Source organism: Centroberyx affinis, unplaced genomic scaffold (genome assembly GCF_046629955.1).
Source record: "Centroberyx affinis isolate AG114_WGS23_722 - 3 ecotype Tasmania unplaced genomic scaffold, CSIRO-AGI_Caff_v1 ptg006055l_1, whole genome shotgun sequence".
NCBI lineage: Eukaryota > Metazoa > Chordata > Actinopteri > Beryciformes > Berycidae > Centroberyx > Centroberyx affinis.
Window position 1 is genome coordinate 1 of NW_027283075.1, and position 50,504 is coordinate 50,504.

Here is a 50,504-nt window from a genome sequence, read left to right on the forward strand (position 1 = left end):
GTAATGACAGGATATTATTTGAATGAAAAGTTCAGTCTACAGTTTCCTTGTGTCATTAGAGAACTAAAGGAGGGTGATGAGCTGTAGGCTTGTTTTTGGCTCAGTCCTTCAGCACCTCATATTACCAACTTGGCATAAGCACTGGTCAGTTTCAGTGGAATACATTATTCTTTCTATCTGCCTTTAAAAGCCTGCCTTTAAGCACAAATAGCAGGTATAGTGGCAATTTTGTCATTATGGTCAAATTTTCCTCACATTGTTAACTTGTGTAGACTGTTTTTTTCCCCTTTTTCCTCACTCAAAGCCTCTCACTTGGCTACTTGTTTGTTTACTTAGTTGTTACTTAGTTGAAGATGCTCTCAATTTAACTGCATTTATGAATTCATATCTGATATACTAATCCCCATCCAGTGTCAAGATGCTGACCCAAACACGACACCATAAAGACAAGAAGCACACAAATGGCTCCGACAGGCGGATACATGTAAGGAGCGAGAGGGATACAACACTAGTGCAATGTTATATTTATTTCTTACAGTGAATTTTGGTTGCCATACAAGAAGTCTTGAGGATTCGAGGGGGCACGGGGGGAAGGAAGAGTGCAGTTACAGGAACTTCTCTCTCTTTTTCGTCTCAGTAATTAGTTGACTCTATGATGATTCAGTAGCACAAAATTACAGCAACATAGAAAACATGAACACAAGTCTTTGCACAAATTACCGAAAAAACATCTTAGCTTCTATGAAGACTTAATCAAATAATAAATCTATCAACCGAGGGAAAAAAAAAAAAAAAAAAGAAACAAAAAGAAAGTAAAGAAAATGAACAGTTACCCCAAAATGTTTGACAGTGATTGGGTGGGAGCAGTGTTTTGACGGGGAGTGGAAGTGGGTGAGTGAGCCGTGCCTGTCCTCAGCAGGGCCTGGTGAATAGCCACGCCACGGTGATGCTCTTTAGACTCCTACTACATCTACTCAGCTCTACGTTTCCACAGAGAAAACAGCTCAGTGACCTGCTGCTTCCCATGAGGGCAACAGCCACCACTAGTCTTTCTTTTTGGTGGATTTATATATATGTATGTATATATACATATATATATATATATATATATATATATATATTTAGTATATTTTCCTACCAAGATGGCCTGCAGATACATTTCGAAATTTACAGCATGTCAGATTTTGCTCATTTACACACACGTTGCACACTCTAGACTCAGGAGTTTCGGGGAAATCAGAGATTTCTCGTCAGGCAGATGGTGGTCAGAAGAGAGATATCTGTTGTTTTTGTTCACTGATTGGCCAAAATGTCTTAAGTCTACTACTGCGGTAGAGAGTGTATCTAGGCAAGTCTTCATTAAACACTGACAAGTGATCATATCATGATATATAACTTTATAATGGGAAAAAAACACAACCAAGGAAATTCATTCAGAATAAATATTGCTTCTTACATAACCCATAAATCTAATAGTATTCACTTTTTATCTATATAATATGTCTTTTTTTGGCAATCCACACATCAGAGTTGAACATTTTTGTTCAGATAACCTCTATAAAATTTCATAGAACTCTATACAAATCTTTAAAAATACTGTGCTTTTTTTTTTTTTACCCCCCTCAGACACTCAGTTGCTTGTTTTAAAATAACTTATGTTCAAACAGGAACAGATTATAGCAGCATTGTCCCTCGCGAGCCTTCTGTCACAGCCCGCCTGAAAAAGTTCACCCTTTATCCTCTGATCCCTTTTTTGTCATCCTTACATCAGCACACTGCCACACACAGGGAGAGGGGAGCTCACCAGATGAAGGATGGGTTGGATCATAGGGCTTTCCTAACTATAACCATTATATAATCTAATGCAAACATACGGCTAATGTTCACAGAACACAGAGTTTGTGTATGTTTTTTTCATTTTTTTTTTTTTGTTTTCTCCTCGAAAATGCTGCACCTACACGCTTGGAGAAAAAGGGGGGAAAAAAATAAAGAGGCAGATGAGTTTAATCTGCGCTAATACACCTGAAGTTATGGAGTGTGATATGGAACCAACACGGTGCGCGGTGGATTCGCTCAGGGTGAAACGTTTTCAAAGTGATATGTTTCGCAGACGTCGGGTCAGTGTCGAGCACATCGCTACCGCACTTCTCTCTGAAGTGCACTCTGAAAGAAATCTACTTTGAGATATATAGAAGTCTTTTTCTATATAGAACTATACAACCGACAGAGGTGCAGGTACTGGAGGAAGGGCATTTCATAGGGAACAGTGAGCTATTTAAGGCATCCTCTAAAGGATGATGGGGCAAATGAGAGTAGAGCGTCGTTGACAAGTCAGCTCCGGCAACTATAAAGTAGCTTTCATAGAATTTTTTTTTTTTTTACTCTAAACCTTTAATAGCACTATACATATAATCAAATAGACTATGTTTATCCTCTGTTAATCACTCTTATACACACATTTCACCACAATGTAGACAGCCCAAACTGTACTTCTGATCAGCCCATAATCAATGCCAACACGTACAAATCCCTCGCTTCTATAAATGTTGATTTAGTTTTAAATAGGATGAAAACACTATCCTCAGAACAATGTTTGAATTCTGCCTCTCCTGCTGTGATTAGACTCACTGGAGCAGGACTTGATATGAATGGGGCTTTGAGAAGCTTTTAGTCCCTCTAGTTAAGAGAGTTAATTGCCCATCCAGAATTGAAGTTCAGCTGAAATGGATCATAAATGGCTTCCGCCCCTTTCTGGTCGCACACTGGGCTTTACTGTGACGGACATCTGCCTGCTACGTCAGGATGGATTCCGGTTATTTCTTGCACGGAGGGCAGAGGAAAAGCATGCAGACTTGTTTGGACACATAACTCAACGTAAAACCCTCCTGCCGCAGATTCTCCATCTGTTCTGGGCGTCGAAACGTTCGGCAGGTCTTCATGTCATCTGGCTGCCGTCGCTCTACAGTCTAAAGGATCGACCTAAATAAGTACATTTACAAGTAAACATCGCACTTAGCCTCGAAGACGGATGGTCTAGTTTTGCAGGGGTCGCATCCCCAGCCTTCTTCAGAGAAACACAGCAGACTATGACGGGCGGAGGGTCTGAAACTTCTTGACTCTGTACTTCTTCACAGTATCTCTCAGTCATCTCGCTGCACCGATACAGGGCTGCTGGTACACACATCTTATAACGCTCTCTTTTATAAAAACTTCAACTTCTACCATTTACACAGGGTGTTTCACACATTAGCGTTACTGTGGGGCAAAATGAACATCTGGCGTTGACCTGCTAATGCTGAACTGGAGGGGGATGTGACATAATGAAGATACAAAAGTAAAGAATAGCTCTAGTTTCCCTATACTGTGGCCTATATAGTGGATCTATAGTGATATTTGGGCTCAGATGGTAACATACGCACACACGCACACATACACACAGAACAGGAGGGGAAAGCCAGGAGAGGACAATATTGCCATGACAGCCAGAAAAGCTGGTACAACAATTGTAAGGTGAGGATTTATAACCATTTGGTCGAGTGCTTTTCAGACCAACATGCCACTGCGCGCGTGTTGTGTGTTGCACCTCATGTTCTGGGCGCTCGCGGCATCTTGTGGCAATACCGTCCCTTCCTGGATTCCCCCCTTTTCGATGCTGAATGCTCAGGTGGAGGCGGGGCGGGTGGAGGTTGGCGAGGGGCTGGAGTTCCCCCAAGACACTGGCACCTGCTACAGTGGAGCTTCTCTGACCGCCACTCACCAAACGTTGCTCTCTCTCAGGAGAAGAAGGCCATCGCAGTAACGGTGTGTGTATACATGCCGAGTGTGTTTGTGTCTGTGAATAAAGTGTGTATTCTTGTTTGCGTGTGTCAGTATGTGGCACTGTGCATAAGGTGTGTTTGTGTGAGTGTGTGTGTGTGTGTGTGTGGACACAAGATATGGTTTAGTATTCAGTAAAACATGTCAGCTAATGTTCTTACTTTGACACAAACAGGTGAAAAGCAAAAAAGGGAGTCTATCTCAAATTTTCTCTACAACCTTAGATGCACCCAGAAATATAACTCCGGTAGGACTCTAGTGAAGAAATATTATTCTCTGAACAAACTCTAGCAAAGATAGAAAAGGAGCAACGACCAGCTCAGCTGGTTTTTCATGCACCCACACCGGGGTGGCTGGAAAAAGTCTTGAGTATTCCAAAGCAGTTGGGTGAGCACGAGTCTTTATGTCAAATAAACGTCCAGACCAGGATTTCTTCCAGTATTCCAAAGTGTTTGAGGACAAAGTATTCCAGAGTTTCTCTGACAGTCCTTCATACTGGCCTCCTCTGCTTTCTTTCTCCTGGATGTGACGTAGCAGCTATTCTCTTCTCTCTCTCCCTGCGTTTCCTCCCAACATCCCATGATCCCCTGATGCTCAGGACAGCGGGAAGGAGGAAGAGCGAGGACACGACCGGAGCGCTGAGATGAGGGCGACAAAGGAGGATGAGAGAGGACAAAAACAGCAAGAGGCAGCATCAGGTTGGACAGTACTTCTACCCAGTTCCACAACTTGAGATTGCGTCTGATGAAGAGATTGGTAAAAGTGATCAGCGACACCTCCCCTCTCCTCTCCTCTGCCCTGACTCCCCTCGTCACGACCCCCTCTCCTCCGGGCTTATCTGTCCTGCAGCAGCTTCAGGGCCCGCTCGATGTTCATGCGGTGGCCCACCCTCGTCACGCCCAGGTCTATCAGGTCCTCTTTCTGCAGGGAGGGCAGGTGGGCGCCCTCGATCTCATTGTCCAGGAAAGCGTCCCTGTGCTCCCCCAGGTTGAGGCTCTCCAGCCAGTCCGCCACGTCGTGCTTGCTCCACAGCTCCATGGGCTTGGAGGCGAAGGGCTTGCCGGAGGCCGCCACCGCCTGCATCAGCGTGAGCGGCGACGGGGAGCGCGAGCTTCCGCTGCCGCCGCACGAGGAGCCCAGGCTGTAGCCGCCGCCGCTGCCCATGGGCGGGGTGGGCAGGCCGAAGACGTCGGTGAGAGTGGGCGACACGGAGGGCGGCAGCGAGGAGCAGGGGGTCAGGGAGGAGGCGGAGTCCGGCGGGCTGCAGGGGCGGGGCTGCGGCGGGAGGCTGCTGGGCGGGGTGGAGGCGAGGGCGGAGGCGAGGGCGGCGGCGGCGGTGTTGCTACGCATTCCTGAGTCTTCAGTGGGAGGCCTACGAGGCACAGGGAGAAGACGAGAGGTTATTCAGGGTCACACGGTGTTTCTGATGGTACAAACTGAGCAATGTTGGATGTATTTTTTTTTCAAGCGAGTGTAAAACCTGAGATGATGATGATGATGATCTTGAAGTTAATGTTCATCTATTTTTTGCAATAGAAGAATGTTTATTCATCAATTTGAACTTCATACTGAAATTAAGACAGAACTGTATTGCTGTGCATTGCCTCGAAGAGTTAAAAATGAGACTTGACTGAAATATTTAACTTTAGACTGTCATCCTAATCAGTAGTCCCTCCTTAAATTTCTGAATGGATACAATAATGTAATGTTGCCAAGTGGACACTAGGTGGCATTACACCCAATCTATTTTTCACAGAATCCACAGCAGTTCATGTTGTAAATGTGTGCGTTCAGGATCTATTTTCACTCAAGTTTATATTTTACTGATATTTAGGTGAATTTTCCCTTAATTATTTTGTAGCTTTAATATTATATGTCTATATCAGGGTATTTAATATGGTTTTATTGTGGTTTATTTAGCAGGAAACTGGAAACAGGTCCAGTCACTTTTGGAGACGTTATAGTCAGCAGAAGGTTTGACTTTCTAAGACACCAGTTTCTCTCACACATGAATTCAAGCAAAACTACAGTTCAACAACTGAACCTTTCATCAGCTCTATAAACCTCTGAGCTCCAGGTGCATAAAGATGGCGGCTCCCTGTATTTGACCCTCCTTACAAGAGCAAATCCTGACATTTCAAAGCTTTGGTCGGTGGAAAAGGTAACGATGAAAGGTAAGGATTAAATTCTTTACGTATCTGGCCCAGGGGCTTTACTGTATCATACTTCAACACCATTTCTACCTTACTAAACTAGCCGATTCTCTTCAACAAAGGCACTGTGGGTTATAAAAAATAAAACCTGTTGGATTCAAAGTCAATATAGAAGCTAATATCCTCACACTATAAAACAGGTGCAGTGAGAATAAGCTTGTCAATTTTGTCAGCAGTCGTTTAGTACCAGCAAGTCTAATTAACCAATCAGTCTCCTGAATTCAGTCTATCTTCTCTCACATACATGTTACAAGTGTTAATGTAATAACTTCCATTAGCATAGTAAACAATTAACATCACAATTTGCAGCTAATAGTGTAATAATCTTGTTAATGCAATACATTTTCCATTAATGGAATAAATGTTACCTACAGTTAACGTAATATCTTTTTTCCTGTTAACGTAATAATCATTCGATTATTGGGTTTTATTACATTAACAGGAAGATTAAAATGTTTTGAAATGTAAGAAAGACCTCCATACGTATTGATGGCTTTTCCATGGCTTATGGTGTAGCACCATAGTTAATAACCACATTTGTGAGGCGATGACAGTTGAATTTTGACTGTTATTACATTATCAGTTCAGTCATTTCATTTTGGAAAACTGAAAATTTCAGGCTTCTCATTATTCTAATAAAACCCAATAATGGAATCATAATTACATTAACAGGGAAAAAAAGTTATTAGGTCACTTTCATTAAATTACTGGAAATGTTATTACATTAAAAGGATTATTAAACCCTGGTGAAATCCTTCATTTTAACACAAATTTCCATCACAAGTGTTGATGCTCGGAGGGACAGAGCTGAGGCATATTGATGAATTTGGGTGATATAATTTAATAAAAAAAACAAAACAAGTACTTTCAAGGCCATCCATTCATCTTCAAAACCTTTCAAGGCCTTATTTTATTTTCCTCAAACTCTGAAGGATTCACCAGGGCTGTGGGAACGCTGTCACAATATTAACTGCAAATTGTTATTGCGTTGATGGTTTATTAGGTTAATGGAAGTTATTACATGAGCGGTTGTAACTCACACAGCGGCTGCAGGAGAGACAGTGAGTCTGCTCACTGAGGTTACTGAAGCTGGAGGGAAGCCTGCAGCATTTAGTCCACCTACCAGCTCTTAATGGATGTGTGTGTACGACAACAAGATGGGGAGGAGGGGGAGGTGAGCTACTGTAACCTTTTTATAGCCCTTTTACAGTACGAGGGGGAAGCTGGTGCACTATTACAGTACACAAGGGTACGGTAGCCATTTTCCCCCTGAGAAAGTAGTCACATTAGCAAAGAATTATTCCTCTTATTATTCCTATTTGTATACAAAATATGAGGGAATAAACCGCAGCACTGCTCTTAAGTTAGCATCCTAGTTTAGTCAGAAGTCGCTGGAGGATTAAACGTTAAAACTAGTTAAACATTCAGTGTTGTACTGAAGGTACTGTATTGTCTTTGGAGGAGATCTAACTCATCTGGAGTGATTTTATCATTGTTATTATCACTGACTTTTCCATTCAAGTGAGCCAAGTATTATGACAAGAACAGAGCAAACAAGTCTAACTGAGACAGCAGTACATCTGAAAACACGTCCCACCACCACACACACACACACAGAGGAGGAGCAAGAAGACAGGTGTGTGTGTGTGTGTGTGTGTGTGTGTGTGTGTGTGTGTGTGTGAGAGAGAGGGAGAGAGAGATACCAACCCCATACTACCTGTTATCCCAGATGGAGGGATGTGATGGATGTGGTGTTATTTGGAGTAGTACAGTGCAGTGACACACAAGGACATTCCCCACACACACACACACACACACACACACACACAATCCACTCAGAATAGAGTAATCACACCGTCCTTCAACTTCCCTCGTGGAATTCGTTCCCTGAATATTTGCTCGATTATTCTCTCAATAAAGACAGATTGAATTTTTTTGAGCGCCTACATCAAAACTTCTTGTATAAACCAAATTTGTCTTGTCTCACACCACAGTTTAGATTTGCACATCAAGCTCTGAGGCAGAAAAGAGGCCAATTCTGACCTCTACACTGTTACATTTACTTTTCAGCCAATTGCGAGGCGCTACGTTTACCCTAGATATTGTTCTTCCCTGCTCTCCTAACATATGGAACAGCCCGAGGGAAGTGAAGGGGACCGAGAGGGCCGGCGTTGCCAAAATGGAACTGGGCCACTGGTGAAAGCACCGCCTTCGCAGAGCCGAGGCCGCTTTGCACCACGGGTAAAACTTACAGCTTCGCGCTTTTCAACACCAGCTTTTTTTCCCCACAGGAAGTCACGGCGGCGAGATGAGATGGGAGTAAGAGAGACAAGAGGATGGTGACAACATGAGACATGATACGAACAGCATGTAGGAGCACACCGACACGCACAAATACACACACACACGACATGCGATAGCAGCGACACCAACGCAGCGGAGAACATACATCCTTATGATGAAGTGACAAGTCTCTCCCACACTGCCTTCTGTCTGGAGAGGAAAGTGACGAGAGAGGAGATGGGAGATCAAACTTATTTCTTCTCCATAGACTCTCGTAACGGATAGAAATACCGGCTAAACACACGCAGCGACTTCAGCTCACACACTCATCCGGTCTGCCTTGTTATTTTCCATTCCCACCGACCGTTTTTCAACCAACTTCTGCCTCATATTTCCCTGCAGCACATCGGGTGTAGCGTGCTGCTGTGTCTGCTGCTCCTGGGTCAGGGCCAGACTGCACAACTGCCCTCCTGAGCTGATTTCAAACAACAGAGCAAACGCTTAAATATACTTATTAACCTGAGATCTGTCGAGCGCTTGTCTAATTGGTGTTCTATCATCTATTACACGCTTTTTGTTACGGGGGTTAAATTGATGTGAAAAGTATGTAATTGCCTATTAGGCTAATTAGCACAATGCCTCCTTTAGCTTCTCTGACCTTGTTGCCATTTCCTGCAGCTGCCAACAGTCACATAAAACAAAAGAGAATGGTGCTGTGGTTTTGTTTTTTGGGTGTATATGCTGCGTAATTTCTGAGGTGGAAAGTACTAAAGTACTGTAGTCAAGTACAAGTTTGAGGTACTGGCACTTTACTTGAGTATTTCCATGTTGTGAGACTTCATAGTTTTACTCCACTACATTTCAGAGGGAAATATTGTACTTTTTCCTCCACTACATTTATCTGATGGCTGGAGTTTCTAGTTACTTTGCAGAATAAGGTTTTACATACAAAACATAAGTTAATCTCATAAAACATGTTGCATAGTTAGAGTTTAAACTCTCCAACAGTATATGGAGCACCGACAACATTAAAATACTTCTTACAGGTTAATGAGTACTTTTACTTTTGATACTTAAGTACATTTTACTGCTAATACTTCTATACTTTTAATTAAGTAAACTTTTGAATGCAGAACTTCTACTTTTAATGGAGTATTTTTCCATTATGGTATTGCTCCTTTTACTTAAATAAAGGATTTGAGGACTTTTCCCACCACTGGTGAATTTTTCTCCTATGGGCAGCAGCACACCATAGACAACTTGTGCATGAGATACATTTTTGTCTCGTTAACTACAAACAAAATGTTTAAACATAACATTTTTGCATCGAGACAGGCCACCACCTAAAACACATCACTCATGTATAAAAGGGTCTGGACGTAGGGCTGGGCGATATGTTTGAAATCAATATCACAATAATCATAAGGATATCAACATTTATATCATAATATGACTCACGTATGCAATATCACATGTTAAATAATCAATAATAATGTTCATCTCGTTGAACCAAATGGTAATGTTAGGTGTGATGTCAAACAAAATTGAAATTTTCAAATAATATTCCTTAAAATGTTTCATACCTCATCTTGTCAGAGCTTTTAAATCAAATCTTGCTTGTAAAAGTTTGTTATCATCAGTTCAGACAGGAGAACTGTGCGTCACAATATCCCAAAATCCCCATATCATGACGATATGATTCCACTGAATAATCAATAAACAATAATAGTAGTAACAGACTAATTCAACCCCGGTGTGTAAAGAAACATTAAACTGTCTGTGGACTAACTTTTATTATTTTTAACTTGTCCAGTATTTATATCTTTATTTATTCATTTAGTCACTTGCTTTTTAGCCAACATAGCCTCTTGTGTTCTTATCTGTTGTGTTTTAATGTATTTTGTCATCTGTGTGTCTTGGCTGCTATGACGACTCAATTTCCCTTCTGGGATCAATAAAGTTTTCTATCTATCTATCTATCTATCTATCTATTAGAGCCCAGCCCTATGTGGAAGTAATCTAAAGAGTCATTTAGTCAAACAGTACTCAACAACTGTAACTTAGCACTCATTCACTTTTCAGTGGCACGTAATCCATAATCAGCTCTTATATTTTCACAATAATCCCTCCAACACTCATCCACATCATAATCGCACTAGGTGACTATGGACTACGGAAGTAACGCACATAGACAGACAGTGCGTACACACAGTCAAGCACGCACGCAAACGCACCCACACACACACACACACACACACACACGCAAGTGATCTCAACACGTGTCCTCCGCTGGCCTTCAGGTTACTGCTTCAGTCAAATCCTGTTCCTGAACAATACTCACTCTCACTCAGCTGTGCAGGTTGAGAGGAAAGTGATGCAGTGCTATTGATATCTGTGGTGGGAGACCTCGCCTTCACCACGCCCACACACACACATCGCATGACTCCCAGCTCCTTCCAACACACACAGCCTCACACGCATACCAGCACACACACACACACACACATATACGCATGCATGCACACGCTGGCTTTATTTATAGAAGCTTGAATGCGCACACACACACACACACACACACACACACACACACGTTATAGACTGACTCGACTGTGCTGGGTTACATAACGGTGGCCTACTAAAGCAGCGCAGCACGTGACCTGCGTGAGATGATGTTGAACTCTGCTGAGGGTTAGGCCCGCCATCCTCTCTCTCTCTCTCTCTCTCTCTCTCTCTCAAACACACACACACACACACGCACGCACACACACCCCTCCCCCGACTCTAATCAGACTGACATCACTCCTGCAGGCCTCAAGGCTGCTCTCATCAGCCGGTTGCTAGGCAACCCTTTCGTCCACAGGCACAACCAACGCACATTTAATCTGGGAGGCTAAGAGACAGGGATAAAAAAAAAAAAAAAGATAACAAAAAAAACAACAAAACACAAATGTCCAAAGGAGAAAATCTGATGTTACCGTTGGTGTTAAGGCGGATTCTAATATAATGAGTAAGAGAGGGAGAAAATAAGAGGGAGAGCAGGAAGGAAATGATGCACAAGAGCGAGAGAGCGAGGGATTCGGAGAGAGGGAGAGAGAGAGAGAGAGAGAGAGAGCATGTGTGAATCTAGGCCATCTTCTCTGTCTCTGTTGCCATCTGTTTGATGGCCTCAGAAGCAGGACCTCCCCTCCTCTTCTCCCAGGTACAAATGACATTAAGGCTCTCCATCTCTGTCCGTCTCCAGCTGACTAAACCTTATCTGCTGCTCTGCTGCCTGGAAACCCTTTCCACAAGACCAAGGAGTACAACACCAGAACCCCACTCCCATGTATGCCACCGGTGTCTCACTTTATCTGCCTCCATGCCCAGAGGGGTTCTGGTGTTGTACTCCTTTCCACAAGACCAAGGAGTACAACACCAGATCCCCTCTGGGCATGGGAGGTAGATAAAGTGAGACACCGGTGGCATACATGGGAGTGGGGTTCAAACACCATCTGACACACAACACACACACACACACACACACCTCAGAGCAACACATGCCAAGACCATGTGCAATTGCCTAGCAAGATTTTTCAGCAACGGTTTAGGAATAAGAGTCTAATGCCACGTTCATGTCATATCGGAAGAGGCAAAAGATCAAGGTGACATTTTATTGCTACAGCTTAGAAGCCTTAACGTGTTTAACTCATTGGAACGCCCACACCCAAAGTCTTTAATCAAATTTTTGTATTTCTGAATTTAAAATCAACCACTGAAGCAGACGTTGCTCGCCTTTCCTAAATTGAGATGATTGTATAGCTGTGAATATAACTAATAATTCAGATTTTCATTATCTTGGACTGCAGACGTCAGTGGTTTCAACATCAAGTCCGAAATATCGGAGCCCACAAGAAATCCCACATGTCCTACTTGTAATCCCCACTAGGGGGCTGACGTGAACGTTTTTTTTTCCAGTTGGCAGCTCGTATTTACGCTAAAGCTGACATGATATGAATGTAGCTTAAGTGCATAAACATGTCTGCCTCCTGGTAGTTATTACTCATTTCCCTTTGCAAAGCACTCCTCTCAGTTCAGGAAACCATTGTACATGCATGGCTGGAGGGAATGAGCAGTTTCATTTGAGAGGCTGCCAGCTTCACACACCTGATTCCTTAGTATCGTAAACCTAATAATAGCATAATTACCTATCTTCCCACTTCCCAAGAAATACAACTTTTTAAAACAAGAGGCACTTGAGCTCGCTAAAGTCCTGCCATAATCACCATGATGTATTAAACATAACCAGTTTGTCTAATTAGGTCATCAATTAAGCTAACTAATGCATTAATATTTCTATGTCAAAATACTTGTCGTTACATAACACATGGGCTAATATGGATTAATATGAACTCTGTTTTAAAACAATAAGGAGTTATAGTAATTTCAAGAAAAGCAGTTTTTCCTCATTACTATGCAAATTTATGCAGCAAGGTGCTCCGAAATCTAATCAGATCATCGACTCTATAGGGGTAACCTGTGATGCAAGTATGAAATTTCATGTATTGAAGTGTTCACAAGAATGCGTCCACACACACACACACACACACACACACACACAGGCGCCACCATGACAACATAGTGTCCCACATACCATGGTACCACATCGGCGGGATATAAATAAACACACACAAGTGGAAACAGGGCTTCGGTGTGACGTGATAAGAGCCGATGAAACCTACCTGTGAAGATGGAAGACATAGAGGGCATGAAGAAAGAAGAGGTGAAGGAACTACAGGAGACTGGAGGAAATGGAGATGAGGGTGGAGAGGCGTGAGCTGAAAATGAAATGAGTACAAGGTGCAAAGGTCAACAGGCATGACTCTGAACTGCAGAGGAGGAATATGAGGATAATATGATAGCATGTGGCATGAAGCGTGAAGGAGGATACACAAGGCCAGACCTAAGCAGCTGTTGGGCATCTCACTCTAATTACCAAAATGGCCGCCGCTGTGATGATCTAGCAGTGTTTATTAGATTCGAAAGCATGACCGCAGAGAGGAATCGACTCTCTCTCTCTCTCTCTCTCTCTCTCTCTCTCTCTTTCTCCGCTCGCTACACCTCTCTGATGAGCGATGGGACCGTTCATGTAAAATGCATGTGACCGGTGAATTATTTATCGTGCTTTTTATTTCCTTCTCATACAGGGGAGAGGTGAGTTTAAAAAAAACCATGAGCTGCGCTGGTTCAGGCGCGGGGCCCATCAAAAGGTTGCCTCACTTATTGAAAATTTGAGCCTGTGTATTTCCGGCACAAGCTACGACGTGTATGCAGAATATAAACCCTGCTGTATGAAATCCGCCTTCATAGAATACAACCATGTCAGCAAATAAACCCCATTCACTTTCATATTCGTTGATTATAGGGACTGACTCACCAAAAAGTAAATTCAGTGTTCATTAGTTTATCCTTAACCATTTTGTATCCATCCCAGTAAACATTCAGGTTAAAAATGTGACAGCAGACGCAAAACGGTGCGAATGAAAGCGACCCGGTAGATGAAAGGTAAGATGATGATAAATGATGGATTGGATTTAAAGGCAGTGTAGCTGAGTGCTACTTTATGAAGGCTGCAACAGAGGAAAAAAAACTCCATAATTACATAAGTACATAATTTTCAGATCTTCATGTCAAGAAAACATTGGCTGTTCACTGACTGTAACTCCATGGCTCAGACCGAAAGTTTATAACCAAAACTGCCAAATGTTGGGAACAGAATGATCAACCGAGATGAGAATAGTTAATAGTTGCTGTACAGACTCAGTATGAATCTAAGTGAGGAAACCTGCAGTTCTGTCAACCTTGACAATGATGGAAAAAACATTCAACTGCAACTACTGTTTTGGAGAGAGAACTAGGTGTGACAGTATGGCCATGCTGGGGATTTGAAGTCCAGTGTTTATGGTATGTAGGGAGTGAGCCATAGCAATGTGACGTCTATGAAAAACCTTGATTTGACCATGCTACTATAAACCCTTCAATTCACACACAAACACACACCTGTGCCCACACACACACATACACACACACACCTCAAAACAACTTTGGTTGCTCTCTCAGTATGCAAAATCAACCACCGGCTCTGCAATTTCAATATCTTGGTTTCATACTTTCAAAACCCAGTGGAAACCAGTCCAGCCTTATCCCAACCCAAACCACTGAAAGGCCTTTCAACGGCTTGGGTAATGCTTCTTAACTTAAGTCTTAATCTTAACTTAATATTCACTGTGCCCATGAAGCTTAGTAACAACATAATACCAAAGTCTTAACACAATAACTAATGATATCCATGCTAAAACACAGCACCACACAAAGCTACATGCAAATACTGTAATTAAAATTGAATTGAAGCACTGTACATTGTGCAGTGCTTCAGCTAACAACTAATCATAAAAGTAAATGGTGAAAATTAAGTAAAAGAGGAGGGTACATAGAATGGAAACATGAATGAAATGGACAGTGCTTATAAAGGTAAACACATGGAAAACATTGGGCACATGTGTCATACACATCAAACAGAAAGAGTAAGAATTCAAACCCTTTTTTTGATAGATCGGGTACCTTGTGCCGAAGGCCCCCCTGGTCCCCGTGGGGGAGTCGAGGCTTTCTCCCGGCCTGGGCGGCCTGTCGCGATTCATTTGCTGCAGAATGGAACTCAGCTCGGTGATGACCGTGTTCTTGGGGTCTGGCGTGGACGGGGGGCTCCGCAGCTCAGGGGGCTGATCGCCCCACAGCTTGGACGTCCGCAGAGTGGGAGTCCTGGGAGGTTCAGAGGACGGAGCAGATCCAGGTGGAGGGGGAGGGGCCAGGGGCGGTGACCCAAAGGACTCTGGGGGCTCTTCAATGAGGGCGTCGTGGTAAAGCGACGTTCTATTGATGACGGACTTGACTTTGGGTTTGGGTGGGACGGGGGGCCGGTCCACCAGGAAGGCGTGTCCGTCCGCGGCAGAGTAGAGGCTCTCCAGAGCGCTGTCACAGAAACCTCCCTCTGACGACAGGGTGGAGATGCTGGAGACGGTGCTGGTGGTCTCCATGTGCTGAGGATCCCCGCTGCTGCGGCTGTCCACCTCCTCGATGCCCGAGTCGCTCACCCCTGGATCAGTGTCGGGGGGAGGAGGAGGGTAGATGGGGGGCATGCAGTTTGCCACCCGCTTGTGTAGCTCAGTGACAGGCGGCGGAGCGTGAGGGTGGTAGGGGGGTAAAGAAGGCGCCCCGTTCCGTCTCTGCTGTTGGAGCATCTCTGCGATGGCGGAAGCCTGGTCGTCAGGAATGTCGATGCTGTTGGCGAACTCCAGCGGTGGGGGGAGGGGCTCCGAGAACACAAATTCCTCATCGATGTCGACTGAGGCCAAAGGGGGAGGGGGGATGCGGAAGGGCAGCTTGACTGGTTCATCCATGGACTCTCCCGCAGGAATGCTCCTCCTCCGCAATGAGGGGGGCTGGGGATTGGAGGATGGGGTGTTGGGAGGGTCGGGTTGGTTGGGGTCCTTTAGCTCAGCTGGACTGTTGCTGTCCTGCCCCTCCACCTCAGGGGTATTGAGTTTGACCTTGGTGCCTGCTTCTGTGTGGACCATCAGCAGCCCCGCTGACTTGGGCTGTGACGTGTCCGCCACGTCCGCTGGCGCGCTCTTCCTCTCCTCAACCGCCTGCTGCTGACGTTCTTCCCGTGCCCCGTCTGACTCATATTTCTGCTCTGTCATCTGCCTCCGCAGGCCGCCTCGGCCAGGCCGCCCCATCGTTGCTGTGGAGATCGCGGCGAAACCTGTCTCTATCCCAGAACGTAGTTTGGTGTCGATAAACAGCGGCTGGTTGAGGTCTGGTTTGTGACTGGGCTGAGCAGGGAGGGACTGGGGTTCGTGCTTGGGCGGTGGCTGAACCTGAGGAGGATTTTGTGGCTGATTCTGTGGGTGGTTCTGCTGCTCCTTCATGGCCCGGTCCCGTGCTGCCAGGGCCAAGGCTAGCGGCGAATTAGGATCCAAGGGCTTGCCGGTGACAGGATGGAGGTAGGTCCCATTGGCACTGTAGTGGGTCTTAGGGGGAGTAGATGGGAGACTAACAGGACTGTCTAGGTTAGGACACTGGCCTGTTCTGGTGTTCAGGGGCTCCCGCACCACCGTTGGCTCAGGGCTATTGAAATCTGTCATGTTGCCACTTCCGCCCCCGACAGGCGGCCCAAGCTGCGCTGCGGGAGGGGGAGCCATTATCCTTCGAAGCCGCTCGTCGCTAGAGAACATGCCTTCGTCGATGGACTTGGAGTGGCGAAGGCGGGGTGTCGGAGTGGGGCCGCTCATGTCGTCATCCCCCATGTCTATTGACTGGAAGGCAGGTGAGTTCTTTTTGGCTTCTAGCCTCTTCTCCCGGTCCCGCACCGCCCCGGCAATAGCTGCCGCGAATGGGTTGCTCAGAGCCATCGGGTCTTCAGGACGCAAACCGCCACTTCCACCGACAGTGGGCGTGAGAGGTGGGTGTTCAGGGGTGGTGGGCTCGATCTCCATGCTGCTGCCCTGGCTGCTCTTGCCACTGCTGCTGGTGGAGGGCTCCTTGACAATGATGGTGGGGATGGGGATGGAGGAGCACGTTCGCTCTACAGGCGTGGTTGGCATGGAACACGTTTTCTCGGGGCTTGCTGGCATGTGACACGTTTTCTCGGGGCTGTCCTCGACATTGGGCTGCTTTACCAGCATGCCCTTCCTTCGGGCGGGTTTGGCTGGCACATACAGTGTCTTATTGCCCACCTCGGAGTAGGGGTTCTCGGGCACCGGCGCGCGCCCTCGGTTACGTGTGCTCTCAAACTGCTCCGAGCTCTGCCGGTAATAGCCGCGCCTTAACGTACCGACGTCTGTAGTTCGGCTAATGGTTGTCACCGCGTTGACGGGCGAGTTCTGGGTGAAGGTAGGTCGTGTGGTGCCGTAGCCCCTGGGTGTAGGGCCGGCTGCTGAGTTGTAGGCAGGCGGAGAAGGGGGTGAAATGGCCGGGGGAGGGGGGATGTCCTCCGAGGTGTCAGGCATAGAGAGGCTGCGGGAGAACTTGAGCAGAGGAGGCGTGAGGAATCCCTGTTTCTCCTCCTCCGTCGTACCTGGGAGAAATGGAGCAGAGAGGAGCAGAGAGAAAAAGGGAGAGAGAAAGTTATGCGAGGACCTGGAGAAGACGTTTATGTATTAGACGTGTATTTTTAATTTCCTGTGTATCCTCCTCTTTCCATTGGAAATGTCACATTGATGTGACCTCTTTTTTCAACCTTTATTGATCCAGGGAAAGGCACGCTTACTTATTTCAGTAATGTCAACTTCTATGTTACACACTTTTTCATCTTGGAATGTTCCAATATAACTGCAGTCCTCTACTCATGGTGACTTGCTCAGGAGCACCTAGCCGGTGAGTGAGGGCAGAACATTCCCAGAACATGACCTTTTCTCCTAGCTCACATTTTCCCAGTTGGGTATTTCAACTGGCAATCTTATGGCCATAAGCCTGATTCTCTAACCCTTTGGCAACAAGAAGTAATTAAGGAGAGCTCCCTGGAACGTGTTAAAAGTGCTTTTATTGCGATTATAAAAAAAAAAGGCCTGCCTTAGGGCTACCAATGGCATGGAGAATCAAACGGGCTGTGAATAACATTAGCCCATGACGTCTCACTAGTTTAGCATAAAGAATGAGTTTTCAGCATATGCTTAATGACCTCCAATATTATCGCCTGAAAGCACACTTTGGTGACTGGATCACTCTAATTTGTCCATAATTAGCTTTAATATTGTCAGTTTGCACAGAGCAAGTCCTCTGAGCATTAATGGAACATTATGGCAAACAGTACAGGGTGCTGTTCATACAATTCACATCTCTATATGACACACACAAACACACACACACATGTACGTGTATATCATACCTATGGACTTCTGTTTTTTCATGGTGCCCTTGGCAGGTATCCCCAGGAACGCCCCTGGCACAGTGGGTGGCACCACTGCTACTCCCTGGCGGTCATGATACATGGACTGCAAACCAAATGTTTCTGTGTTGTTAGAGTGAACCGGCATATCCAGGAACACACTCTTTCCATCAGCTCTCTGCTGGCTGTGCAGACGAGTACTAACAGCATTTAGTTTCAATTACCTCTCATTACAACTAAGCTCTACGACAAATTCCTTTAGATGATGTATAGGATGAGACAGAATGAATTTAACTACATAATACATCGCTAGATAAGGGCAATTATGTCTTGTTCTACATTTGATTTGCCAATAGCCATTCTGGTTGCAGGCACAGGAAAGAGCAATGCTTAGCAAGAAGTATGTCCAAGACAAGGCAGGTGTGCCCGCTCATCTTCCTTTTTAGCTAAATAATAATAATAATAATAAACTTTTTTATATAGCACTTATCTGAAAGCAGCATTTACAAAGTGCTTTAAAAGAAGACATAAAAACAAGAAAAGTAACATACATAATGAGATAAAATGAGAAGCATAAGCAATAGAAATAACATTAAAAGGAAGATAAATAAATACATTGATGAAATTAGCTAAAAGAAACTTAAGAAACAACACATCCTTAAAAGTGAGCAGGATCAAAAGCAGTCAATAAAAGTGTGTTTTAAAGGATAAATTTGGTGATGTTGGCCCTATATATAATTTGTCTCTTACATACCTGTAGTACCTGGACCTGCAGACAATGTTGGCTCCAGAGTCAGCTGTCAGTTCAAACAATGAGCTAACAATGAGTCCAAACTGGGTTTGTCAAAATATCTCCAAAAAAGCCATTTGTAGGCTCCACAGGGGAGCTGAGAGTAAATGGAAATGTTGCTAAGTACATAAATTAAAATCAGTTCTGATTTCATGACACAATTCTGCCATCACGCACACTTTCACTAATCAGGAAATCACAGAACTATTTTTCTCTGCCGCAGCACAGACTGCTATGGGGTGAAAGTGCATTACTGGTGGAGTGATCTAGTTTTGCAGACTGTCAGTTCAGATTGTAAACAATTTCATATTAAGCTGGGTAGAGTTTGGTAGAACACGATCCACTGAGTGGAAATGATTTGGTGCTGCTCCTTTCTGGGCCGTGGATAGAGATATGTTGGTTGGTTGCCATATCGCTTTCACAGACTGGCTTTTTTGGAGATATTTTGACAAACCCTGTTTTGACTCATCGTTAGCAACAAGAGGCCTAGCAACAGAGCTCGCTGTTTCAACTGACAGCTGACTCAAGAGCCAATATTGTCTGTGGGTCCAAGTACTACAGGTATGTAAGAGACAAATTATATATAGATCCAAAATCACCAAACTTATCCTTTAAGTGATTTAAAAGATGATACTAACTCAATGTCCTTCTTTGCATGTATTATTCCATGTTAAGTGAGTTTAATTCTGTTCACTTACATTCATATCAGTGGGCGTAACCAAGCAGCGACTGGATGGGCGTGGTTTGATGGTGGCTACCTTCATATCGACTGTCGCGTTCTTCTGGGTGGGCAACACCTCGTCCACTTTGTCTGCAAGACAAACCAAGACATAATGCGTGAGCAACGAGAAGGACGAGCGCAGAAGTTACTTACAAAGCCTTAAGGATCTCACGGGGCCAAATGCAAGCCAATCATTCTCAGTGACCCTTTCCTCTGAATTGCGGATGGAACTGAAACAGAAAACAGTGAAACACATCTGGAGGGAACAAGGGGACTTTGATGAAATGTGTTGGGTGTGTTTGCGTCCAGCCTCGGAAGCCGTGCAAGCTCTTTCAAAACAGCCGACTCAGCAGCATCATCCAACTTTCAGGGTCGTTCCCTCAATTAATAGTATTAATAGTTCAATGACCAATGAATGTGGAATCTGTCAAGGTTGCCGTATGTTTTCTCGCGCCCGTAATGTGGGGAAGGCGGCGACGGCAAGTTTGGCAGATTTGAACTTCCCTGTGGTGTGTGATGATGCCATCAGACAGAGTCCACCTTTATGTAAATATTGCTCGGAGAAGCTACATGCTAGCCCTGATCTAGCCTCATATCGCCTCCCTGACCGGGTTTATCTAGTGTGTAGAAAGCTTCCATGCATTGGGGGTGTGATTACTTAGAGTGACTTGGAAAACAATCCTCTTCTTCTGAGCATCTACAGTACACACAGGGGAGAGGAGCGGGGAGGGGAGAGGAGGGGAGGGGAGGAAAGGGGAGGAAAGGAGCATCATTGACCTTCTCTATGGTTAGAGCTGGAACACACACACACACACACACACACACACACACACACACAAAAGACGCAGACTCTTTGTTTCTCTCTCTCCTATCTGTCTCCCACTTGGAATGCTGTTACAGCATATCAGACAACATGCAACATTGTTGCCCTGGAAACTTAGCTGTGAGTGAAACGCTTCCTGGAATAAACCCAGACACACCACACACACACACACACACACGCACACACACACACACACACAGGCCTGTATGAACACAGGCACACAGGAAGAAAAGAAACATGGCAGCGGACCTTTTTAGGTCATGCAGAATGAGCAAACGCTTACTTACAGCAACTAGTGTATTTGCTCACAAACACACATGCACTTGCACACACACCACTACCCACACAGCCACCCACCCACACACACACACACACACACACACACACACACACACGCACACTCACACACACATTGCTCTAAGTAAAATGTTTTGTAATTCTTCATGAAGGGTCTGCTGCTATGTTTCTTTGTGTTTGAGGCTTGAAGCTCTCCCAGACGATAAAGATTATGGACTTGCTACTGTTTGTGGTGCAAATGCAGATTCTGGATGTGCCTAAATTAAACATTTTGGAAGGTGAACTAACCCTTTAATCAAAAATGAATAATGAACTATTCAGCATCCAAGCAGTGTAATATCAAAACTGAGTTACTGCAGAAACAATAATCTGTGATTGTGTACAAGGAACAGAAGGGCCTAAACATTAATGCCATTCTATTCAACACCACTAGAACATTAAACCATGCACCGAGACCATTAAAACAAAATGAACTTCAAAACAATTGTAGTCAAAAACACATTCTAAATCATGCAAACACTTATCACTACGAGTTTAAGCCATTTGGTTTGACTGAAATTGGAAAAAAAAAAAAGCTAGTCAGACAAATCAACTTATAAAGAAATAAAATAAATCCTCAACAACTAAAACGGGGTTCGTTGATCACAGTGATGGGAGGGGGAAGTACGTTACATAAATCATTCATTGGACGTATTGGATTAGAATAAAACATGCCTACGGTAACTTACCACCTTTCTTTTTCCTTAGAGTGGCTTAGGGGTGATAGAAAAAGATGTCTGAGTCTTGAGAGCCATAAAAACAGACTCCATCCCTCTTCCATGCTGAATAACGTTTTATTGCACTCTATGCTGCTTTAATATTTGGAGAAAGTATTGAGGTGAAACTTTCGCACTTGTACATTTCTACCACTGTAGCAGGAGATGCACATGCTGTGTGCGTCCCATTTTACACACACAATATGAAAGATGAGTGATGCACTGTGTTGAAGAATGTTCCCGTGATTGTATGAAGACCGCAAGGCAAATGTATCAAAGTGAAAGCAAATGTATCGCAATAAGCGGCGAGATTCATCCATGCATCAGTTAAAATGACACACAAGGCAACATTGAAGCAAAGCAAAAACCATGCTGACCATAGATCAGTTTTTTGAATATGGTTCTGTCAGTATTTATCTGTCATTTAGATTCCCTTCTCTATCTTTCACCCTTCATCTCTCTACCTGTTCTGTTCTTTGTACACCTTTGGATCAGCGCACAAAGGCAGCAAATAAATACATCAATCACAAACTGCTATTCCAACCAATCCACCCGCCAATCCCCCCTTCCATCTTTCATACATCCTCCCTTCCTTCCTTCCCTCCTTCCTTCTACTTCAGTCCCGCTTCTGTCCCTCTCTCCTCCTCTTTCTCCTCCCTCTTCTGAGTCTGGTTTAGCACCAGTGTGGCCTCTTCTGTCTCCCGCTGCTTGTAAGTCTCAAAATCGCTGACTGTCCTCTCTGTCAGAAGGTATTAGGACAGCACAGCACTTTAATGCCAAGCACAGGGGCCCTCTAAAGTGATCCCCACCACACACACACACACACACACACACACACACACACACACACACACACACACACACACACACACACACGCACGGTTCAGACAACCAAAGATGCTCATGTCACACTGATGTCATATTTATGATTGGTTGGCTCCTTGTTTCCACGGCGACGGCCCGCGAGGGGGGGTATCTTTAGAAACAAGAATCCCTCATGCAAAACGATAAAGGAGAACAGGACATGATGACATCACAGATGACTGGGAAATTTCCCCTGAGGCAAAAAAGTGTTTTTTTGTGTTTTTTTTCTTTTTAGAAGAGTCAAAACAAAGCGAAAGGGATAAATGAACTGAATGATGGCAACAATGAACTTAAAATGCATTAGTTTCAACAAAAGCTATTGTAGCTGGGATGACGGGATGGCGGGATGGCGTTAAGGTTATGCAGCATTACTGCTTACCTTTATCCACTGTTGAGAAAAACCAACCAATGAGAATAGAGAGAAGACCAAAGAGAGGTGTGGTTAGACAGGAGATTTCCTGATGACAACGCAAATGAAGGGCAAACCAACCAGGATGCATCTTACCTAGCTCTTCCAGTTCAGAGGTCATCGACTTGGAGCGCATAGACAGAGCGGTGGTGGGGGCTCTCTTTGGAGGTGGGGGGGCTGGAAGACAAGACAGGAGAGCGAGAGGGAGAGAGAGAGAGAGCGAAAAGGAGATAATGAGAGAGTTTAATATGCAGGGTGTTCAGTAATGGAGGATGGATTGATGAGGAAGGGCAGACAAATGTGATTCCAAGTCTTACGGTGAGCATCCACTGGCAGCAAAACTCATACACAAAGTTACCCCCCCCCCCATTCATCTGAACAAGGACAGGCGTAGACATTCTGTAGAGGATTGTCTGGAAGGTGAGTGTCAAAAATTTGCAAGCGTAGCGACAAAGGGGAGGCGTCGAAAGAAGAGCTCAGTCTCAGACGTCTGGCGAGCGTTGGCAAGTGGAATGCCAAGTGTCCGTTTGATTGATGTCTGCTCATAAAACTTCCCCCCCCCCCCCAACTTCTCTTCTTTCTTTTTGAGCACAGGGACAAATCAAAATGTGCAGCAGCAGGGACGAAAAGTCTCCGTAATTGAGGAGTGGACGGTGGTTGAAGAGAAATTAACTTGCATGCATTTATAGCAGAGGTGGGGACTCAGAGTGATATGACTTGGACTCAAGCCAGGACTGGAGCCACAATTTAAATTGCTTGAGACTTGATGTGAAATCCAGTAATTTTTACCCCAGTTTTGGATGGAGTACTGTAAAACTTTTACAATTAATAGCCCGGGCTTTTATTTGCTTCAAACACTGAACTCAACTGGCCTATATTTGGGACGTCTCTATAGGACAGGCCTTTAGTTCCTTTCGCACAAAACTCTTGCTCAGCAAAGATGGGAAATACTACAAAATTGTTTATTTAAACCAGTATTGATATTACTTGTATAAAAATTAAGCTATCGAATTACATATCAATTACGAATCATTTATTTGATCTCGCTCTGAGAGACAGCGCATCTGGGCCAACCTCATGCACTGAGAGAGAGAGAGAGAGAGAGAGAGAGAGAGAGAGAGAGAGAGTGAGCGAGAGAGAGAGCCCCGTATCAAAATACCGGTAGCCTACCTTAGAAAGGATGAAAGCCGTTTATGGCAGCTTATTGTACTTTTCATTTGTGTTATTGATAAAAGGCCAAAATCTTCCCTAATGATTGAACTCTTGCTCAGCAAAGATGGGAAATACTATCAAAATGTTTATTTAAACGAGTATGAATATTACTTGTATAAAAATTAACGTTTGAATGCAAGTAAAAAAAAAATAAACTGCTTCGAGCGTCAATGGCAACCGGCTTCTTGAGACCGGCTTTCATTTGTCAAAACGTGTAGCCACACCCGGCCAGTAAAAGGGACTCGGCTTTTAATTGAAGTTTTACGGTAGTCATACTGGATTTTGGGGTTTTTTGGGCTCAGCAAACAAGACCTCAGTTGTTGAAGCTTCCCTGCCTCGCACCACATCATCTTCAGGTTGTTCCTTCACCTTTTTTACGCGCCGTGTCGTCGGGGTCCAGATTCCGGCTGACCGTCACCACTTTGATCAGGAGCCGGTTTCCCCCCTGGCGGATCATGTTGACCACCTGTCTGTGGCCCACCTTCACCACATTCTCCTGGTTCACCTGCCACACACACACACACACACACACAAAAGAGAGTTATTCCATGGCTGGTGGTAGATTCTACAGGACTTCCAAAATTCCTCAAATGACCAGACTTTTCTATTCACGAAACATGAGTAACATGAGACTGCTACAGCGACCCGACTCGAGCATTGACCACATGTTCCATCTGTGTGAGTTTAAAAGAGCCTGAAGCCCGTTTTGACGATGCAGGATTGGTGTCGGCAGTGAGAGCAGAACCGGCCGATCATCATGGATTTACATTATATTTCATAACACTCTGAACTGAGTTGTGAAAGTAGCGAAGCCAAACCCACTTCCGAGGAAAACATTGGATGGTGTTGTTAAGTGTTTTCCTTAGATTTCCCCTTAAAAGGAGAACATCGCTGAAATTTAACTCTTAACTTTGGTCTGTCTAGGCGAACATTCACTGTTACCTCCCATAAAGAATGAATCGAAAAAGATAGATAAGAGGACCAAGACAGTCACATGGTATATTTTTGTGGTACATTCTCTGGTGTGGAGCTGACAGCACTGTTTGGTGGAGCATGAGTCCACAAAGTATGGTGTCACATCACAGCTTAAAGATTTGACTGTGTGAGTTTTAGGTTTGGGACAAAGTTGTTCCTGTTCACAAAGACTAACTGGAAGGTCCAAGACCATGAAAATAACATTAAATCCATTGGAGGTAGAAGCAGACTGTCGGGTAAATTACACTCGATTTGCATTGATCTCCAATTCCTCCACTACTGCTCTCCTGGTAAATGACCATGTAGGTAGCGATCAGCTTTAGACTATATCATGTTGTTTTTTTATGCTGCTGTCCATCTTTTTAGCCCAGGCTCGGCGTGAGTGTGTTCCATGTGTTGTTGATGTGCCCCATCCCAAAGACCACAGCACATAAGAACTGGCTGGTGTCCCGTCTTGACTAGTCATTTATATGTTTTCCAGCACAAGATGTAAGAACACGCCAACAATCCTGAAACCTCTGACTTTGGGCCCATCTCAGAGATAGACCTTGCATATGCTGGGGTTACCAACAGTTAGATAGTATATACTTATATATATATATTTTCAAGACTGTCAGAACAGTGTGTTGAAAGTTTGTTTCAGCAGTGATCCAACAGTGTGGATCATTTAATAAAACACTGACCAAGACTCCCATCCGCCCGTGGGAGAGATTTTTTTAAGAGATTGGCAGCAGCCTCCTGTTGGCATTTTTAGCAATGTTGCTGCAGTGGGAAGAAAACCAACTCTCTGAAAACCAAATTTAAAGCTACAATGTGCAACTTTTTTGACATTAAAATAATCAATAGGACATATTATACATTATCAGTCTGTGTCTGTGACCCTGTGTGTTCATGCCTACATCCTACTACATCCTGAAACTGGCTTTTTAATGATGTTTGGCATGTTTTGATACCATACCATACCGAGGAGGTCATAGCTACAACAACAATGGCAGAAAGCAGTAAGAAACAAAATAAAGGTGAAGCTATATATGTGCAGAAGACCCATTCAAAATCACTGGTGAACATTGGTATTTCTTTTTTTCTTTTTTTTTTAACTGCAGATTTGCTGCGTTTGTCGTCTGCTTCTTCACCGCCTGCTGTGGCTTGATGGCCGCCTCAGGCTAGATGTCGTTTCAAGGTAGACAGCTCCTCAAGATGACTGACAGGTGTTGGGGGTGAGAACTTGACCAACCGAGGGGGAGGAGGGCGGGACTAACAACCCAGTTCCTGCCTGCACATTGTAGCTCTAACAGTTCTATCCTCCTGAGTTGGAGAGCAAGAGTTAAACGCCTGCATGTTGACAGGGACTCGTCTTTGATGCGTCCCTTCAGAGTTTGGCTCGTGGCACTAAACAGATTCCAAGCAAATGACTGAAAAATTCAATTTGAAAATCGACCACGATTACGCCCCGAGGGAGGTCAGATCTTTGACTGTGAAGGCCGCGGTATTAGCTCTCTCATCCTGTCCCGCTGCCAATATTCATGTTGGCAATATTGGTGTTGGCAGGCGGGAGAGGGCGAGAGGGCTAAAGCCGCGGCCTTCGCAGTCTATCTTCAAAGACAATCAGAACAAGTCGGTTCTGTGGCCAAAAATCCTGCTGCTGAGATTCCAGTGACAATCCGGTTCTGATTAAAGCCGATGTGTGTCTCTCTGTGGAGAGTTCACACACTCTGCCGGGCCACATACTGCTCATATATTAGCATTTCAGTGCAGCCAGAACCCAAAACGCTGCACACCCCCACACTGCTATTAGATTTTTGGCTGTGCAAACGGCAAAGCGCATGTGCACACACACACACACACACACACACACACACATATTAGTATGCACTGTCTGCTCTCTCTCTCTCTCTCTCTCTCTTTCACATACGTGCGTGCCCACATGGATGCTTTTTAATCTCGTTATTGCTCGCCTAATTTAATATGGGAGCCGCTGTCCTTCTCTCCTCTCCTCTCCTCTCCTCTCCTCTTTTCTCCTCCCCTTCTCTCTTCTCCCAGACAAATATTGGAAGAAGGGGGGAGGATGAAGGGATGAAAGGACGGATGAGGTGGAGCGGAAGTGAGAGAGCGGCCTGGAGCGACGCAGGGAAGCGACGGACGGGAGGAGATGAGAGAGAGAGAGAGAGAGAGAGAGAGAGAGAGAGAGAGAGAGAAGGAACTAAGCAGTGGATGACAAAAGGATGAAGAGTGGGGAGAATGCGGAGAACGATGGAGTGGCAGCGGTGAGGGGAAAGTGAGGGAGAGACAGTGGGGTTGACAGAGAGAGAGAGAAAGACAGAGAGAGAGAGAGAGAGAGAGAGAGAGAGGAGTTTAATGAGACAACAGACGGAGAGTAAGACTTAAAGACAAAGAGTTGATTCCTGTCTTTTGGCATTTTAATCTAACCAAACACTGCTAGGGCGTCACGAGGGCGGCCATTTTGGCAATTAGTGAGAAATGCTCCAACAGCTGGTCTGGTCTGACCTCATGTTCCCTCCATCAGACACACTGAGGTTAGCTGGTACACTACAGTACACACTCAGGTCTGCACACACACACACACACACACACGGATACTAGTTCCCGTATAGGAGTAGCCTTATATAATCTGCTCTGTCTTTCCACCCTATTACATAACAACGCTGGGAGGATATACACACACACACACACACACGAACACACACACACACTCAAACACAAACGCACGCACGCACACACAAACATTTTCTTCTGCCAACATCATGATAGAGCCTGTTTTGATTTGTTGTTGGACAGATTTTGGGATAAGTGTTATAGAGCTGAGGCAAGGATTTCAGAAGGAAGAAGACAAGGATGACACATACTAAGTAGGGGGAAAAAAAGCAGGAAAACAGTCATATTTAGTGGTGGAATGATGTGTCATATAAAACCGACCCATTTCTACACCACCATCAGCTCAGGACGCACGTCAATGGAACTTATTTTGGTTTAATCATGACTATCAACTGGAATCATTACAGAAAAAAAACCTGAAAACCACAACCATGACTTTTGGAAAACAATTCATTTATTGAAACTGCCTCTAACAGTTTTTCTGACTCGCTTGTTATTGCTGGTGAGGTCAGGTATCGGCTATTCATTTCTCACTGACTCTTTTCAGCTACAGTATATTGAATATTTCCATCTCTAAATTGTCTCTCTCTCCCCTCACTCTCTCTCTCTCTCTCTCTCTCTCTCCCTACCTCTCTCTGACTAACTGATCAGACTACTGCATTGAATGCTGGGTCAAATCAATACGGATTGGATATCGGATACACCCACCCGATTAGTGACATTGATTAGAGACAATCATTGACTCCACTGTCCAACACAGCCATCTGACACTGAGAGGGGGAGAGAGGGGGAGAGAGAGAGAGAGTGTGTGTGTCCCTGCCTACACATTATATAGGTTATGCAAGTGTGTGAGTGAGTGAGTGAGTGAGTGAGTGAGTGAGTGAGTAGTGTATTGTTTGATTGGTTGGCTTAAGTGGAACAATAGGAAAAAAAAACAGAGTGAGAGATGAAGCCTGAGGGCCTCAAGACGCCAAAACGGTCCTGAATCGAAGACAAAAACATAAAAATAACAACACAGAACCAGCCGCTTTATGACTGAACATTAACAGTTCAATCAATAACGCATGTACACACACACACACACACACACAAGGAAATAAGCCCTCCGATGTAATGTGCATGTAATAGTTGGCCTTCTCTCAGATCAAGCAGAATGGCCTATTCAAAAGACATTATCATTATCATAACCATTACAATAGTTCCACAACATTAACCATCATCCGGCCCATTTAGCCGAATACGGGCAGCGCTGGATCTATCTGATCATCCAATCCAATCTCATCTAATGCAACTGTTCCTGCCTCGCTCGCTGGCTGACGCTGATCTAATTAATCAATGGGATAATCTGACCAATCCAGGCACTCGCTGTGATGATACTCTGCTAATCCGGCCTGTCAGGGCAGCGATGGGTTAACCGCAAGTCAAGCGCTCTCTGCTCGGCTGACACACACACACACACACACACACACACACACACACAGACAGACACATGAGTAAATGCAATATAACAAATAATAATAATAATAACGTTATTTTTATAGCACTTTCCTAAAAAAATAATGTTTGCAAAGTGCTTTACATACAAGGAAACCCAATGAGACAGTGATGAAGTACCACAATTAAATAAATAAAATAAAGTTGAATAAAAAAAGAATAAATACAAATAAATAAATAAATACAAGAGATAAACAGATACAACTAGAAAACACCACATGAATGTCCAGACAATACAAGTTGTCCCTAAAAGAGACAGTAATAAATAACTAAGTAAGTAAAAAAAATTAAATAAAATGAGAAACACAATTACAACATGAAAGATAAAATGGAGATACAAGCATAAGGAGCGATTCACATTAAAGCCTGTCTATAACAGTGTGATTTTAGAAGGGATTTAAAAGATGAAAGGTGGTTTGCCCAGGACCGCTCCGCTGAATCATTAGCCACACCCACTTCTCCACAGAAAAAAAAAAAAATTTAAATAGTTAGGTCAAACCGACGAGAGTGTGAATTCATTAAGAAATAGGATTCTTTAGGCCTTCCGGTACTTCCAAAGTGAATAATGAAGCGAAGCAAAACCTAAATTAAGGATGAATGTCAGCCGGGCTACAATGCCTGAATGCCTCGCTGTGACAATAGCAATTATCGGCAATGGGAAAAACTCTAAAACCCTCCATGAAAATGAATGCCGAGCAAGAGAGGAGCACATAAAAGGGAAAGAGCGAGTGAGAGAGAGAGAGAGCAGAGTCATGCATAAATAGAGAGAAGTGGAGAGAAACAGAGGGGCAGAATAATGTAGGGCAGTGAGAGCTGGGTGACCCCCATCTCTGACCCTCGACTGCCTGTGAAAGCATATGGAGGAGCATACGGCACCTATTGCTCTCATCCCATCAAACATAATCCCCTAACCAGCGCTCTGTGTTGATAGGAACTAGACTGTAGAATAGAGCTGAACAATTAATCAACAATAAATAACAATATGGACTTTGCTGCAATCAATTGCTTAAGAGGGAGAGGCGTCCAAAATGTGTCTAAAAGTGTTTTAGAGCTGCAGGTAATCTTTGGTCCATGAATCAATACTGGTAAAAACCTTTCATCAGACTCAAACTCAGTACATCCTGCACACTGACATCTATTTTTATTTGAAACAAAATCACTTTTTTTTCTAAACAAGTTTAAAGTTCTAAAAAAAATGATGGCGAGAAAAACGAATTAAAAAAATACGAATCTCAGTTTAAATCGCAAATATTCTGTCAGATATTTTTGTATTTTGTGTCAATATCTTTCAGCCCAACTGTCCGCCCAGCAGCAGGTCAGGCAGCCTCAGGCAGTAGGACTGTGGTTTGACTGAAGCTGATACATCGAATAAATACGTCAGTTGTGCTTCAGCGGAACCGAATTTATCCATACTTTGAACTTTGAAACCGACCGGTTTACCAAACAGCCTTGATAGCCTTATTCTGAATGGACAAAGCCAGATTCAAAGTGTTTTCTTCCTTATTATTAGAGCGGCAAAGACATGTGACCAGTGAGACACACATAACATACATTCACCCACACATAAAAGGAGGAGCATTCATCACTATTTGAAACGTGGAGTTGAGAGGCATCGAAGAATGGGGGCTGGGTGAGAGCTCTCTGAATTTTGTGTGTGTGTGTGTGTGTGTGTGTGTGTTTTCCCCTTGTAGGAAGCTGGAGTAGACATCAAAGCAGGCTCATTAAATGCAGAAATATACAGAGAGAAACGGTGAGTGTGTGTGTGTGTGTGAAGGAGGGAGAGAGAAAGAAAGACGTAACGGAAAATAAACTGAAAGATTGAAACAGGGAGAGGGAGTGGGGAAGATGGAGAGAGACACACACACACACACATACACACACATACACACACAGACAAGAGTTTTATTCTGATGACTCAGAGTCCTAGTTAGAAGAATCTTGTTTCTGATGAATCATGCAGCTGAATATCAAACTGACGATGAGAGCACATGTAAGTGCACACACACACACACACACACACACACACACACACACACACACACTCAAGAATAAGTGAACATGCAATCCTCAGCTCCTTCAGTGATGGCCTACGTACATCACAGACTCATGCATTTACCTGAAAACACACACACACACACACACACACACACACACACACAAACACACTCACTGTCAGTTCACACTCTTAGATTACAATCACACATGTACAAATATGCAACAGCTGGCAGAAAGTACAGTGACACTGCAGATAGCTGTGAGAGTCTAGAGATACTGAGAGACTGAAACCACTCTTGATTCCTGTGTGTGTAAATCCACGTTGATTCCCTGTTGTGTTCCTGACACCAAAATCAAGTCACGAGACAATGGCCAAACAGAAACAGAGGATGATGACAGTAATGGATAGTTCATAGTGTTAACCCTTATCTGTGCCCTACTGGCACAGATCCAGAAAGTCAATGAAACAATGAAAGGCCACAAACCCACGTTAAGACTTCAGCCTGAACCCACTAACCAAAAGACTAAGGGTGCGATCACACCTTCTTTGGTCTGAACCAAGATTATTATCATTAACGAAAACTAACGAAATAACGAAAACTAGGTGTGAAAAAACATTTTCGTTAACTGAAATAAAAATAAAAACGAGGCTTTACAAAAAAAACGATAACTAACTGAAGCTGTATTGTGTGTTTACAAAACTAACTAAAATAAAAAATGAGAAAACGTCTTTAGATTTCGTCTTTGTCAATTTATTTCATACATAAGCCTAGTATTTTGGGTGGATATGAAATCTATTTTCCAATTTTTTTTTTTTACTTTTCAATCTCGCCCCTGACAAATACCCCTTATTACAAAAAAAGACTAAAACTAACACTGAAACTAATAAAAACTAAACTAAACTAGCAAACACGCTTTAAAAACTAATTAAAACTAAACTGAAATTGAAAACAAAACCTCAAAACGAAATAAAAATAAAAACTAATGAAAAATGCAAAACTATAATAACCTTGGTCTGACGTTGCCCAATAACAAGTGAACCAGAGCTTCAAAATAAAAGTCACTTGGACTCACAAGTAGCTCGTTTATTGGACAGAGTCTTGCTAACCTGGCGGGTGACAGGTTAGAGAGATTTTGGTCGGGGAGTCAGAACAAATCTGACTCCAGTCCCTGTAACTTTAGCGATGGACTTGTCTGCACTCTTCCTCTCTGGTTTTCATACCAATTAAGAACACATGAAGAAATAGCTGAATATGAGCATCACTCCAGGCCCTCGGTTCATTTTGTTCTGCTAGGCTTTCCCAAACATAAGTGACTGCTGGCTATCAGATGTAAACATTTATCTCCTTCTACCCATAAACCCTTGCGTTTCAGGGGTTGTTTCCTGTGGTTGGTTCAGATTACATTCTCACTCCTAACAAACCGGATCACAGTTCTCTTGTTAGAGGACTGAGACTCACATTTTCAGGCGTCTCAGTGCCGTTTAGTGCCGCCAAAGTTCTCGCCAAATGAACCGAACTAAAGGAGTAAACGCTCCAGAGTTTGAATAAACTGCTCCAAACAGCTGCCTGCTGTGAGTGTGCCCAAACACAACTGACAGATTGTTGTTGAATTAGCACTATATTTAGCAGACAATGAATTGAAAGGATCCATCTCAGTCAGAGGAGGGTATTTCAACATACGGATGAATTTGCTTTCAATGGTTTGTTGTATCTGGAAACAACTACTGTTTGTTCCATCAACTTAGATATGTGGCTTTGAGGGATTTCAATGGTCATATTCAATGGCTTTAATTAGAATTTCTTTAAAAAAATGTCTCATATTGTGCCGGCCCATTTTAGGTAAAGCTCTCCAAAACTTGTGTATTTCCCCACACACGGAAAAAACGGGGCACAAGCAATTCCCAACACTTCAGTAATGATGCTCACTGTTTAGTATGGAAAGAAAAACTGTGCACTTCCCCCCATCTCAATTCATTTATCTTTGGGCAGTGCACTCATGACTCTCAGTTGTGTGAGATTTCAGGTTCGGGTTCATACATGCACAAGCTAAACCTCTGCACCGTCCAGACAAACCCTTTGGCTGTCCCGCTTTGAGAGGCGGCGGCGCCATCTGTGTCCGCGACTTCAGGTTAGCGAACTCCAGGTTAGTGCACAGAGGGAGCCGGCCGCACATCTGCAGCAGCATGCGTTCCTTTGGCTGACCTCTCTGGGATGTTCTAGCACAACCTTAATCCGCGGTGCAGGGCCTGCATCCAGATGCCAAACCGATGACAGAGATCAGCCTTCCCTCCCTCTCAGTTATACCCTATCACATGTTCTTGTTACTTCCAGTCAAGTTTGAATATATAGAGCTAGTGAACTGGAAGTGATGACAAAAGTTTGGGGATGAGAGGCTCTTATGTTACTGATCCATCACCTCCCCGTTCTGTCAACATTTATATAACTTATACATACGGTATACTCTCCGTCAAAGCCAAAGATGCTGCATTCCCTTTCATTTACTCCTATCATATATTCTTTTCCCATTCATTCCAGTTTGGCAGTGTAGTCTCAAACTGGTAAACCTTCTTCGGCTGTTCTTGCAGACTGTTGGGAAGTCACACTCCAGACTCTCTGCCTCCTGAGTCTCTGGTAAGCAATACTCTTAAAAGCTGCATTATCACTGTGTACACAGCTAGACACAATATGTCACCGGTTGCTAAGTGACCGTTGCTCTGTGATACCGCTGGAGGTGGGAGTGGTGCTGAGAATGCCGTCAGTGTTGGGGGGGAGGGAAAAAAAATGGACCGTACCATTCGTCATCACACGGGGACTTTGTTTGATGCCGAGCTTTTTTTTTTGTCAATGGACTGTTTCACCGAATTTCACCCCCCGTTTCTCTCTCCCAGTGCAGCCATCTTAAAGGTTTTATTCTCACGCCATATTTTGACAGTGTGTTTTGGCTGTTTTGAAGATGAAAAGCGTCTCCCTGAGCACCATGCGCTCTGGCATCCTGCTCCTCTTGCACTGTACCTCTAAATAAATTATTTATAGCAAACGATCGCTTCCACTCTGCGTGCTATTTTAAGACCGGATCGCATGTGTTTTGTAGCGTGCGTGTGCGTGTACGTGTGTGCGCGCAGGGCCACATGCGTGTGTGTGAGAGATTTCCCGATTTCCACTGAGAGGTATTGATCAGAGCTAAAGTGGGCAGTGAGTAACTAGCTGAGGGGAATTGATGATGGAGGGCTTTCCTCCTCTTTGCCATCTTTTAAGCCCAGGGCTGAACAGAGCCGACTCCACTCTCCGTCTGCGTTCCTGCGGTTCTCACCACAAACATCAGTACAACATATAAGACAAACATGAACTTGACAGAGCTTTGACATTCAATGTGTGATCATGTCAGAAGCCTTGTAAAAAAAAATATCCAGCGGAGTATACAATGTCTCTTGTCTGAAAACATGTGATGGTGACAGACATTCAGAGGAACGAGTAGTTCAAAATGTATAGAGTAAAACTTGGTTAGCTGGTGCTGAAGGCTACAGACACTTATGTTTAGGGCTGCAACTAATGATTATTTTCATTGTCGATTAATCTGTCGATTATTTTCTCGATTAATCGATCAGTTGTTTGGTCTATAAAATGTCAGAAAATGGTGAAAAATGTGGATCAGTGTTTCCCAAAGCCCAAGATGACGTCCTCAAATGTCTTGTTTTGTCCACAACCCAAAGATATTCAGTTTACTGTCATAGAGGAGTAAAGAAACCAGAAAATATTCACATTTAAGAAGCTGGAATCAGAGAATTTTGACTTATTTTTCTTAAAAAATTACTCAAACCGATTAATCGATCATCAAAATAGTTGGCGATTAATTTAATAGTTGACAACTAATCGATTAATCGTTACAGCTCTACTGTACTTATGTTCACATGCACACAATACTCCAGTGAAGGGGGTTGACATGACATTTTTCTACAGTTGGAGTATTGGCTTAATCAGGTTAAGATCAGATTGAGTGTGTTAACATGCACACTAATAATCTGGTAAGTGTGAATAATCAGGTTATGGCAATTATTCAATTGATGCGTTTACATACACTTTAGTAATGTGATAACGGGAAAAACCCCAGTTTACATAATTAACTTCTCCTTAAGGAAGTGACATAAAACACAAACTCCCTGCTGGTTGTTTGGAACATGGCTCCTCCCCTATCTTATTTTCATATGGTCAGGCTTCTGTGTCTCATTAAAAGAGTTTCCTCATCAGTCCAAAAGTGATTCTTGCCGGTCGCCATGCTGTTAGATGTTTTCTTGCTTCCGGGGACGTTGTTCTCTATGCCAGTGACTCTCAACCTTTTTCATATCAAGGACCCCTAATTTAGTCCACATTAGGGCCACGGACCCCCATTTGATAAGATTTTGTCTCTCTGACCCAAATCGGAGAATATTATTATTGTCAGATATGATTTTGTCCAGAATCCCATGACTATCTGTACTGTAGGTAGAGAGATAACAGTGAAACTATGATCAAAACAGTCATTCTTCTACATTCTCTAATTGCGTTCACTTCTTGCAAATGAAATAATGGTTTAAGTTTAACAATTCATCAATTTGCCTGGGAACCTCCCGAAGGACCGCTGGTGGTCCCCGGACCCCACGTTGAGAACCGCTGCTCTGTGCGGTTACGTTTGCGCTCATGTGCAGATGTAAAGAAATCAGACTGAAGGGTAAACATTTGCCGAATAATATCAAAGATCAGACACAAACCAAGCCGCGTTAATCAGGTTTCTCATAATTTCGATAACGGCCTTATTAAGGAAAGTGCACTCTGCTGTTTGTGTGACCACTTGAATAATCAGGGGATTGCCTTACCCGGACGATGATTGGTTTATTAGCGTGCAGAGTCTGTGGGCAGAGTCTGTCAGTCTCAGAGAGGAAGCGGGACTCAAACGAACGGCACTTGTCTCAATCTTCAGCTCTTGTCTGGCAAAGACTGCTGGTGGCTTCAGACGCGACTTGGGTAATGAACTCAACCTGTGTTTATTTCACACCTCTGTGCTCCGAGGAGGGAACACAACAACCACGCCTGATTGGTCCCCTCAGAGATCACACGCCCGCCCGCAAAACACACACACACACACACACATCTATGCACTTTCAATACATGAACTGTCAGCACTGTCTGTGAGTACAAACACATGTAGACGCACATGTAAACTTACACCTACACACACAAACATACATGTTCAGACACGCACATGCACACACACACACACACACACCATTTTGAGGCCATCTGTCTGAGCTCAGCTGTGCCTTGGGGGAGCGCTGAACACTTTCTTCTCTATTATCTTTCCTTTATGTGATCTGAAGTCTATTTTATGACCCCCATAGCATTATATTATATTTAGCTAGATATTATCCCTTGTGGGTGTTCCTTGAAATAGCATCCTTAACAACAGGAACTGTATTAACCCACCGCTTTCCAACCCAGGCAAGGCCGTCTGGTGACTGAGAAGCTTTGAGTTCACGATATATTTTGTGTCTCTTGTAGACAGAGACTCAGTCAAAGGTGCTTTAGCAGTGCAGCCTGACCTGAAACTGAACTGGAGAGATTTCCACTTAATTTTTGCACTGCATCTTCAAAAGATTAAAAGATTAGCAATGGAGAACAGGCATGCCGCCCCCTGTAGGAAGATGGATGAGGTTAACAGCGTGAGCCAAATTTCTGACAACCAATAAGCTAAAATATTAATCATGACAAACAAAGCTGCTCTTCTTGTCTAACCCTGACTTACTGCTAATAATATTAAAAAAAGAAAAGTGGAATTTCAACTAGGGCTGAACGATTTTGAAAAAATATCTAATTGCGATTATTTTGACTGATATTGCAATTGCGATATGAAGTGATATTAGTGGGAATGATAATTTTTACATCATTATTCTCATTTTCATTGAAAAACATATTAAAATGATTATGGTGTGATTTTTGCAGGGATCTGTACCAAACAAAGATGTTTTCTTAAGTCTGCAAAATATGATGTGTAGGCCAGGAAATCTCTGTAGCATGACAATATTTAATTTAAAAAGGTATGTTGACACACATTTCACCTTTAACAAATATTGCGCCTCCTGCCGTTTGAAAATTGCAGTAGGCCATATTGCGATTTCGATAAAATTTTGATTAATTGTTCAGCCCTAATTTCAACTATTAACCTCAAATCTAATCATGCATCTTATTGTACACTGATAAAGACTTTATGATGATCAGTGACATCTGTGGTCGCTAATGAGCACAGCGTGGAGCAATGGGTCATCGATATTGAGAATAAAGTGTGTGCATGGGGAAATTACTTTTTCTTTGCCAAACCAAGAAATTAATGTAAACAGTGCAAGAGCAACAATAATCATGAAAGTGGATTTTGCAACAGTTTATGAGATAAGAAATATATAAAATACGGCAACATGTCAACTGGGGTGAACATTAAAGTAGGAGCAAATCTAGACAGATGTGGCTGAGGAAAACATCTGTAATAAGCCACCAACCTGCCACAGTTGGCCTTCTGACCCTCTGGTCATCGGCCCTGCTGCCACCCAGCAAACTGGCTGCCCGCTCAAGCAGAACTAGGTCAAGGGCAATAAGGCCTGTAATCCCATCAGCAGCACGGAGAAGTGACACAGCGCTAGTGCTAAAGCAAGGTAGCATGTGCTTGGAGTCACAGATGGCCGGTATTTCAAAAATGTATTTTGAATAAGTATTTAATTGTGTGTCATTTGTAATATGAATTTTGCAGGTTTAAGAAAAAATGACCATGTAATTTCTGCTATGTTGATTCTGATGACAAAATGTAAAAATAAAATCAAACAGCCCATATAAATACACAAAGCCGAATTGAGAAACCAAACATTTGACAGTCTGCTTAAGTTCCTGGTTTCATATGTTTTTTATTTAACTGTATTTTAAGGCTTTCTCCCTTTATGATGACATGCAGTGGACAGCGGAGACAAAATGCCATGCAACAACATAATTTTTTTTTTTTTTTTGCCCAATTCTGCTTGGAGAAATGTTTTCACTGTCAGAAGAATCATTTCAGGCGTCAAAGTTAAGTTTTATTAGTTATTTCTATTAACACTAGACATGTTAGGGAGAGGAGGATAGATCTGTATATTTCAGCATCAACTGTGTTAAATTATACATCAAATTATAAGAACTACCTTGACATTAGCCTCAAATCAAAGTTTAAAAAGCACCATAGCAATATGCAAAAATATTTTTGGTCATCAAATTCTTGAGTTAACAACTTCAGAATGAATTCAATTAATTCGTTTTGAAAGTATTTTAAAGACTGAAACGTGTCCTAAAGTTTCATATTTTTATGTAGTAAAACTAAAACAAGACCTTCTTTTACAGAACAGAACATACTGTAATCACTTTTGTGAAAAATGCAGATTCACACTACATACCAGGGCTTAAGTCATGTGTCGTGTCATGGCTCGTATCATGTTGCCCCTGATGATATCACAGCCTGGCCTTAACGTGAACACGCAGGCCTTTTTATTTCCATAAATCAAAGCTGGAGCACGTTGACTCTGATAGGTAGGGATGTGTTGCTTTAAAGACAAAGCCAGTGCGCCGTGTGCTGCAGCAGCGAGGAGAGAGACCTTTCTTTAAGTGGTTTTGGACAAAGAAATGGCGAGCGCTGCTGTGCTAGTTCACTGCACAGCTGACAGTTGTGTGCTGTGTTGCCGTCCTCAGAGAGAAGCCGAGAGGCAGGGATCTGACAGCAGGACAAGTGTGCAGGCACACACACGCACACACACACACACACCTGGGGGCTCTGGGATGCAGATGCATTTGCATGCGTACAGTGGTCACACATCCTTCTCTTGGCCAAAGTTGAGTGTTATATAAGAGAGTAAGTGCTCCTCTCTACCTCCATCACACACACACACACACACACACACACACGCACAGAATATCAACATTTTATGCCTTGGAAATGCTCTGCCCTGTGAGCATGAGTGAAATACATTGCTACATAAATACAGAAATACATTCTCTCTCTCTCTCTGTCTCCTTCTCTCTCTCTCTCTCTCTCTCTCTCTCTCCCACATACACACAGTAACAGAGCTACTTGACAACTGCTCTCTTCCTTAAAGTGATATTTCACTTCCGTAGAGCATTTACAGTTTTTGTTGCACACACCTCTACGGGAGTTCATGAATGGTCAACCACCAAATCTGAACATGAACTTTATTTTGAAAGTCTAATAAGCGCACGTCTAACACGCAGAAACAAGGAAAATTAAGCCCAGGCAACATTATTTCATGCTGTGTCATGGATCTAAGTGGTAATTTTGGATTTTTGCATTTATTGATTTATTGAAAGCCTGCTAGTGACAGTGGGTTAGGGTTGGGATAGTTAATGCTGCAGGTTAACTGCCCATGAACTTCAATGGAGGTGTAGACACTGAAAAGTGAAAATGTCTCTACCACAGTGAAATATCACTTTAAGCTGTGTTTTTACCTGACTGAGACTGACTCTTCTGTGGCAACATAAACAACCTGGTGATCACATCTATTTGAGGGTTTTCTATTTTTTTTTTTTTTCAGTTTGTCTTCCTCTCAGAAGTTTTTCCAACTTCTTCTCCTCTCTCTGCTGAAGAACATAACGGCCGTTGTCATCTGCACTTGGCTAAATGAGAAAGTGGGAGACTTACCTGCCACAATTTTACACATTCCTCACCAGAAATAATTACAGTAGCTGCCAGGGTGTGAGGAGCATGGCAGGATAAATGACTCAGAAGACTTTTAGAGCCTCTTTTACTGCGCCTCCTGTGAAGAAATCCGTCTGAAATCATTGATTTCAAAGTCTTTCTTGAACCTTTCTTTCATTGTGTTTTTAACTTGTTTTTTCCACATAAACCACAGTAAAATTCAGATTGTACACATAGAAAGTTAGGTCTGGTATTTACAATTTAATGCTGTTTTAAATCTGGGTTTAAATGAATAACCTTTGGCAGTTTTGTGAGTTTACATTATAACTAAACTGTTTTAGTTGAAAATAAACTGCAGCCTGAGCTGTGGGGCAGAGAAGTGAGTTTCTGAAACAAAGAAAGAAGACAGGTCCACCTCAAAGAAAGACAGAAACTAGTTTGGCACAAAAGCAGAAGCCCGGCGATCATCAATAATGTCATAACACCCAATGCAACACGGAGGCCATGCAAGGCACACAAATATGTCGGTGACATGAACCACAAGGTAAGAAACAGCAGCTGGGCAGGCAGAGAAAATGAGCCACCGCATCCTATCATGAACTCAGCCATTAGCTTAATCAGCAGAGATGAGACGATCCCAAAGGACGACATGCAATTATCATGACCGACCACCTACTGCAGCCATGGGGAAGAGGAGAGGAGAGGAGGAGAGAGGAGAGGAGGAGAGGAGGAGAGAGGAGAGGAGAAGAGAGGAGGAGAGGAGAGGAGAGGAGGAGGGGAGGAGGGGAGGAGAGAGGAGAGGAGAGGAGGAGAGGAGGAGGGAGGAGAGGAGAGAATGAAAGGAGAGGAGAGGAGAGAGGGGAAGAGAAGAGAAGAGAAGACAAAGTAAGAGAAGAGAAGAGAAGAGAAGAGGAGAGGAGAGGAGAGGAGAGGAGAGGAGAGAAGAGAAGGGAAGAGAAGACAAAGTAAGAGAAGAGAAGGGAAGAGAAGACAAAGTAAGAGAAGAGAAGAGAAGACAAAGTAAGAGAAGAGAAGAGAAGGGAAGAGAAGACAAAGTAAGAGAAGAGAAGAGAAGACAAAGTAAGAGAAGAGAAGAGAAGGGAAGAGAAGACAAAGTAAGAGAAGAGAAGAGAAGACAAAGTAAGAGAAGAGAAGAGAAGGGAAGAGAAGACAAAGTAAGAGAAGAGAAGAGAAGACAAAGTAAGAGAAGAGAAGAGAAGAGAAGAGAAGAGAAGACAAAGTAAGAGAAGAGAAGAGAAGAGAAGACACAGTAAGAGAAGAGAAGAGAAGAGAAGAGAAGACAAAGTAAGAGAAGAGAAGAGAAGAGAAGAGAAGACAAAGTAAGAGAAGACAAGAGAAGAGCAGAGCAGAGCACAGCAGTGCAGAGCAGAGAGGAGAAGAGGTGTGTGTGTGTGTGTATCACCACAGTGACCTCTGACCTCGCTCCAGTGGCATGCTGACCTCTGGCCTTTCAAGTGCAGCGAACATGTGATTACGCCGCCGGCAGCCCGCCCCTCTCCTCCTCCTCCTCCTCCTCCTCCTCCTCCTCCTCCTCCTCCTCCACCGCACGCAGCAGCAGGAGGAAGAGGAAGAGGAGGCTCCCTTTGTCGACTCGTCTCACTTACTCAAAGTCAACGAGCTTTATTGATATGAAGGGGCCGACCGCTGAAGCACGGCGGTTATTGATGGTGACTGCGACAAGCACCCACTTAAACATTTAGCCGAATGATTTGAGTGCTTGTGTACGAGCACACACACAACGCGTGCGTGCATCCACATGCCAAGTTGTGAGAGGCGATGAAAGATTGATGCTGAGCCAAGTCCTAAATCATGCATGCAAATGGATATGTTCTGCTGATGTACACTGGGAGGGGATAGGACACACACGCACACACATATGCACTCTCGCGGACACAAACATGTGCACACACACATATACACATGTACACACACACACACACGCTAGTGCCTGACTTGATAAGAGGAAATTGAGGTCCCTTACCAATATCAATGATGAATAGGAAAAGCAACATACATCTGATATTTATGCCAATTCTGTCAGTGAGAGATGAGCTGTAACTGAAGAACTGGTGTATGTACATTAGCCAGGTACTTGAAGATAAATGGAAGGATAATGAAGGGAGACTTCAACCCACTAAACTGATGCACAGTTTTTGGGTTTTTTTTGGAACAATCTCCCCCCTCCCATTAGATCAGCTGAGTCTGTTGACTGCTTTAAAAAAACATTTGAAAACCTACTTTTTTAGGATGGCCTTTCTATAACTTTTTATAACTTCAAGGGTGTGCTCTGGGTGGTGACTGGTTGCTGTATGCTTTCTGTGTTCATATGTGCGTTATGTCTGTATGTACTTTTGAATTTTTTTCTTGTATGTGCTTTGTGTTTGTGTTCTCTTTTTCTCTCTTTCTGTGCCGATGTGCCGTTGATGTAAAGCACTTTGTAAAAAAGGTGCTATATAAATATAAAGTTTTACGTACTTACTTTACTTTCACTTACACCAATCCCTTCCTTTAGCAACATCTAAACAAAAACCTTTTGTATTGGTGAGGCACTCAGGTAATCACACACACACACACACACAGAGTTTCAACCTTTCATCACCTTTAAAGAGTGTTGTGGTGTATTTCTGGGAGATGGAGCAATGCCAAGGCAATGCTGCTGTTTCAGTGAGAGCTGAACCTTCAGGACGACGCCTGTCAAACACACACACACACACACACACACACACGCAAACACACTCAAACAGTCACAGCATGCCCGAACCCTTTCCAAATAATAGGGGTAGGATGATCTTAGCTTACAATAGTAGTCCAAATGCAAAAACAAGTTCACGCTAAAAGATATTTGTTTTTTTAATGCCTTTTGATTGAAACTTCAAAATGCAGTACTTGGTCACTTTAAATAGATCCTTGTCAAAACAAATAAGTCCGGTGATTGGAATCAGCCAGTGTGAAGGCGCTGTGCTCACACTCATTAAAGACTGTGAGCCGCCTTGCTAACATTAGTTGGCTAACTAGCTGGAGGCTGTGCAGCTGTGAACGTGTGAAACATTTTCAAGCCCTACGATGCATCTTGCAAACATTTCCATACTGCGATATCTTCAGTTTGGACCGCAGACAGGAACAGATCGAATCGTAATGATTAATTGGTGGACAGGAATTAGAGGTAATAAAATAAAAGAGAGATGAGGAGTGAGAGAGCTGAAATGAGAGAGAGAGAGAGAGAGAGAGAGAGAGAGAGAGCTGCAGACACAGATACAGTTTGCTCTCCTCATTTGATGCTCCATTTAGCAGGAGCGCAAGACAAACCCATCCCCACTGCGCTGCACACACACACACACACACACACACACAGCCATTATGGAGCCATACATATTCACTTATAAAAATAGAAAAAAACATCAAGCTCAAAATAGACAACGTGCTGTTTTTCTAAATGTGCTTCCTTCACAGCAGCTGTGAGATGATTTGTATGAGGATACGACAACAACCACAATGCCTACATCGCCTGACATTTTCTTCAGCACTTTATTTAAGTAATGACAAATGATTCTGGAGCGTTTCGGTGTGAGGACTTGCTCGCAGTCGCAAAACACACACTGGCACTAAAAACGGGTTTCCAAAATCATTTTGAAATAAAACATCCTCATTATGGAGGCATTTGGAAGATAACCCCCTCAGATCAAATCCTGCAACTGCTCACATATCGCAGTGTTATTTTTATTTGTGCAGCCTACATGGAAATCCTGTTGACAAACACCCAAGTAAAAGCATCTATCTTTAAGTGCAAACAGAAACTACTTTACAGTATCACTGTGCTTTTGATTTACCAGCCCCTCTAAGGCCAGCTGCCACAGTACAGCCTCTGCACTGTAGTACAGTTAATTAACACTATCCTCTTTCTTAATGTCTTGACATTTTCTACTCTGTTCTGTTGGAATCTAAAAAACAAAGTTATGTTTCACTCTAATGTTTACTCTCCTAAAGGAACACCTTGCACTAACCCAGCACTGTTTTTTCAAGAACACTGATGTGGATGAATCTGCTTTATAGAGTTAGTTGTGTACACGCTGAGCCGGGACATGCAGGTCGGCTCATCAGCCTCAGCGGCACCAAACAGGGGTGACAGGGCTTCAGGATTCCCTCCGGAGACTTTTCATCCCATGAACATTTCTACGCTTTGCAGACTTTGCTTCAAAAAACGATGTTTTTTCTCCACCAGTCACAATCCCAATGAAAAGTGACAGGAATCAATTGTTACTCTTATCTTGCATGTAAACTGATGATTTGCTTGTGAGGCTTGTTAAAGCTCAAACTGTTAGTGAGCTTGATGTAAGGTGGCTGTTAAGGCGGTTTCAAGTAAAGGGAGGTTGTATTTAAACAGACAGCGGAGTGTTATGACAGAATCTCTGTTGGCATTCTTCAACGAACACATAAAAGTGAACACCAAGAACCCACTACCTTGGTAAGCACGGCGCGCAGTTTGGCTGATTGATGCACACATTGGGATTCAAAGAGAGCTCTAACTGAACACAAATATTTGTAGAAGTGTGAATGAGCAGAGCTGGCAGGTCAAAACCACACAGATCATTTTACATTTCACGTATTAGCTGACGCTCTCATCCAGAGTGACTTACAATTAGTGCAACAGTAGAAAAAGCTTATATTCCTAGATTACCAACATTACAATCAACCAAGAGTAAACAGTACAGCTGCTGCAAAGGTCAAACCCAACAACACCCACAGCAGCGCCCTGACAAAGTAGCTGCACCAGATGCACACTGTGTCCTTCCTCTGAACACAAGAAATGTTGCTGCTTTTCGGCGAGAGCTATTGTTTGAAGACAGATATCAAAAGCCACATTTTTTACTGAAGTGAACAGGACCTGTGTTAACCCAGCGCAAGCCAGTTAACCTCCAAAAGCGGCAACTTCAGACCCAGATTTTGAAAACCTACTTGCCTGTGCGGGGCGGGGGAAAAAGGGAAACGGATCGGGGAAATGGGACGGGTTCTTTCTTTCTTACCTCGATGAGGAAGTCGCCCGTCCGGAGCCCCGCCTGCCAGGCCACGCCCCCCTCGTCCACCGACTCCAGGTACTGGAGGGCGGGGAAGGCCGGGGTGGGAGTGAACTCCTCGATGGGCGTATCCGCTGCAGAGCAAAGAGGACAGAAGGGGGGGGGGGGGTTCACAGAGGAAGTAAAAAGAGACACACAAAATATTTATGAACTTTTATGAGCTCACATCCCCATGGATTTGCAGGTCACTAAATCAACAAAAATCACCCAGAAAAATGAGATGAGATTTTTTTCACTTTGTGTGTGTGTGTGTGTGTGTGTGCGCGCGCGTGTGCTTAAGCCCATTTGTGTCTATTCGGGGCATTTAGTTCAGGATAGTGCATGAGGAGAGAGCAGGAGGGAAATAGAGATTTGATTTAAAAAAGTATGATAAAAGGCGATGGAAACGATAGCGGACGTTGACAAAATGATACACGGTTGTTTATCCGTCTCGCCCGATGCTGGCACGTTCTCTATCAGGCACATCGGGAGCGTGGACACCATATTGATCCTAGCAGCGCTCCAATGCTTGAACACGTGCACGCCGCCCAAAACAACAACACCATCTCATCCATCATCTCAGCATCCCATCATGCAGCGGTTTCCTTTTTTTTCTCCTTTTGTTCGTAATGTTGTTTTCAACCTCAATTTAGCACCTATACTACTGTACCGTGGCTCCATTCCCCCACACATGGTTCCAGCCCACCCAGTCTCTCTCTCTCTCTCTCTCTCTCTCTCTGTCTCTCTCTCTCGCTCTCCCTCCCTCTCTCTCTCGGGGAGGTTAGTAGATATTGCGGCTGGGAGAAACCAGTGGTGACAAGTGACACTTCCTATAACTCATCCTCCTACTGGAAGACACACTCTGCGAGCACGTACAAGGGTTTCATGAGGGCATTTACATGATTGTGATGACTGTGTTTCTGTGGGTGTCTGCCTGTATCTGTGTGTGTGACAGAGAGAGAGGGAGAGAGAGACGGAGACGGAGAGAGAGAGAGAGAGACGGAGACAGAGACAGAGAGAGAGACAGGCAGAGAGAAAAAGAGGCAGAAATGCAGGGAGAAAAAGAGGATGTAAGCTTATGTGACAGCTCGAGTATCAGTGCGTGTTTGTGTCCGTGTTTGTGTGTGTGTTTGCGCGTGTGTGTGTGTGTGTGTGTGTGTGTGTGTGTGTGTGTGTTACCCCCCGTGCCCACAGGATAAGCTCGGCTGGGTCAGTTCCCCCGGGGTGATAGCAGTGTGTGTGTCAGAATGACTAGAACATTCCACTTGTTTTTCAAGCCAAATCCCTCTTCCCTCTTCCCTCTCCCTCCATGTCAGTCCCTCTCTCCGTCTCTGCCTCTCTCTCTCTCTCTCTCTCTCTCTCTCTCTCTCTGTGTGTGTCTTAAAAAACAGAAATATGAATATGCTAAATTTACCTCTCGACAGTAACCATGGCGTAGACCAATCGAACAGCGCCACACGGTTGTGGAATGCAGCGTGGATTATGACATGGCTGGAATCGTCATAGAAACCGACGCAACAGCTCACGTCGGCTATTTTTAGAGCCAATCTCGTGGCCTGGTGAAATATCAAACTGCCTGGCTAGGCCGCGCGTATCACAACAGCCGGTGGTGTGGTGGTAAATAAAAAAAAAAAAAGGTAAGTAAACGGTGACGGTCATCGCAAGGCAGGCATCCACCAGTATGAACCAGAATCAGTTATATTCTCAGAAACGCATTCGTTGATGCCTTTTTTTTTTTTTTGCTGTCTGAGGCTAGTACTGTGATGCACTTCTCTGAATTTCATATCATGGAGGTTTATGTCAGTCCTAAAAGGAAGGTAAACTGTGCTGTAACAGAAATAAAAAAGGTGGGTGAGCTGTGTTTAGGTGGGTTTACCCCTCCTGCATCCCTGACAACACATGCCATCACTACATATCTAACATGCCTGTTGACACTGTGTGTGTGTGGTGTGGTGTGTGGTGTGTGTGCATGCTTCTCTGTGGGTGTGTAATGTTGTGTGTGCATGGAGCTTCAGAGGAGGTCATAATAAACTTGCTTTCAAATAGATTTCTAATGTGGTAACTTATTTTGTAATTGTGTGTGTGTGTGTGTGTGTGTGTGTGAGAGAGAGAGAGAGGGGGGGGGGGGGGTCTTGACACCTGAGCATCTTAGCATTACTCTCTGGCTCTCAACCTCACACACACACACACACACACACACACACACACACACACACACACACACACACACACACACACACACACACACATAAAGCCTCTATGACAGATCTGAGATGACCCAAACTGCACATTGCCCTACATAAAAATCACACAATATTCTATTTTGCAAGTCAAATATTTACAGTTTTCTGTATACAAGTCAATCTTGGCTGCAGCCCCAGTTTATGGGTGGATGGACAGATGTGAATGTGAAGTACTAAAAACAGAGACAGACACCAAACTAAAAGCTGAAAGTCAGTGTAATCCTACCTTTTGCCCCTCGCAGGACGAAGCCAAATCCCTCATTCTCCTTCTTCTGGAGCACCACCGTCTTCTCGTCCACCACGCAGTCACTGTGGAGGAGATGCCGTGCAGAGCGCCCGTTAGCACAGCCCATCATCCGCAGCATGGCCACGGACGCCCTGCCCGACTGGAGGTTCATGCTGCTGGAGGAGCGCTAGTCCGGCCAGGGCAGGGCAGGGCAACCCCAACCCCACCCCACCACACCACCCCACCACCACCACCCCCTCCTCCTCCTCCTCCCCTCCTCCTCCTCCTCCTCCTCCTCCTGTCGCCGGCCTCTAGCTGTATCAAACGGTATGACAGCGGCCCCGGCAGCCCGGCGACAACATCTCCAGATATTGAAAAAAAGAAGCAGCGAAGCGCCTCCCTCCCCTCCCTGCTCCCTCGCCGCCGCCGCCGCCGCCGCCGCCGCCTCCTTCAGCCTGTCAGCCGCCTCTCCTGCGCGGAGAAGCGGGTCGGGCAGCGCGGTTACCCCCGGCGGGGAGAGAGCCGCTGCTCCGGCCGGCGATGCGGGAGTGTGTCGTCGAGGGGAAGAAGCGACATCAGGCTGCTGGTAGCGGCTGATGGATCATGGTGATGGTGATGGGGAGGGGGGGAGGAAGGCAGAAGCTGAGAGAGGAAGCAGAGGCTCGGTAGAGACGCGCTGGAGACTAGGTGTGCTGCTCTGCAATGTGCAGTCAGAGTAACGGAACCGATTGGTTGTGGGGGGGGGGGGGGGGGGGGGAGGTGGGGAGGGAGAGAGGGAGGGAGGGGGGTGAGATGGGCGAGAGAGAGAGAGAGAGAGAGAGAGAGAGAGGGTGCTGGTGTGTGTGTGTGTGTGTGTGTATGTGGGTGAAGTGGGTGACCAGCAGAGGACCGGGGTGACAGCGGGGTGTGAGTCCACGCGACCCCGCTGCCAGATGGATTGATTGTCCCGCTGAGGTGTGCGGCTGTCAGCCCGCCGGTTCGCTTCAGTGACATTTCTTTCTCCTTCTTCTTTTCCTTTTTTTTCCCCCCATTAATCTAATCTTAATCTCTCGCTGTTGTGAACGATTTATTTCTGTTTTTCACCGTTAAACTTTATAACTGCCATTGGAAAACTGTAACCTGCATCCACACAGAACTATAAAATAACTATAGGAATCCTATAATCGATTTTAGAATACTATACAAATATCACAGCAAAACTAAACTGTAAATCCTATAGAATATTATAAGATTACTATAGCGATACTATAGGAGGTAAATGAATACCAAGTAGTGATAAAAAAAATCCACCATAAACTCACTATTAGCCTATATTATTGCACTATTATATTATACACTATTATACTAACACAGACACATTATAAGTCTCTATAGAAATATCTTTGTGATTTTTCAATTGGGCACAATATCTATCTATCTATAGTAGATATATACACACAAAACTTAACTAAACAAGCCTATTCAAAATTCATCCAAATCTATGCTCAAATGATTCCACCTAGTTTGGAAGCAAATGTCTTGAGACAGCTAATAAGTCATTTTTATTTTTTCATAAAATGACTCAGGTGTGTGGAAATGTGCCTATATTCTCTTCTGAAGTCCTCCATCTTTTTCTCTTCATAATTATAAACGACAGAGGTGACAGCTCTAAAGTCAGCGTGCGACGTCGCAGCTTACACAGCAGACTTAAACAAAAGTCTACCATCACCTCCTCAAACTGAAATAAAAAAAAAAAACCACCCCAATCTAAACTCACCTATTCTAGAAAGCGACTGTTGCTTATCCTAACCTACAGTGTGTCTACGGCAGTTGTGTGTATGAGGAAATCTCAGCACAGTGATAAAGCTTCTCCAGTACAAGAGCAGGATTAGTCGAAAATGAAAGGCACCTCTTGAACTTCAACTTGGCAGCGAGCAGCACTCCCTCTAATCTGACAATTTCCCTCATCTTTTTAGCAGAGCAGCCCCCAAGAAACCCTCCAACTGTGTTAACCACGACCAATTTTCTACCCCCCCCCCCCCCCCTGCCTTTGTGTGTAACATTTGGAATAGTCTGGGATTAAAATACTCATAAAACGGTCTGTTCCTTCCTTTGATTTCATGGGGGAAATCTCGGGCTGGGTTTTGGTGCGGCGAGGCTGCTCAGACTCGTCGCAGAGAGAGAGAGAGAGAGAGAGAGAGAGAGAGAGAGAGAGAGGGAGAGACGGCCAGGACACCAGCCAGGGAGAGACGCAACGTAAAAGGCCCATGATCCTCCTGTGCTGTCCTTTCTCTGCGCTCGGTTTGCTACTCTCAGCCTGTAATGACACCCTTTGTTGTAAGGGTGCATCATTCAACTCATATTAGGTGCGAGGATTACGCCGAATAGACATGTGGGATGAGAGAGAGAGAAAGAAAGACAGAGAGAGAGAGAGAGAGAGAGACAGAGAGAGAGAGAGAGAGACAGGAATAAAGAGGGAGAGAGAGGCGCGACTGCCGTCCTAGCAACAGTGCAGCAAATGCCGAGTTCCCTTAGCAACGCAATCTGTCTAGAGAGGAAGGAGGCCCCCACTGCTGACACACTGAAGGTTATCTCCCAGCATTCCCTTACACCCACCCAAAACACCCCCTCCACCCCACCCCCCACCCCCCCCCGCCCATGCTGACCAGCCGGCCCGATAATCACACCTCGATCACCTGAATCTGACGCGGTGGCAGCTTCAATAGCCGGAGTGTGCCGAAAAAAGGAGCCGACAGCTTATCGAAGGTGTCATCTTGTTCAACAAGTGATGTGAGAGGGGACGACGGGCCGAGGCTGCTGTGTCAAAACAAAGCGGGACCCGCGGGACACAGCCTGCAAGGGATGCACTGCAAAACACATCTCCACCTTAACAAGTCGTTTAGTCTGTTACTGAGTCCTAAAAATCTGAATTTTCTTAAAACAAGTGACAAAATCTGCCAGTGGGGTTGGATAATTTCACTCGTTTCCAATGCGAATCCAACTTGTTTCAAGAATTTCGCAGAATCTGATCTGATTTATACTGCCTTGTTTCAAGATATCGACACTCATTTCTAGAAAACTCACAAGTGAAACTGCAGTAGTGAG

The 50,504-nt window shown here is 44.1% G+C and overlaps 1 protein-coding gene across 1 annotated transcript; it reads right to left on the reverse strand.

Annotated features, from left to right (window-relative positions):
* Positions 1 to 4,650: 4,650 nt before the first annotated feature.
* LOC139638034 (SH3 and multiple ankyrin repeat domains protein 2-like) lies at positions 4,651 to 47,592 on the reverse strand. The gene is made up of 11 exons (XM_071512056.1): positions 47,421 to 47,592; positions 44,922 to 45,046; positions 24,475 to 24,610; positions 22,990 to 23,070; positions 22,864 to 22,872; positions 21,594 to 21,617; positions 20,404 to 20,442; positions 19,723 to 19,835; positions 18,235 to 18,340; positions 14,910 to 17,424; positions 4,651 to 5,188 (listed from the first exon to the last, which is right to left on the reverse strand). Exons 1-11 carry the CDS (start codon positions 47,590 to 47,592, stop codon positions 4,651 to 4,653), a joined length of 3,858 nt encoding a protein of 1,285 aa, XP_071368157.1.
* Positions 47,593 to 50,504: the final 2,912 nt, after the last annotated feature.

Coding starts and splice junctions, on each gene's coding strand:
- LOC139638034 (XM_071512056.1), bottom strand. CDS start 47,592: ATGAACCTCCAGTCGGGCAGGGCGTCCGTGGCCATGCTGCGGATGATG. Junction 24,611..44,921: donor CGGGCGACTTCCTCATCGAG/GTAAGAAAGAAA, acceptor TGTGTGTGGCAG/GTGAACCAGGAGAATGTGGT. Junction 5,189..14,909: donor AGGGGGGCCTTCGGCACAAG/GTACCCGATCTA, acceptor TGTGCCTCGTAG/GCCTCCCACTGAAGACTCAG.